The sequence below is a fragment of the Diabrotica undecimpunctata genome, chromosome 3, assembly GCF_040954645.1.
Source record: "Diabrotica undecimpunctata isolate CICGRU chromosome 3, icDiaUnde3, whole genome shotgun sequence".
NCBI classification, from domain to species: domain Eukaryota; kingdom Metazoa; phylum Arthropoda; class Insecta; order Coleoptera; family Chrysomelidae; genus Diabrotica; species Diabrotica undecimpunctata.
The window spans coordinates 171,379,448-171,451,536 of NC_092805.1; the positions used below are offsets into that span (position 1 = coordinate 171,379,448).

A 72,089-nucleotide genomic window follows, 5' to 3' on the forward strand; every position below is an offset into this window, starting at 1 on the left:
GATTATCATCATCATCAACCAGCCAATTGCGTCCAATGCTGGACATAGGCCACCCTCAGTTCTTTCCAGTGTTCTCTATACTGGGCCGCTTGTAGCCCGTTTCCCGCTACACGTTTTATATCATCGGTCCATCTAGTCGGTGGTCGTCCTCGGCTTCTTTTATAGTTTCTGGGCCTCCATTTCATAATACGTCTTGTCCACCGTCCATCTTGTGTTCTGGCTAAGTGCCCTGCCCAGTTTCACTTAAGCGTCGCGGTTCTTTCGATGACGTCTTGAACTCCTGATCTTTGCCTAATTTGTTGGTTTGTTATGTGGTCTTGAAGGCTCGTGTTCAGCATTGCACGTTCCTTGGCTCGTTGGTTAGTGATCAGACTTCGTAAGCTCTAAAGAAGATAATAAAGAGGACGTCGAAAGCTCGTCGCAATGCTAAGCAATCCGGAAGACTGTTGAGTTTAATATTAATTCTAGTAATAGTATTAATCTTAGCTCTTAATAGGTAAAGCTGTAGATTGCAACCATTTACGGCTCTTGTTCATATTGTTCAGTTGAGATGAAGATGTCGACAGATTCTAAATATATTAAGAAGTACATATTAAATCCATTCCAAACCGAGATCTAGTGATGATCCTGGGGGATTTCAATGCCAAAGTAGGAAAATCTGATTAAAGTACTGCAAATGCTATTGGAAATTTTGTATTGGGATATAGAAACTAAAGAAAGACCGTTCTCTAAATTTCTGTATGCAATAAAATTTAACAATCACAAATACTTTGTTTAAGAATGACCAAACGAAGAATATACACATGGTGCAGACAGCACACAGTCATACAATCAAATTTCTTGTCATTTTCTTGTCGCAACAAATAATTTAAAATTGAATGCGCTGCTACGAATTTTGTTTACTGCATTTATGCTCAATTAAAGAGACTTATGTGATCTGGAATTCAGATTTTAGCTACCAAATGTTGTCCATGAATGACCTCGAAAGTCGAAACCGACCCCTGTGGCTCAGATCTCTTTAAGGAATTTATCCTTTAAGCTAAATCGTTGCCTTTAGTTTTTAGGTCAGATTTAACTTGCTAGTTGGTTTTAATACCCAGACTGTTGCTTTAAATATCTTTAATGGACTGGAATGTTTTGTTCGAAAAAAAAAAAAACATTTGGATTTCTTAAATTTTTGATTTATACTGATATGAGAATCATTCTAGATAGACGTATGAAGATTTTTTTATAAATGTTTGCATATTCTTTACTTAATTCCATTTTAACACGTTTCCAGTGTTGAAAACTAAAGAGTTTAAAAAACCAAAGACCAGTTTGTCCGCTACTCCGACGCTTATGATGAAACAAAACAATGCTTTGTCGCTACAGGCACGTGATGTAACAAACAAAAGAAAAACTTGTACAAGTTTTGGAAAGACAACGTGAGTTTATGCGGTTTTATTGTATTCAAAAGTTTCGTGGCCTCTGACCTGAAAGCGAACAGCCATCTACGCGTTGTGTCGTGTATCGCCTGCCTGTTTTGGCAGTTTCAGGTGGATATTGTTACGCGATCGGTTTTTTAATCAATACTCAATCGAAGATGTCAGTCACCTATTCGAGAATTTCTAAAATCACAATAGAATATGTCGAGATTTGTTTGAATATTTCATTAGCAATAAATCGATGAGTATTATTTCCTTAAATTAAAAAATTATAAACAACTTTAAAGATGTGATTAATCAATACGATAGGGGATTACGGCCCACACATATTAGGAAATTTACTAATAAATTAGTTTTATATGGAAGGCAATGGTAAATACGTATTTCTGACTATTTGCTCATCATCAGTACAGGGCAGCGAAATTAGAATAGGGGAATGTTAACTTGAAAAATAATCCCTACAGGAGCAATGTGACCAATTTGTGGCAATAATATTACAAGACTCCGAGTGTTAATAGCAACAACTTACATATCTACGAAGAAAGCTACAGCTAACTGAGGACTGCCAAATGTTTAGAACGTTTCAAACAAAAAGAAGAGTATGATGCGAATTAATAGTAAAATCAAGATAAAAATTCACAAATAAAGAAGTTACTGATTTAAATTTCTTTATCAGGATGAAAAAACATAATATTATGAACATTTACTAGGATTTTTGCATTGTGACAACGATTTCCGAACTGGGAGTCAAAATGTCAATAAAACACGTAGTTTTAATTGGAATTTTTGTGGTTTATCTTCATAAAAAGAAATAGCAGGGAAACATAAATTATGTCACAAGATAATATCTTCAAAACGATATTAAAAATTTCTTTTAAATCTAAAGCATTTGCCCCTTCATTTCAAAACTCTCAACTACACTTTTGTACCGCGAGAATTCCACTTTCTTCGGTGAGGGTGTACCGGAAGTCGCAGTAGCAACCTAACACGTGCTCTTCCCCGAGCCTGTACACACCTCTTCTTCTTCGCTCATTCTTCTTTTTTCTATTGCTTAGCTGTCATCTACCGCTAGCTCGGCCCACGAGCAAGTTGATGCAAACCTTTCTTGTCCGATTCATTTAAAGGTTCTTTGAATATATGATCTGGTAGTACGGGCGATGACCGGAAAATTTGCTTGTTTATCTAAGAAGCTTGTTATATTCGTTTTAAAATTTTAATTATACCAGAGAAAAATTAGAAAGAGAATGAAAACTGTTTGTCTTAAAAAGGTTAATAAAAATCACACCAATTTTTAAGTAATCATCAACAGAATAATAATACATATTATCATACATTTTCAAGCATTAAACCTTGTAGTATATATGTACTAACAATTAAGACAAAACATCTAATTTTATTCAAGTGTAAAGATAATGGAGAGACTAAAATGACTAAAAAACTTAATTCCTTGAGCAAATGCCCAAAATACGATTGAAAACTATGTGGCTAGAAGAAGAGAACAGAAGAAGTTAAAGGAATTTGCAGAAAGACGAAAAGAGAACAGCTAGAAATGAAATTGAAAACATTGTTCTGAAGCTATTTTCTTGTGGCATTTTAAAGTAATTACTATTTAAATGGGAATAAGCCACAATTAAAGATTAAAGTAAGTTTATTGACGTTTCAATTGCCACTTCGGAAATCGTTCTCAAAATACAAACATTAGTAAATTAAACAAATTTTGTTTTTTTTTGTATAAAAAATAAACTTCAATAAACTTACTTTTACCTTTAATTGTGGCTTATTCCCATTTAAATAGTAATTAAATTGAAAACAATTTTGTTTGCAAAAAAAAACAACTTGGTTATATGTACTTCTATTTTCGCACAGTTTTTTTAAATAATCGTTTTTGAAAACGATTTCCACATTTCCAGATTAAATTTTTATCCAATGTCATCGACCTAGAGTCACATTAGAATTTAAATTTGGAACAATGTAAAACCATATATTGATGTCACAGCTACAATTTTAGTGTTAGCTTCAATTACAAAATAAGGCACTGAGAATGATCTAATCTAGATCGAAAACGTCACGTTATGCTCCTGTATAAATTTTGACGACACTTTTTAAAAAACTTTAAATTATACAGGGTGTTTCAAAAAAAGGTAACCCCGTCTCTAGGGTAGGTAAAAAACTAAAAAATAATTGGGGTTTGCTTAGTAAAAAATTTTTGTAACGCCATCCGTTTTCAAGATACAGAGCGTTGAAGAAAAAAATTTTACGCATTTTTTACGATTTTGCCGAAACTACTGGCAACATTGTAATGAAATTTTATACGAATATGTTTTGGAAGCTAATACATCCCATGAATTTGTTTTTATATCTGATTCTCATAGAGGGCGCTAGTTACACGGATCGTACTAAGTATTAGTCAATATAACTTTTTTAAGAGTATAATTATTAATCAAAATTTCAAGTAAACTTAAACATCATTCAATTTTACACGAAAAAGGTACTCTTGGTAAAACTCGATACTGTGTACCGTTTTCGGAATATTTTGATTTGAAAATTATTTTTCAAATCGAGTCAAATCATTCTTTTTACGGACAAGGCCACCTTTACGCGACAAGGTATGTTTAACTCCCATAATGCACACTACTGGTGTGATGAGAATCCACGAGTCAAAAGGGTATCACATTACCAACACTCATTTAAAGTTAATGTTTGGGCAGCAACTTTAGGTAACAAATTAATAGGTTATCATATTCTACCTGGAAATTTAAATGGTGATATGTATCTTGATTTTTTAAACAATTCCTTATTCGATATATTAGAAGATTTAACGCTAAACGAGCGAAGATCTTTGTTTTTTATGCACGATGGAGCTCCACCACACTTTGATAGAAGGTGTCGTAATTGGTTGAGTAATCATTTTCCGAATCGATGGATTGGTAGAGGTGCAGAAGCTCCGATTCATTGGTCTCCTCGGTCATGCGATTTTAACCCTTTGGACTACGCAGTTTGGTCGTATATTAAGGAAAAAGTCTATGCTACAGAGGTAAATTCACGCCAAGAATTGGAAGAAAGAATTCAACGTCAATTTAATGACATGATAGCTGATCCCCTACCGTTTAGAAGGTTAATGGAATCTTTAGAAAAAAGAATAGACTTGTGTATTCGCGAAAACGGAGGGCATTTTGAACACTTACTGCAATTGAATTTTATTTTATGTTCTCATTCATTAATTTAACCTTTTTCGTGTAAAATTGAATGATGTTTAAGTTAACTTGAAATTTTGATTAATAATTATACTCTTAAAAAAGTTATATTGACTAATACTTAGTACGATCCGTGTAACTAGCGCCCTCTATGAGAATCAGATATAAAAACAAATTCATGGGATGTATCAGCTTCCAAAACATATTCGTATAAAATTTCATTACAATGTTGCCAGTAGTTTCGGCAAAATCGTAAAAAATGCGTAAATTTTTCTTCAACGCCCTGTATCTTGAAAACGGATGGCGTTACAAAAATTTTTTACTAAGCAAACGCCAATTATTTTTCAGTTTTTTACCTACCCTAGAGACGGGGTTACCTTTTTTTGAAACACCCTGTATGTTTTATAGCTAAATACAAACGTGAAGTGTTTTACTTCTGTATAAGTTTTTTATTCGTAAGTACCTTTTAGATTTTTAATGTGACTTTTTCAAACCAATGTTTTGTCAAATGTAAGACCGAGGAATTTTATTTCTTTTATAAAGATCAGGTTCTTACAATTCAATGTTAAAATTGGATTGTCCTCTTTCGCTTTTTTGAGAAGAGCAAGCATTTTGTTTTTTCGTTAGACAAGCTGAGTCCTGTTTTGTCAGAGAAAGGTAAAATTAATAACGTTCATCTTCTTCTCATGACGCCGTCTCCTTTCGAAGGTTGGCGATCCAAATGGCAATTGTAGTTTTGGAAACAGCTGCGCGAAAGATTTCTGCGGATGAGTGGTCGAACCATCTCCTCAGGTCTTTCAGCCAACGAGTTCTGGCGTCTTCCTACTGATCTTTTGCCCTGTACTTTTCCTTCCAGTATAACTTGAAGTAATTCATATCTTTCGCCTCTCAACACATGAGCCAAATATTCCATTTTCCTTTCTTTGATTATTCTTAGTAATTCTTTTTGTTTACACATGCGACGAAGTACCTCAACATTAGTAACTCTTTGTACCCATGGAATTCTCAACATTCGTCTGTATATATACATCTCAAAGGCATCTATTCTTTTTTCTATTTCAGAGTCCATTGTCCAACTTTCACAGCCATACAGTAAGACAGAAAAAACGTAACATCTGATCATTCGGATTCTAAGCTGTAGACTAAGGTCTGATCTTGTAAAAAATATTTTCATGCTCATGAATGATACTAATAAAGTTCATATTTATATTCTAATGAGTGAAAATATATACGAAATGGCAACAACTTAAAAGGGTTCACAACTCTAATTCTACGTAAATAATTTAAAAAATAGTTAGAAAAGAATTAAAACTATAGAAAGAACTCGCTTTCAGTAATCGAAAGAAATATCGAAGATACACCTTGCACTAATTAATTCATTTATTTTGGTTTTTTAATCTTTACATCCGTTCTAAGCTCTATGCTGGTACTCCGGTCGTTTCTGACAAGCGTTAAGTCTGTCTGTACATACAAATTGATATTGTTGTTCGTCTAGGGCTCTGTAAACATTTATCTTGCATCGAAATGTTATCGGCACTGTTATAATCTATAAGTCGTCATATATTTTCAAATTCTTGTTCGGGTAACAGAAAGTTCAGACCGCGTAGGTGATACGAAAAACAAATAGGTGTAAATAAATAAATAAATAAAATAGACAGCTTGTTACATATATACCTTTAAAATGCTGATAATCAGTGTTACTCAGTAAAGGAACATCACTGAAGTGGTTTAAAGTGCAGAAATAATCAAATAGATAAATAATTATAAAATAAAACTGTTAAGTATACAGTTTTTAGCGCATACTTGTAATTAAGTATATTACTATATATTCACTGGTTCAATGACGAATGCAGAACAGAGTTAAAAAAAAGATCAGATTTGAGATTAAAAAGTTTACGTTCGCAAAAACAAGACGACCTAGAAAGGTATGCCGTACAACGAAAAAAAGTAAAGAGAATCCTAAGGGAGCGGAAACGAAAGTATATGGAGAATAAAATTAAGCGCATTGAAGAAAATTACAAGAAAAATGAAATAAAAATTTTTTATAAAGAAGTAAAATACATTAAAACTGGGTACCAGGGAACAACGATGAATGTAAAAGATAAGCAAGGAAACCTGATAGTGGATGAAGACCAAATATGTGAAAGGTGGAAAGAATATTTCGAAGAGATACTAAATGACGAAGTGACTACTGAAGAAAATTGTTATGTTCCTAGACCTCAAATAGTAATAGAAGAAATACCAAAGCACACAAGAGAAGAAATTGAAGAAATAATAAAAGATATGAAAAACCAAAAAAGTCCCGGGGAGAGCGGCATTGTGGCAGAGAACATAAAATATGGAGGAGAGGTCTTAATAAACAAACTTGGTGAGCTAATACTAGAAGTATGGGATGCCGAAGAAATGCCTCAAGAATGGAATAAGTCGATTATAATTCCTATACACAAAAAGGGAGATAGAACTGAATGCACAAACTATAGAGGAATATCCTTATTAGAAGTAATGTATAAAGTACTCGCCATACTAATTAAAAAACGATTAGAAATATATATAGAGAAGAATCTAGGAGAATACCAGGGAGGATTTCGGAAAGGAAGATCAACAACCGATCAAATTTTTATGCTAAAACAAATCCTGACCAATTGCTATGAATACAACATTTCAGCACAAGTACTTTTTATTGATTACAAAGCTGCCTACGATACAATAAACAGAAACAAGTTAATAGAAACACTAAAAGAATTCCAAGTGCCAAGAAGACCAAGAAAGAAATGGAGAGATGCAGTGATGGAAGATGTCAGAGAGATGGGAATCAGAGATTGGAAGCTGTTAGCTAAGAATAGAAAACGATGGAAATTATCCATCCAGCAATGGGCCTAAAAGGCCTGTTAACGCTGTACATACATACATACTATATATTTGTAAGTACATTACCTTATTTTATCAAAGCCGCTAGGCAGGGCCCGTCCTAATAGGTGTACAGTGCGTGTACCGTACGCTGGCGGCCACAGGCTGCATCTTATTTTATCAATTAATCATAATTTTTCACGTATCATAAGTCAATTTTAAATAGTTATTGAAAAATCAAAATACCCAAGTCCTATTTTTTCGATAATATAGTTTGGGAACTTTCTAGTGCAAAATGTGTCGGTCCATTATTGTTTACTCTTTACACATTGTTGAAAATTTGATGTATTCTTCACTAATTGTTTGAGTAAAGCTTCTTCTTCTTGATGTGCCTATCCGTTACGAATGTTGGCGATCATCACGGCAATCTTTATCTTATCTGCAGCAGCGCGGAAAAGCTGCACAGATGTTGTATTGAACCAGATTCTGAGGTTCTTTAACCAAGATGTTCTTCTTCTTCCTGGACCTCGTTTTCCAAATATTTTTCCTTGCAGGATGGCTTGAAGGAGAGCATATCTGGATTCATTTCGCATAATATGTCCAAAGAATTGTAACTTGCGAGCTTTGATGGTGGTCAGTACTTCTCGATTCTTATTCATTCTTCTGAGGACCTCCTCATTTGTGACTCGGTCAGTCCACGAGATCTTAAGCATTCTCCGATATAGCCACATCTCAAATGCTTCCAGTTTTCTGCATATATCTTCGTTCAAGGTCCACGATTCAACACCATAAAAAAGGACAGAGAAGACGTAGCATCGCAGCATTGTTACTTTTGTATCAAGAGAGAGGATCTGACTCTTGAAGGCCCCTTATCCGATTGAAGGTGGATCTAGTTTTTTCGATGCGTGCTCTAATCTCCTGGTTGTTGGTCCATTCGTCATTTATTATGGTGCCGAGGTAGTTGTAGTGCGTCACTCTTTCTACAGGGGATTGGTTGGCGTAGAGTTGACCTTCTGTTATTCTTTTCTGGCTAATTATCATAAGCTTTGTCTTCTTAACATTTATATTGAGTCTATATTGTTGACTGTATTACGTGATTTTGTTTATAAGAACTTGTAGGTCTTCTAAGTTGTCCGCAAATACTATGGTGTCATCTGCATATCTGATGTTGTTTAGCCGGTAACCATTTAGTAGAATACCTTTTCCAGTTTCGTGCAAAGCTTCGATAAATATTCTTTCAGAGTACAGATTGAAGATTAGAGGAGACAAAAGCCTAGCCTCACTCCACGCATGATTTTCACATAGTCAGTGTGTTCACCTTCAACTCTGAGATTTGCTGTCTGATTCCAGTAGAGACTTCTAATTATTTTCAGATCTTGGTTGTTAATTGCTGTTTCTTCTAGTATTTGCATCATCTTGGCGTGCTGTACTCGATCAAACGCTTTTTCGTAATCAACCAGACATGCGTATATGTCGCAGTTGATGTCTCTGCATCTCTGGAATAGGACTTGTACTGAGAACACAGCCTCTCTAGTACCAACAGCATTTGTGAACCCGAACTGGTTGGGGGAAATTTGACTTTCACACAACTTGTAGATTATCTTATGAATTATCTTTAGGAACAATTTTAGGAGAGAGTAAAGCTTATTAAGCCATACTTTAGTAAAGTATGGTTTACTCCTCGTGATATTTTACAAGGAAACGGTGGTCTTGCAGATAGAACCTTAAAGTAATTGTTGGAAAGGGATTTATTGATTTTGTATAAAAGACCATTATGCTAGATTTTGTCAAAAGCCTGGGAGATATTTAAGATGATTCCGAAGCAATATTTTCTGTTTTCCAGAGATTGGCGTATTTGCTGGTAAACCCAGTGAATTTGTTCGGTGATAGCGTGATGTGACCTAAAGCCAAACTGGGCAGACGTAAGAGAGCTGACTGGAAGCGGGCTAACAGGTCTGTAAGACTTTATTTCCTCTAACGATTTTCGGGTTTTGGAATTACATAATATTATTTGGGCTAATTTCCAAACTCGAGAAAAAGGTCCTGTTCTTAATACGGCAGTATACAGTTGTGTAAGATAAAGTAGGGCTTTTCTTGGTAATTCCTTTAAGATTGTTACAGTAATTAGGTCATACCCTGAGGACTTTTTGGAATTTAATATAGTGTGAATGATATTATTGATTTATTTAATGTAAATTTTTTTCGAGGAGTTTTAAGTGTATAGTGAGATTTTAGATAAATTGAAGACGTTCTATTTGTCTGGTTTCTTTCCAGAGGGAACACTCGGTAGCGTCTCTAGGCGAAAGATATCTGAAATAAGAATCTATACCATTGTTTTTGTGGTTATTTAATAATGCTTTTAACTGTGCAGCAGCTCTATTCAGATTGATCTTCTCTTGTGGTGCTCTCGTCAGCTGCCATCTACGTCTTAATATTCGTTTCTTAATATTAATGAGTAAATATCTTTTTCTGATAGAAGACGATTTGCTTGCATTTTGCAAATGATTTTATTTATAATTTTCAGAGTAAAGAAGTGTATCAACGTTTCATTCATTCTCATATATCTGATTTTTGGCCGATTCAGAGAGACTTTATGTTTTTCATAAAATTTCTACAAACAATGAGGATAACTATTAGAGATTTTGCTAGTACTTAACTAGTGGATTAACAATGCTAGTAGGTACATTATTAGACCATCAGAATATAACGCGCATTTGAGAAGGGTTGTATATTGCTTATTTTGCTAATGGTAAGAATAAACAAGGATGTACTTCAAACTTAACTTTGAGGGACTTCAACATTTTGGGTATATAGAGAAGAAAAAAGTTGTTGATCGAAACTCTGAATATTCTAAATGTTGGATTTTTTTGTAAAAGCGTTTATGTTGCTATAGTTTATTTTTATGAACGAGAGAGTAATTAGCATAATTTTAACTGGTAGCTCCGATCACTCCATGGGCGTGCTCAAGATTAATTGAAAAATTACTTTGAATAATTGTAAAAAATAAATGAATTATTTCAGTGTTATAAAGTGTTATGTGTATATAAACAAAAGTGACCTCTTTTATCACACACTATATTAGAACTGACTGGCCTACATTAAAAAGGGTTTTAAAAAATTCACATTTTTTTTAATTTTTAAAAATTACAAAAGAGAAAAAGAGTTTTTAAAACCGTCTAAGGTATGTTAAATAGATGAATAAAAATATTAATATAAAACTTACAGCTACTTGTTACAAATCCAAATCAGATTCAGAAGATGAACTTTCAGAACCAAGATTTATAATAACTGGCTCGATCATTTTATCAGTAATATTGTCCAGCTTCCACATTTTTTCCTCTTCTTTAATAGTGTGATTTACTGCCTTTTCCCAGTTTTCAGGTTTTACATTATTTACGGCCTCCAAAAACAACTGTTTAACATCATGAATTTTAAAAGTGGTATTTTTTCTTGAAACTTCACTCTTTATCTGTGCCCATACCAGTTCAATCGGGTTTAATTCACAATGATATGGTGGAGATCTAAGTACTGTCATTCCACGATTTTTGGCAATTTCATCAATTTCGTATTTTTTAAATTTTTCCTTATGAAGGGCACACAACGAATAAAGTTCCTTTCTTATAGATCCGGGATGGTACGTCATATTTTTTAAACTCAGCCAATTCTGCAAGTCTTTTTTTAACCACTTGGTTGTGGGGAGTCCTTCTATAAGTCTGGAGTGATAACTTGCATTATCCATTACTATTACACAGTTCTTAGGAAGAAGATCTATCATTTGTTCGAACCATTCTTGAAAGACATCAGCGTTCATGTCTTCATGGTAGTCACCGGTACGAGTTGATTCAAAAGTTAATAAACCACCTTTAACAAAACCGTCTGAACTGCCAATGTGTACTATTATCAGCCTGCGTCCCTTTCCTGATGGTGGGTTTAAACCAGTAGATAAGTTATTTACAAAAGCGTGCCTTTGACTTGTAACAGTTTCATCCTGCCAAAATGTATTTGGTGTATGACCCTCGTTGATCCATGTTTCATCAAGATAAAATATTTTTCTTTTTTGGTTTCTCATTTCCTTTATGGTTCTTAGAAAATGTCTTCTCCATATGACAATATCGCTTCTTTCTAATAAAATAGACTTTCTGGGATTCTTTTTCCAGCGGAAGCCTATTTCTTTTAAAAGTTTCCATAACGTACTTCGACTCATTTCTGGGTAATCCTTATCATCTCGAACTGAGACAAGAACTTTATCCAATGTTGGAAATTCTTGTCTAAAGAAGAATTCATGCACTTTCCGTCGAAGTCCTTCTTTAAAATGATATTCTATTTGAAATTTTGGTTTCCCTGGAGCATTACGTGGCATTTGAAAACTACCACATTTCTCTTCTTTAATAACTCTGTAAATCGTAGATTTCCCAACACCAAGTGTACTGCTAACTAACTCAACGGTCTCATCAACACTTTCACATAAACGTTTGTCTGTAAATGATTTAAAACAATTAAATATTAATGTTTTTTCATTAACTGTTAGAGGACCAATTTTTCGGCGTTTACACGGCACTTCCAAATTTTCCATAACACTAGTATACATAATAAACTGCACCTTGCAACTGAAGTACCTACTTTTAGTGAACTGTTAAGAATTTTGAATACGCCACTTGGACCTTCCTATATACAAAATGGAAAAACCCACTATCACATTTTCTGTGGAATAAGTTTAGAAGGTAATTATCTAGTCAATTACTGTCGTAGATTCCTGGAATTAAAGAATTAAAGTTTTATTTTATCTAAAGAATTAAACTTTATTTTGCAAATAGGTAGGTACTTATTAAACTTTTATTGGTTATATATAACCAATAAAATAAACATCTTACATTTCTTGCAAATTCATTAGTACCTGTTAACCTCCATCACTCCGACACTGGCAACCTTATTTAGGGATTAGTAACCCTCACAACTATTGTATTCTATGCTGCTCCAACCTTTATACCTGGTGGTCATACTCAATTTAAAATTGTTTTCCTATATACTTCTGTAAACTTGTTGACAAATATCTGTTTTTCATTGAGTCACCCGTATCAACAGTTTAGGGATTTGCATACATAATTTATTGTTTTATTACTCTCTCATACATAAAAATACACTATAGTGAGGTTATATTGAGAGAGTTTTTCAGAATTGCATTTCTAGATATGATGTTCAATATCGAAAATAGTTGCTATAATACCTCGCTTGCTATTAATTATGATGGAGATTTAAATTTGGAGAAGTTAATTTCTTGAAAAGTGCTGTGTTTGATAGCCAGATTGTTCCTTTGGAAAAATTTTGTGTTTTTCAAAATACCATAAAAGATGTTTGTTGATTATTTTTTCTATTAGCTGACACACAGTGATTGTGAATTAGATAGGTCTGCAAGAGCATACTAATATAGTTGTAATATAATTAAATATTGGGGTAACTAGACTTGTGCGATTGCGAAGATATGTATTTTGTTTTTTATTGCCATTGATATTTGAAATAGATTAAATCTAATATGGAACAAACACTGCAAAAAAAAAAACAAATCTTAGAAGCCTGTATATAAGAAAAAGATATTTATTTTATTCACGCCGATAATTATTCACACTTTATAAAAAATATATTCCTCGCCCGTTTATTCCTTGCCGTTTATGCTGATGTCACGTCGGCGGTAAACTATTGTTTTCCTCGGAGGGTCAAAGGTCCATTGTTCATTGCCCAATCAAATCTTTTGAATATTAATGTTTGTATTCACTTTACTTCACGAAATGATATTTCATAGACTTTTGTGTGTTAATGAAGGCGAAATCGAAATCCACCTGTCCACGACACATCCTGTACGTTTGTGCGTATGAATATAACACAGAGGCGTGCCCCAAAACAGTTCTTTTGATATAGAAAAATATTGTAAACTATAGTTTTAACCTTTCTTTTCATCTCTATAATAACTTCTTCAGACATTAGCACATTAGTACAGGATATCAAACTATTTTAGTTCTTCTTTAAGTCTTTTTTTTTGCTGGAATCACTTCAGGATGTACTTTGTGTCAATAATCACGATATTATGCGCCAGTCATCTGTGCCTAATTTTTCAAATTAACAAATTCTAGAAAAAATCGAGACTTTTTACTTATTACGAGCACACTTTCGCCTATAACTCGGGAGATATTGCTCCTAGAAAAAAATATAAAAGGTAAAAGTTAAATTTTTCAATTTTTTATGCAGTTTTTATGAGTTTTAAATAAGCACTTTAAATAGTCGATTTTTTTTTCTTTCAAATCTTCCAAACGCACGGGAACTTTTTAAAGTTATAAATAATTTTTTGGCTTATATATAAATAAAGAAACTTCACGAGTTTTACACATATCAATTTCAAAATGTGTGATCTTTGCTCAAAACTTTGAAAGACGCTTATTAAAAAAATGCATTCGGTTTATTGATTACCGAGATATCTAGACTTAAAATCGGCATACATTTGCCGCCTAACCATAAGTGATAGATGGCTCGTTTTTAAACAGATACTCTTATCTTGTCAAGTACTTATTATATAAACATTTTTGTGTAATGCGCCTCATGACAACGTGAATAAAAAGACAAAAAAATTGTTTTCGCTTGAAAAGTAGCTCGAAGTGCATAGGAGGTAGGGTAGGGAACGCCCTTTGGCGCGCCGAACAAACAGTGAATCGGCTAGCTCAAAATCACAACCCGTTCCAAAAATTATATTTTCTCGGCTTCATGCCGCCCGATTTTGCTCTCTTTTTTAATCAATATCTGGTACTGTGCAGATAGTTCCAGCAAATAAAAACTGCTAAATACACGTGTAATGAATATACCATAACCGATTGCGATTTTTAGTTATTAAAATTTTGGTTTTAAGCCAGGATAGCAATAAAAAAAATCTTGTTTACATGTATACTTAACACGTGGGATTGGGTATACTTTGCACTGCCAACTTGCAAGTGGTGCAAAGTATCCCCAAGAGTAAAAGTTAAATAGGAAAATGGTTTTCAGGAAATTCCCAGACGTTATAAAAGGAAACTGGGATCTCGCAAATATGCAGACTACTCAGAAGAAGATTTGAAGGCATGTTTTTCAGCAAAGAAAGATGGCATGAGTATAAGAGTTGCCGCTGAATCCTGTAACATTTCAACGAGAACTATTTTTTACAAATTAAAAGAAGTGCAGGCTAGAAAACTTGGAAAACCATCAATATTCTTTTATGAAGAGGTAAGATGCTTCGTACAATGCATTCATGCATTCATGCTTTAATGATGCTGGTTTTCGCAACAAATAATCAAGACTTATTTAAATCGACAAGGAAAAAAATAACTCACTTTAAGGATAATACTTCAGGTATGGATTAGGTCTAATCATTTTTGTCATCATAAGGACCTTACTGCAAGGAAAGCCTCAAACGTAAAAGGAAGCAGCACTCAATGCAGACCAAATGACTGAATACATAGAAATTTTAAAACAAACATTAACTGGTGTGGAGATAAATGCTATTTTTAATTATGACGAGACTAACTTAACAGATGATCCCGGGCAAAAAAGGTATTAACTAAACGTGGAGTTAAATATCCTGAACGAATTTGTAGCTGTTCAAAGAGTAGCATTTCTCTTATGACGTGTGGAAATGCAGCTGGTGAGCTACTACCTCCTTATGTGGTGTACAAATCCAAGCCTTTGTGGGACACCTGGACTGATACCGGCCCCGCTGGTACTCGTTATGCAAATACTGCATCTAGTTGGTTCGAATCACAGACATTAGCCAATTGGTTTAACACTATTCTATTGCTCAGGCTTAAAAAAAATCAGGGAAAGAAGGTCGTTTTAGGAGACAATTATTCTTCTTATATTGATGTTGAAGTCCTGGATTTATTTTATATGCTTGCCTTTGAATAGCACCTAAGTTACACAAACGTTAGATGTTGTAATATTTGCCTCAATGAAAAATTTTATCTAAAATAAAGAGACTTTTGTAGAGAGTAGATCAAATGTGCTTAAAAAACATCATTTTCTAACACTTTTACGGTCATTAATCAAAAAAATACAAAAGACTAGCGATGAGATATTAAACTCGGGATTTAAGAAACGTGGTATCGTTCATTGCGATGTAACACCACTCATGTAGCGGTTTAAAACAATTAAGCAATCTAATGTGATGAAGAAAATAACTGTTCCAGTGAGACAAATTATTGCCCATTCTGAAATAAGTTTAACATATCTAACTGAAGCATCTGATTCCACACCTCATCAAGCTGTTGAGCCAGAAATCGTAGATGATTTATAGAAGGACATTGTTTTGGACGACCACTTTCTCCTAGGCAGGGATTTATCAGATGATGATATAAATGAGCTGCAAGAGATGGACGAAGAAATTGAATTTAATGAAAAACTCGCCTCAGGTTCTGCTGGAACCAATATTGCTGAAAAAGTTAGTAACTCTGAAGTAAATGATGTTAAAAAATATTGGTTAGTACTTTTTATTTTTCTGTGAAGATCACCTTTACGCTGAAGTGATAACAGCAATAGAAAATGATGGAGCGATGATCACTGCCATGGTAAAATCGCTAAAGTTTTGGAAATGGCCAGAAAGACGCGACCAAATTTAGTATTCTTGGGACAATGTAATTGGCGCCATAAATCCTCCTAAACAAATTGTCAGACGAGGATTTTACATTGTTCCAGAATGCGGAATGTGGTGGGATTAGTTTTAATCTTTGTATTTTTACTATTGTCGTTATAATAAAATTTGTTGCTTCACCGTATATTTTGACAAATAACGAATGACAATTGACGAATGGTGTTAATCCTCACTAAATTTGTTTCTGAATGGTACTAAGTATGAGTCGACCAATGTTTACCGACATTGATGCCTTTTATTTTTGGCATGTCTGGCACAGGAGCTGCATACTTTGCTAGCGTAAGAACCAACTGTGCCAGAAAGGTCGTGAAACAGGCGTCAATGTCGGTAACAAGTAAGAAAATGTATAGTATGATGGAAAAATAAATAGCAAATGCTAAATCCCGGGAATAACGAAGAAAAAGAGTTTGATAAGACGAAGATAAAAAGGAAAACCTAGAATATCGTTTAGTAATGAATTAGAGTAGAGTGCAAGATGCAAATTGGCAGGATAAAGTAAAAGTGCTACATAGAAAAGTTGAGATAAACAATATAGTGAAAACTGTGTAATTTGTAGTTATTTCTAGATATTTTTCTTGTTAATGATAATCGTAGTAGTTTGTATATAATTAATAGTTTGTAATTTCTATATAAATATTTTTTTATTGTTTATTAAATTCTGCCCACGCCAATGATACAAATAAAGCAAATGATTGAAAATTAAAATAGTAGTCCGTGGTTGTTCCAGTACGCATTCACCTGTTTCCTTGTATTTTGTTGCTGCGAGTTTCGAGAAAGACATTTGCATGGTGCCAAACGTCCAAAAAATGGTAAAGGGTTGTATCAAAGACGTATTTTGCTTTTTTATTACACTAATAAAATATTTTTTAAGCTTTAAAGCCTTTTGTTTGAGTACAAGGTAAACAATTCTACGAGTAGTATTACAATTATTATGATAATAAGTGTTTTTTTGTAAGAGTTAGAATGATTTTTATACACGCAAGCACAAAGTTCCAAAATGTACACAAGTTCATAGTGTTCATGTTTGTTTATTTTTGCAGGATGTTGGTAATTGTTGGGAAATTAAAAAAAAACTGTTTTTAATAAACGTTTTTATTTTAACGCGAAAGACATAATATCAATCGATGACAAACAGATTCAGTCAACTTGAGACTATTTTCAAGTAGATAATTTTTGAATAAGTAAAAAAAAATTGAAAAAATGTTGGATCTGCATCTTTCTTGTACCAAACACGTGAAATTATGCTTCTTTACCATCATTTTTGAGGAAAAAACTAAAAATACGAAAAAATCTGTAAAAAGAAACAGGTTGGTGTCAAAAAATAGAATTCAAAAAAAATAAATGAAACATTAAACACACGAGCAAACACATCTTTCATTCATCTACCTGGTCGTCATCATCCGTTCCAGATGATTCGGTTTTCTGGTTCTCTGCCATGGCTGTATCATTTGTGAGACGAATGTAAAAAGCCATTTGGTCCATAGGAACGAATCGTGTTGCCAACTGCACTACATCTGCATATTTGCCTTTTTTGACAGGTATAGGAATGCAATAGACAGAAATATCAGAAGAAACTGAGAGGTCGCTGTTTTTCAAGATTTAGCAAAAGTGAGAACTCGAAATGCCAGTAGATATACTGACTTTAATACCATCTAAATGTTCATTGCTGTACTAGAAAATTCGGTATTTGGAAATCTAGAGTCTTTGCTTTTCTGTATCTGAGATAACTTTTTTAAGATGTGCTTTATAGTGACCACTAAAGTTCAGGATCATATTTTTTTTACCAGAATGGAAATAAAATAAACTGTTTGGATGATTGTTTAACAAAATCAGCATATTGTTGGGGGATAAAAACGTAGTCCTTCTTCCTTAAAAACTTCTCAATAACTCCAAAGCAGCGATCACAGGGAAGAAAACTATGTCCTAGCTTAGGAAAGCGGTGGTATACCTTGTCAATAGATCTAATTCTCACCAGCAAATACAAAAACTAAATCATTACTGAGTTTTTGTTTTGCGCAGCAGCGTTATCGGAGAAAACGTATAAAACTTTAACATTTTTAGGGAGTACATTTTTTATGAACTTACAAAAATGACACTACTTCGTTTGGTGACTTTCGAGCCGTAGTTTCCTCATACATATAAAAGTGTACTTGATTTGTCTTACCAGAATGGGCGCAGAAGTTGTATGTCTACAACTGGCGTTTGTAGAAAGCTTCCCCAGCAGGAATTTTTGGAAGTGGAAGGTTTTGTTTGAAATCAAAGGTCAGAACCTCCACTTCGTCGCTAAGCTTGCACAATGTGGTTTTCTCCTTCAGCTCCTTAAAAAAAAATCGGCCTTAATTTCATGCAACTTTTTTTCCGCTGCTAAAACTTTTCGTTCATTTTCGTCGAGGGTCACATCTTTGATCACATATTTTGCACGTATCTGATCGAGGTGAGCCAAATCTATAGTTAAGGTTTTCTTTGAAGTATCAATAGTAAAAGTCATAGGGAACTTTGGGTTTATATTTAGGATTGCTAACACTTTCTGGTTCGTAAAGTTTCAAAGAGTTGATGCATCTTCTTTACATTTAGATCTGGAGATAAATAGAAGCGACGGGATTTGTTTCTACTATAATGCGATTCACGCCTTGGAAAGCTTTGGATGTGCATGTTCACTTTTTTGAGTGTCTCGTTAGATTTTCGGTTGAGTCTATTTGTATGCTTTCCTTTGTTACTAGGTGGCACTGCAATATCTCTGTCACGAAAAGTTTGAGCAATGAGATTTACACGTTTCCTTGATATGCCGTGGATTGAACCAAAAGCATGTCTACAAACTTGAACAAGTGCGGTCTTGTCTTTCATTAGTCTTTTTTTTGAGTTCTTTGAAAGGCTGCTTTATAGACTATAAATATGTGATAAGTATCAATGTCATATTCCAGTGTTTTTTTCTAAAATTTGTTTTAGAGTTGCAATCTGGTGAATTGTTGATTTACTACCTCTGAAGCCAGTCTGGTATTTTCCTACTATCCGTTCTGCATATTGTGCCATACGGTGAAATAGTACTGTGGGAAATACATTATATTTATATTGTGGTTAAAGCATTCAAAGATTTCTTCTTTTTTGTGTATGGTGAAAAGTATTCCAATATTCCAATCATTGGGGAGGGATTTCTGTGTGCATATTTCTTTTATAAGCTGCTGCAATGCCATTATGGTATCATGGCCATTTTTTAGTAGCTGAGAGATTATCTATTTCGGGGGATTTCTTTCTGGCTAGTTTCTTAACTGCATCTTTCACTTCAAAAATCGTTGGAGGTTCCTCTTCCCTTTCGTCCACTTCCCTTACCTCATCTCTTTCGTCTTCCAGGTTTTCTTCTTCCTCCTTTATATTAAGTACCTGGTTAAGTATTCCACCCATCTTATAAGTCGACTTTCTTCCATCAATTTCAAGATGTATTCTACCATCCATTTAGTTTTCTTCTTCTTTCATTATTTGTGGAGATTTCGGTAACTTGGTTTTTAAATTCACTCCATACTTCCTCTAGATCTTCTAGTTGTTCTCCGATGTTCCTTATTATATTATTAAATTGGTTTTAAAATATTATCTACTAAACTAAGTTTAGTTTATTGGTTTTTGCTTTTTGTCCTTGGATTTTTTATTCTAAGTTAATAAGTTTTAAAACTAACACAGTTGGCTGTTAGTTAATGTAAACACCTGTCTCGGTGGTTCTCTTGCGTTGGTGAAGGGTAAAATTGTTGAACGAATATAATTGTATATGCAGTGGCGCTATTAGAGTAGGAATGATCCAGTGGTTGCTATATTATATCAGCAGACTACCCTCTTCTACTTATTGTAAATAATAATATATATTATATATTGAAACACTGAAGCATAAAGAAATGTCAAAAAATTAACAAAAAATTATTTCAAAGATCAAACACTTTTCTATAGCTCTGTATATCTATCAACATATTAATTTGACTGTATATCCCACACCATCCCACAATTTTTCTATCTGTGTAGAAATTAAATAAGATGTTCAAATTACGTCTTAATTCAAATGCGCACCCTGTAGAGAAGTTTTCTGTTAATCCTTCTTATCTTCTAACGAATGTTGAACAACAATAGCGTTTTCTGAATCAGGTGCATGGTTCGGTACTATTGTGAGCCCACGACAGCTCGTGGGCGGAAAAAATATCAAGAAACAGGTTGAAACATAGTACCATATTCGTCGATAGTTCCATTTTTGTCGACACTGCGCTAAGGTTATCGATGGATTTTGGTTTTTGCTCTTTTGTAACATATACAGTATGTAGAATTTTGTGTTGTGCAAGAAGAGAAACGTCTCTCTTCGAATACTTCATAAACAAAAATATTGGTGAACAAAAACATCTGTGTTAAATGAGAAGAACTAAAAATCTCTCTACTATTATTATATTAACCATTCAATATATACTTTATGATATCCTGATAAATTGGTTATATATATAGTGGATATAGGTTTTTCATTCGCGTGTTACATTCTCTTCGAGAATACTCTGGTGGGGACAGTTAAGGCATTGAAGATGATCTATTTTTCGAGTCGGAGAATACCTTATCCTATTTAATCATAGTTGTTTTCTCTGGAGTGATCGATGCTCTAATTATTCAATTCATGGTTTTTCGTATTTTAAAATTAGGGTTTGACGGTCCATCGAACTTCGAGAAAAAAATGAAATTTTTTAAAATAAAGTGAAAAAGTTTGAGATTTGCTGTTTGTTTAACCTTTTTTATATTTTCTGATGCATTTCTACGCATTGTGGCATCTGAGAATCTATAAAATCGTCCCCAGAAATTTCATATGTGATGCTATATCGATCACAAAATCTTTACTACTTATTTTTATTTGAAAAAAATTTAGTAATTGACATTACTATTTACAAAATAGTTTTTGTACCATCACTATTTATTTGGTGTATATATAATAATATTTTAAATTACAACAACTGAAATATATTTTTAAAAATATACTGAAAATGTTATGGGTTTAGTATACACTTCCCTATTTGTAATTCCTCTTTTTTCAATGAAAGAAGTCTGCAATAGTAAGTCTATTTGAGCTGTTAATAGTGTGGGGTGGAAATTTTCATGTTGTAGGTTTCCGACTATGAATGTGTGAAAATATTCCTGAGCGAATGGACTATGTATCTTAGTAGATTAACTAGGTAGTTAGGCACTCTCATATATCATATTAAAAGTTCTTTTGCCGTTCATTGATTATATGTAAGTAGGTATGTAGGAGTATGCATGAGGAATAAGGTCAACGGTTCTGTAATTGCTGAATATGGTTAGTGATCCTTTCTTATGGATAGAGATAAAGGTTAATTCGCACCACTTATTAGGCCACTCACACATTGCTTTGAGAGTATCTGCTGGTAGGCCATCTATCTCCGTTTTTTTTTATTTCTAGGTGGTTGAGAGCCTTCTGTACTTCTGATCGTAAAATAATTGGTTCTGACTCTTTGATGGTATGTTTATTGTGTTCTGAGATTGGTGCATCTTTTGAAGTTTACTTGTATAATTCTCAGCAGTAGGTTTTCCATGTTTCTGTAATGCTCTCTATGTCAGTTTTTATTTCTCCGTTATGGTCTTGAATGGCCTTGACCTTTTGGGCCAAATATTTACCTTTTTAAATAGATACTAGACGTTTATGGCGGTTTTGTATATTGCTCCAGTTCTTAACTTACCTTGTGGTATGTTGTAGAACAAATGTTTTAACAAATATCCTTAGGATTCTGACACCTCTGTAGTTAGAGAGGAAGTTCATTTGAGATTTTTTATAAACGGCAACTACCTTAGATATCTTTAAGATGCCTTCAAATTTTTCGATAAATACATACAGTCATTTTCAAAATTAGTTAGAATCGAAAATATCTTATTCGAACATCCCTTCAATAAAGAAAGTGCCTTGTCAAGTCTAGTAGATTTTATATTTTTAACTTTATTGGTTATTTAAATGTTTGAGTAACTGGAGTTTAAAAGAAAAAACTTGTGTTGAAAAATTTACGAAAAAACTAGCAAACGTTAATAATAGAAAATAATAGAAAAGGAGTACTTTGAGCTCAAATCAATAAACGCAGGGTCTCAGAAGTCAGTACTCTTGGACCAGTAATATATCTTTTGTATACATATATGGAGAACCTGGCGGAAACTGAATCGCATACACACAGGTGTTGCTCCTGTAAAACAGAACCTCATTAAATGGGGCATCAAGACAGACAGCGACGCACTTTGTGAATGTGGGGAAATACAGAACGTGGAGCACCTGAGAGTATGCAGACTTTGCCCCTCGATGATTTATGGCTCGCAAATACAAAGGGTGTAGACGTAGCCCAATATTGGGCAGAAAAACTGTAGTCGGATCCAGACACGAAAAAGTAAAGTAAGTGTATACATATAACATTACGAAGCGAGAAACATAAAATTCTTGTTCTTGTAGTGCCCCTGAAGAGAGTTGTGTTGAACCACGTACGTAGATTTTGACATCATTATGGACTTATGGGCTACACTTAGATAATTACTAGAATCGGCGTATCACCCTAGCAGCAGCTTATGTTGATGAGAATGATGAAAAAAGCAAACTTTACCTAAAAGTTTGTTGTGTTAATAGCTTAATCTGAAAATTTATCGATATTAAATGAATTTTTCTTGGACGAGACACACTGTATCTGAAAAAATTGAGAATTTGCACTCCATTAAACCATATTACAATATTTTATTGTGAAACATTCAACGCGAATCCATCAGAAAAGAAGAAAGTGTATCAATAACTGTTGAACGTGAAAAAGATCCGATTTGGGAGGTCAGAGGTCGCCGTGATCCCGAGACTGTCGCCAGACAATGCTAACTTTGCTTTTATATCATTTTAAATTCAATTCAATTTTAAATTTGCTTTTATATCATTTAAATATTTATTTTGTTCAGTGTTTGTAAATCATTAAATTAATGCTGGGAAAAATTAATGATCGTTCTGCGAAGATTTATTAAGAAATAATTTTATTGTTGTTTTTCTGTATATTTCCTTGATGGCTTTTATTAAGGTATTATGTCACATGCTTTTATTAGATCTATGAAGGTTAGGTGAAGGCGTCTTCCTGTGTTCACTTTTTTCTCTATTATTTGCTTTAATGTAAAGAAATGATCTACACACCAACGTCCTCCACGGAATCCACATTGTTCCTTGGTTTCTTGTTCCTTGTATTCGTTTTTAATTGAGTCTAAGTTGAGTTGAGTTTAATTGAGATTCAAGTGCAAGGCACTTGAGAAAGGCAATCAGCCGAAACAGCTGTAGTGATAAGAATTTAAAATAAATTTTGTGGAAGTTTTGAAAACAAAGTTTTCAGTGTTTTATTGTTACATAAAATGAATTTCCATCAAGTAACGGTCGAATCCATCAATTATCTGTTTATATTTTTTAGGTCTCTCGTTGCAGTTACTCAAATTTTATTGTCCACTACTTTTATATTTACTTATTAGTTTGCATCAAATAGTACTTTTCGGACACTGACAATCTACAGAACAACACTATCTTTACATAATCTATATCTAGATTGTTACAAGATTTATGCTGACACTCTACAGAATAACACTATATTTATAAATTCTGCGTAGACCTTTAAAATTTTGTTCCTTTTCTAGCTTATACGGACAATTTTGCAGTCACTTACGATACAGCTCAAAAGAAATGGCGTATACAAATAAAATCGCCCCTGAATTCTGAAGATTTTGATTCTTTAACAGAAATCGTTCTGACTATGGAAGCTACAGAGACTGGCATCTTTAAAACAGGAAAATCGGTTTTGGTAATAGAAATTAAGAAGGACGAAACAGTAACTGCACCACAGTTTACCGATTTGTACTACGAGGCTGAATATAAACCAAGTCAAACAGATTATATAGATTTTAAAACAGATGTTGCTTTTACCGAAAAAATTGATCCAAAGAATTTAAAAATAGCACTGAATAGTAAGTTGACCAAATTTGTAACAATTTTAATGATCGTCGACATTATAACACCTAATTGCAGAACACAAACAGATGTTCACACTCGTTGTTACTTTTATAGATTACTAGAAACTGAAGACTTACTTTTATTTTTTGGCAGTTTTTTGTTTGTCATTTTCTGGTTTTGAGGCGATAGAGCCTGATCAATCGTAGGTGTCAATCGAGGAAAACCTACCCACATTATTTACGAAAATATTTCTACTATGAAAATGATAGAAGTAGTAGTTTTTACAATTTCTTCATCTCTATTCATTTTTCTTTCGGATACTTTTTTTATATTTTGTAGGACATCTTTTTGTTTATTAATAACAATCCCTCCATTGACATTGATATTCAAGTACTATACGTCTTCTATTTAATAAATTTCAACGTTTGAGCATAAACTACCCGTTGCTATTCTCACATTCAAAAATCAGTGTTCTTGCCTCATCTTGATAATTAATTATGGTTTTTATAAACTTTACTTTCAATAATTATTCCAGTCTGGTCTTCTATTCGCTACATATATCTACCAGTTAATCTACTTAATCTTAAATGCTTTTCCATGCGTTGCTGTCACCTTTTTTTACACTTCGATTTCTTCTGAGACTATACCGTTGCATTTCACAGCACAAATGATTTATCTAATTGTCATTTTTACTAATCTTACTATTTTTTTTGGCACTTGAAATTCTTTTAGCGCTTCTATGAATTTGTCTATTGTATCGTAGGCGGCTTTGTAATCAATGAAAAGTACTTGTGCTGAAATGTTGTATTCATAGCAATTGATCAGGATTTGTTTTAGCATAAAAATTTGATCGGTTGTTGATTTTCCTTTCCGAAATCCTTCTTGGTATTCTCCTAGATTCTTATCTACATATATTTCTAATCGTTTTTTAATTAGTATGTCGAGCACTTTAAATATTACCTCTAATAAGGATATTCCTCTATAGTTTGCGCATTTAGTTCTATCTCCCTTTTTGTGTGTAGGAATTCCTTCTTCTCGTTGCACCGTCTCCTTTCGAAGGTTGGCGATCCAAATGGCAATTGTAGTTTTGGAAACTGCTGCGCGAAAGATCTCTGCGGATGAGCGATCTAACCATCTCCTCAGGTCTTTCAGCCACGAGTTCTGGCGTCTTCCTACTGATCTTTTGCCCTGTACTTTTCCTTCCAGTATAATTTGAAGTAATTCATATCTTTCGCCTCTCAACACATGACCCAAGTATTGCATTTTCCTCTCTTTGATTATTCTTAGTAATTCTTTTGGTTTACACATGCGACGAAGTACCTCAACATTAGTAACTTTTTGTACCCATGGAATCCTCAACATTCGTCTGTAAATATACATCTCAAAAGCATCTATTCTTTTTTCTATTTCAGAGTCCATTGTCCAACTTTCACAGCCATACAGTAAGACAGAAAAAACGTAACATCTGATTATTCGGATTCTAAGCTGTAGACTAAGGTCTGATCTTGTAAAAAATGTTTTCAAAAAAAATATGTAGGAATTATAATCGACTTATTCCATTATTGAGGTATTTCTTCAGCATACCACACTTCGAAGTATTAGCTCACTAAGTTTTTTTATTAAAGCCTCTCCTCTACATTTTAAGTTCTCTGCCACAATGCGGCTCTCCTCGGGGCTTTTTGATTTTTCATATCTTTTTCTTCAATTTCTTCGCTTGTGGGCTTTGGGATTTCTTCTATTGCTATTTGAGGTTTAGAAACAATATAATTTTCTTCAGTAGCCACTCCTACATTTAGCATCTCTTCGAAATATTCTTTCCAAGTTTCATATATTTGGTCTTCGTCCACTATCAAGTTTCCTTGCTTATCTTTTACATTTATCCTTTTTCTCTGATACCCAGTTTTAATGTATTTTACCTCTTTGTAAAAATTTTTTATTTCATTTTTTTTGTAATTTTCTTCACTGCGCTTTACTTTATCATCCATATACTTTCGTTTCCGCTCCCTTAGGATTTTCTTTACTTTTTTTCCATGTTCGGCATATTTCTAGGTCGTTCTAGGTCAAACCTGATCTTTTTTTAACTCTGTTCTACATTCGTTATCGAACCAGTAGTTTTTTCTAAATCACCTTGTTCTTGGTATGTTCTTCGACGTTGCTTCCTTTATAGTGTTTGTCATTTTCAAGAAATTTTGTTGTATGTTACTCACAGTAGCAGTATCTTGTTTGGCATAAGTTTCCTGTATATCCTTTTGATAATCCTGCACTACCTCAAATTTTCGCAGTTTTTTTAAATTAAATTTACGTTGCACTTTCTTTTTCCGTTTATGCTTTTTAACTATTGCTTCTCTCATATTAATTCTAAGCAAAAAATGATCTGAGTATACGTCAGCCCCTCTGCAATTTTCCACGTTTCTTATATATATATATATATATATATATATATATATATATATATATATATATAAATGCGTACTCATTATTTTCATCCTGTTTTCAATTGGGAATGCGATCAATTTTGGCCATTATCATTTGTAACTAAGATGTATTTAGGTTATATGTTTTGTTTCAAGTTTGTCGAGAAACTCTTATCCAGTGCATGTTTATCTCAAGATATATCCTGTTAATCTATTATAACAAAATGGAATTTTAAACTGACACTCTACAGAATGACACTAAATTTAAGGATCAACATTGATCAATAAATGTTTGTTACATTTGTAGCTTATACCGATAATTTCGGAGTGACTTATGATACAAATCAAAATAAATGGCGTATACAAATAAAATCTCCTCTGAATTCTGAAGATTTTAACTCTTTATCAGAAATCATTCTGACCATGGAAGCTACAGAGTCGGAAGTCACTGAAACAGGAAAGTCAGTGTTAGTTGTCGAACTGAAAACAGACGCAACTGAAGTGGGACCACAATTTAAGGATTTATACTATCAAGCTGAATATAAACAAGGCCAAACTGATTATATAGACTTTAAAACAGATGTTGGTTTTACCGAAAATATTGATCCAAAAAATTTAAAAGTAGCTCTAGACAGTAAGTTGTCTACTAAATCAAAATAACAATATTTATGCTGACACTCTACAGAACAACACTATATTTATATAATCTCCGATCAGACCTTTAAATCTTTGTTCCTTTTTTTAGCTTATACGGACAATTTCGCGGTCACTTATGATACTGCTCAAAAGAAATGGCGTATACAAATAAAATCTCCTCTGGATTCTAAATATTTTGATACCTTATCCGAAATCGTACTGACCATGGAAGCTACAGAGACTGGAGTTACTAAAACTGGCAAATCTGTGTTGGTTATCGAACTCAAAACAGACACAACAGAAGTTGGACCACAATTTAAGGACTTATACTATCAATCTGAATATAAACAAGGCCAAACTGAATATATAGATTTTAAAACAGATGTTGCATTTGAAGGAGACATTGCTGCGGAGAAACTAAAAATAACGCTGAACAGTAAGTTGTCAATTATAGTCAAATAACAACAATTTAAACCCACAGTACAGAATAACATTATATTTATATCATTTTGTTCCTTTTCTAGCTTATACCGACAATTTCGCGGTAACTTACGATACAGCTCAAAAGAAATGGCGTATACAAATAAAATCTCCTTTGAATTCTGAAGATTTTGAATCCTTATCAGAAATCGTACTGACCATGGAAGCTATAGAGACTGGAGTTACTAAAACTGGCAAATCTGTGTTGGTTATCGAACTCAAAACAGATGCAACAGAAGTGGGACCACAATTTAAGGACTTATATTACCAATCTGAATATAAACAAGGCCAAACTGATTATATTGAATTTAAAACAGCTGTTGCATTTGAAGGAGACGTTGCTGCGGAGAAACTAAAAATAACACTGAACAGTAAGTTGTCAATTCGAATACTTCATAAACAAAAATATTGGTGAACAAAAACATCTGTGTTAAATGAGAAGAACTAAAAATCTCTCTACTATTATTATATTAACCATTCAATATATACTTTATGATATCCTGATAAATTGGTTATATATATAGTGGATATAGGTTTTTCATTCGCGTGTTACATTCTCTTCGAGAATACTCTGGTGGGGACAGTTAAGGCATTGAAGATGATCTATTTTTCGAGTCGGAGAATACCTTATCCTATTTAATCATAGTTGTTTTCTCTGGAGTGATCGATGCTCTAATTATTCAATTCATGGTTTTTCGTATTTTAAAATTAGGGTTTGACGGTCCATCGAACTTCGAGAAAAAAATGAAATTTTTTAAAATAAAGTGAAAAAGTTTGAGATTTGCTGTTTGTTTAACCTTTTTTATATTTTCTGATGCATTTCTACGCATTGTGGCATCTGAGAATCTATAAAATCGTCCCCAGAAATTTCATATGTGATGCTATATCGATCACAAAATCTTTACTACTTATTTTTATTTGAAAAAAATTTAGTAATTGACATTACTATTTACAAAATAGTTTTTGTACCATCACTATTTATTTGGTGTATATATAATAATATTTTAAATTACAACAACTGAAATATATTTTTAAAAATATACTGAAAATGTTATGGGTTTAGTATACACTTCCCTATTTGTAATTCCTCTTTTTTCAATGAAAGAAGTCTGCAATAGTAAGTCTATTTGAGCTGTTAATAGTGTGGGGTGGAAATTTTCATGTTGTAGGTTTCCGACTATGAATGTGTGAAAATATTCCTGAGCGAATGGACTATGTATCTTAGTAGATTAACTAGGTAGTTAGGCACTCTCATATATCATATTAAAAGTTCTTTTGCCGTTCATTGATTATATGTAAGTAGGTATGTAGGAGTATGCATGAGGAATAAGGTCAACGGTTCTGTAATTGCTGAATATGGTTAGTGATCCTTTCTTATGGATAGAGATAAAGGTTAATTCGCACCACTTATTAGGCCACTCACACATTGCTTTGAGAGTATCTGCTGGTAGGCCATCTATCTCCGTTTTTTTTTATTTCTAGGTGGTTGAGAGCCTTCTGTACTTCTGATCGTAAAATAATTGGTTCTGACTCTTTGATGGTATGTTTATTGTGTTCTGAGATTGGTGCATCTTTTGAAGTTTACTTGTATAATTCTCAGCAGTAGGTTTTCCATGTTTCTGTAATGCTCTCTATGTCAGTTTTTATTTCTCCGTTATGGTCTTGAATGGCCTTGACCTTTTGGGCCAAATATTTACCTTTTTAAATAGATACTAGACGTTTATGGCGGTTTTGTATATTGCTCCAGTTCTTAACTTACCTTGTGGTATGTTGTAGAACAAATGTTTTAACAAATATCCTTAGGATTCTGACACCTCTGTAGTTAGAGAGGAAGTTCATTTGAGATTTTTTATAAACGGCAACTACCTTAGATATCTTTAAGATGCCTTCAAATTTTTCGATAAATACATACAGTCATTTTCAAAATTAGTTAGAATCGAAAATATCTTATTCGAACATCCCTTCAATAAAGAAAGTGCCTTGTCAAGTCTAGTAGATTTTATATTTTTAACTTTATTGGTTATTTAAATGTTTGAGTAACTGGAGTTTAAAAGAAAAAACTTGTGTTGAAAAATTTACGAAAAAACTAGCAAACGTTAATAATAGAAAATAATAGAAAAGGAGTACTTTGAGCTCAAATCAATAAACGCAGGGTCTCAGACGTCAGTACTCTTGGACCAGTAATATATCTTTTGTATACATATATGGAGAACCTGGCGGAAACTGAATCGCATACACACAGGTGTTGCTCCTGTAAAACAGAACCTCATTAAATGGGGCATCAAGACAGACAGCGACGCACTTTGTGAATGTGGGGAAATACAGAACGTGGAGCACCTGAGAGTATGCAGACTTTGCCCCTCGATGATTTATGGCTCGCAAATACAAAGGGTGTAGACGTAGCCCAATATTGGGCAGAAAAACTGTAGTCGGATCCAGACACGAAAAAGTAAAGTAAGTGTATACATATAACATTACGAAGCGAGAAACATAAAATTCTTGTTCTTGTAGTGCCCCTGAAGAGAGTTGTGTTGAACCACGTACGTAGATTTTGACATCATTATGGACTTATGGGCTACACTTAGATAATTACTAGAATCGGCGTATCACCCTAGCAGCAGCTTATGTTGATGAGAATGATGAAAAAAGCAAACTTTACCTAAAAGTTTGTTGTGTTAATAGCTTAATCTGAAAATTTATCGATATTAAATGAATTTTTCTTGGACGAGACACACTGTATCTGAAAAAATTGAGAATTTGCACTCCATTAAACCATATTACAATATTTTATTGTGAAACATTCAACGCGAATCCATCAGAAAAGAAGAAAGTGTATCAATAACTGTTGAACGTGAAAAAGATCCGATTTGGGAGGTCAGAGGTCGCCGTGATCCCGAGACTGTCGCCAGACAATGCTAACTTTACACTTTCTATAGAATGCGCAAAAATTACGTAAATTTTAAATTTGCTTTTATATCATTTAAATATTTATTTTGTTCAGTGTTTGTAAATCATTAAATTAATGCTGGGAAAAATTAATGATCGTTCTGCGAAGATTTATTAAGAAATAATTTTATTGTTGTTTTTCTGTATATTTCCTTGATGGCTTTTATTAAGGTATTATGTCACATGCTTTTATTAGATCTATGAAGGTTAGGTGAAGGCGTCTTCCTGTGTTCACTTTTTTCTCTATTATTTGCTTTAATGTAAAGAAATGATCTACACACCAACGTCCTCCACGGAATCCACATTGTTCCTTGGTTTCTTGTTCCTTGTATTCGTTTTTAATTGAGTCTAAGTTGAGTTGAGTTTAATTGAGATTCAAGTGCAAGGCACTTGAGAAAGGCAATCAGCCGAAACAGCTGTAGTGATAAGAATTTAAAATAAATTTTGTGGAAGTTTTGAAAACAAAGTTTTCAGTGTTTTATTGTTACATAAAATGAATTTCCATCAAGTAACGGTCGAATCCATCAATTATCTGTTTATATTTTTTAGGTCTCTCGTTGCAGTTACTCAAATTTTATTGTCCACTACTTTTATATTTACTTATTAGTTTGCATCAAATAGTACTTTTCTACATTAATTGGGATTTTTTCGATATAAATTACCTTTATTTCTCATCTTACTGATCGATTACAGCAATGTCGTAGACTATAAATGTGTATATTTAAGCCGATTTATAATTTGTCAAGATGCAACCACAGCAATCCTTCATTATAATGTTTTCCTTGACGCCACCGTGTAGGAACGCGAGATAATCGAGAGCAGTAATAGCACATTTGTGCGATTAAAGAAGTACTTAGAAGATTAGAGGGTACGACCGGCCGAACAATGCGCCATGATCGACATTACCTCATTTTCCCGCGTCAGCGAAATATTGAATTCGATCTATTCCGTGTAATTAGCGGCCGACGTGCTAATTATTGGCTTCGAGTACTACTCACGGTACTTACTTGCGGTCTCGTCAAGGTCGTACTCATAAGTTCCATTTAGAAGGTTGGATCATTAGAGATACGGGAAAAATCGGTTAAAAAGTACTGATGGAAAAATGTGGTACTTTTTGAAGCATTAGCGATGAAAATATGTTTCTATTACATCAAGATTTTACACTGAGGATTTAAAGTAAACGCTCAAAGAGCTAAAATAGTACAGAGGACGAAATTAAATTTTGTAACTACTTAATATATAACTATTTTATTTGACAATTTTACACTTCAGACTACAAAGATATTCATCTATTCCATATTTTTAATAATGATGATATGATACTACAAAGGTACTTTATGTTTTTCAAGTTTTAAATATAAGTTTCCCTTCAGTTGAACGATGAATTACTCTCACACAAGTAATTTAAAACAATTATAATACAACGGAACTTTTCCTAAAATTCTGCTACTAACTATTTTCCTTGTATCCTACTTTTACGTTATTCTGGCTTGATTTTTAACATATATAAAAGAATTGTTTGTCAGAAATGTAATAAAACTCATGAGTAGGTTGACAAGTTCATAAAGATAACCTTAAATGTATGTAAACAAATTTATCAAAATATTAAATAATCTGACTCAAAATATGTTAATGGTAGTAGTTGTAAAATTTCCAAATATGTGCATAAAAATTCACGTGCAGTACCGAATATGCAGGTAATGCAGGTATATCAAAAACTATGGCCGAGCGAAGAGAGAAAAGGGAAAGGTCAATTGAAAAATGGCAAGAAAAATGGATCAACATGGAGGATGTGGCACGGTGGACAAAGATGCTCATACCGAACATAAGACATTGGGCTGTGGCCACAGGCGACTGGATTATTTTATAACCCAGGTGCTTACAGGACACGGGTGTTTTAGGGCCTACCTCTCTAGGTTCAGAAAGGATGACAGATGAATGCCCATACTGTGAACACTCCGACACTGTGACACATACGATTTTATTTATTTAGCGTATGGACTTTCACAGTACGATAAATATACAAATACAATAATATATACATATATACATATACAAATAATATGTACTAAAGATAGAATGAATGACACTAAATATTAATGTCCAATTTACATAGCCATTCAATTGCTTCTGGGGAACATTCCGCAAAGTCCTGAAGGTTTCCACGGTAGGCACGATTCAAGCAGTCTGAAATACAATGGCTTATGGTCTGTCTAGATTGTCCGCAATCGCACTGTGGACTTTCTGCACGACCCCACCTGAAAGCGAATCAGCACATTTACCATATTAAGCCTTGCCCAAGTGGACCGGGGCAGATTTGATCCGATGAAACCCTGAGTTGGGGTGGATATCTTAATATAGTCCGATTCTACTGTTGGCATCCATCTTGTTGTCCATTGCCTATGTATATCATAGGAATAAATTACCAATTTTTCGGACAGATCGTATTGGAGGATTTCTAGATCTCAGTCGCTGGTGCTCTTTTGAGATGTCTGGGATATCTTGATGTATTGGTAATTGTACGTTGGCTACAATTTTCTGGTACTCTCTCACTAATGCTGCTGTACGGCGTAGATCTGGTAGAGCAATATTGCTCAGAGTAGGTAGCCATCTCACTGGCGTTGGTTTTATTGTTCCAGTGATTATTCACATGGTTTGGTTAAGTTGGACATCGATTTTGCTTGTATGTGCACTATTTAGCCATACTGGTGCACAATATTCTGCCACAGAAAAAACCAAAGCTAGAGCAGAGGTCCGAAGAGTATCTGCAGAAGCACCCCAAGTTGTTCCAGCAAGTTTTGATATTAAGTTATTTCTTGTTCTTAGTTTGCCGGCTGCTTTTGTAAGATGACTTTTGAAGGTGAGTGTTCTATCAATTGTGACGCCTAGATATTTGGGGTTGTTGTTATGTTTGATAGCTGTATCATTTAGAGTTACATTGAGAGTATCAGTTTTGCTTGTGTTACGACGTAAGCGCCAGTTCTTAAAATAGTTACTTAGTGTAGTTAAGTCCTCGTTTAGAGCTCGTTCTCCCGCTTCTTTACTATTATCTTGGAAGCCAATGACCAGGTCGTCAGCATAAGCAAATTTTCTCGATTTTGTTTCAGGTATATCTGCTGTATAAATGATAAATAATAAAGGAGCTAGCACTGAGCCTTGAGGTAAGCCGTTGTTAAGTTTTCTAACGTTACTTTGTGCATTATTCATATATACCTGAAACAGTCTGTTAGTCAGTAGATTGTTTATCAGCTGACAAGTTTTGAGGCAAGGTATGATTTTCATCAGCTTATAAATAAGGCCCTCCCTTCACACAGTGTCATAGGCAGCCGTGAGATCTATAAATGTTATGGCAGATTTTTCGCGTCTTTCAAAGCCAGCTTCAATAAATGTAGTTAAGGACAGCACTTGGTCACAGCAACTTCGTCCTCTTCTAAATCCAGCTTGTTCAATTGGTACAGCATCCTCAATGGTGTTACATATTCGGTTATATAAAAGTCGTTCTAGTAATTTATAACAGCAACTGAGTAAGGCAATAATACAGCGGCCATTCTGCTTCAGAACCGCTGGATGACATAGAAAGTCTGGTTTAGCAGATAGACGTTCGGCGTAGACTCGGAAACTATCGCCGAACGTACGAAGAACGAATCCTGCACCAAGGTCAGTCAGGCGGCGTCCTGGACTGAGATGAGAAGTTTTAAAAACTAAGTAACTGATCAGCTATAATTCATGAAAAACTATTAGACAATTGGAAAAAAGTATGAAGAAATTATTGCAGTGTTAGAATCGAACTAAAGTTCCTACCAATTTTTCTCTAAGAGTTTTGAACAACTGGACGTAATTTTCTTTTTTTAGATTATTTTTGATGGAAAATATGCAGCTGGTATTGTTGTGTCATATATTTTACTTTGACATTTTACTAGCTACCTGGATAAGTTCAGTCTCTCTTTCAAAGTAAATTAGATTTTTTTTACAATTACTGCAGTTGATTACTTATTTTTAATATTATCAGCTTAACATTTAGCCAAACGATCAATTCCAGCTTTTCGACAGACGCTACAAACTAATTGTACATAATATAACATTGTTATTAGTATAAAGCTAATTTACGACATTTTTATTTCCACTAATCTTCATAACTAACATAAGTTCCACTATCTTCATTCTCTCTTCCCCTGCCGAATTTCGGTCTCTCAAAATCTGATTAGTAAGTTGTTGGCTGTTACTGTCTTCGGCTATAACTACTACTAGAGGTATATAACGAGCGGATTGCCACTTGCCTTCCTAATCGCTGTATAAATACTTTTTTGTGAATACCGCTGTGTTGTCTGCTATGTTCAACATAACTGTTGAAATTGATTGAACTGTTGCTTATATTCTGTTTTGAGACTGTTTTATCGCTATATTTGGGTACCCTCACTTGGCTTAGCCTTCAGGTCTCAAACAAAAGTACTACCTTTACAACGCAGCCCACACACCCCCTGTTCTACGACCATGTAATCTCTCATCACGCAAGAAAAAACAAAATAATTGCGTGAAATTAAGTTCACCTTTATTGTATGAGTACTAGACTAGGCTCGGAAGGCTATGAGTGTGTTTGTAAGTAATCCTTTATTGTTGTGATAATAGTTGCACTTTCATTAAAAACATTTCGAGTCGAGTCATCGCATCGCTAACACTTTCTTAGCTGGTGTGAAATTGAAATTCTAATCTAGAATTATCTGCCTACTAGGAAGTGACATTTTAATGATTGTCTTTTGTGTACATTGTGCGAAATTGATGAAACGATATTTTTAGATAAAGCAACAATAACAAAAATGAAGTGTTTCAGAAGAGAGATCACGAAGAGGATAAAAGTTTATAATAAACCTGTTCAAAAAGACTTTTTGTTTCAGTTTTTTGCATCTAAAGTTATAACGAATTATAGGAAGTTTAGTTCACTTTATGGTCGCAAAGTGAAAAACAATAACATACCATCACATATTGTATATATAGATATATAGGTTATGTGGAAAAATGTAATGGGGAAACAAGCACATTTTGATAAAAATTAGAATATATATTTCGGTAGTATTAGAGTACTAATTAATTTACTAATTAAATTAAATTAAAATAATTTACTAATTAAATACTAATTTATTAAATTTACTGTTTGTATTTTGAGAACGATTTCCGAAGTGGAAATTGAAACGTCAATAAACGTACTTTAACCTTTAATTGTATCTTATTCTTATTTAAATAGTATAAGTATAATTGTTTAATTCACAAAACTACAGGTTGTGGACCCAGGCAACTCTCTATAATTATAAAATATGGCAAGTATAATAAAGAATACATTTAATATTCATCTTTTAAATGGCACCAAATAATTCGTATGAAAATATAGAATTAAAATTATTTTGGAAGAAAAAGAAGTTGAAAAGTGAATTACTACTGGGTTACTGGGAGTAATTATACAGACGAGGCACAAAAGTTGGCAACCAAACAGAAAGATAAAGCTTGTAGGTCAATAATTGTATAATGCCTAGATGACAATCAATTAAAGGTTATTTAAAATAAATTAACAGCTTTTAATACGTGGCATCCTTTGCCAGAGAGATATAAGAAAGGAGACTACATGGACAAACGATTTTAAGAAAGAAACTAATATCAATAAAATTTGAATAGGCAGATCAGTTAGAGCAGTTTTTTAGTGAGTTGGATAATGTATCCAGACAATTTAGAGCAAAGGAATCTGAAATCAAGTACGAAGATCCAGTATATAATTTACATTCTATCCCACCATTCTTCAAAAAAGTTATTCTAGAAAATATAGATCCAAAAGAGTTAGCAATTGAATTGACAAAGCAAAACTTCGTGAAGAGTGGAAAGAAAGAAGGCATATACATCCAGTACATATGAAATATAAGTAAATATGAAACACCAGCAACGTTCTCCATGAAAACCATAATTTGTTACAGATGTCACAAGTCAGGGCATATGCATATAGATTCAGGATGCAAAGATCACTTAACAATAAAACCTATCTTCATGATTAAGTACAATTTAATAACCCAATTGATATAGCATTGGGTCAAAACCATGATTCACGCGTTTGTAACTAAATCCTTCTTTCATACATTTTGTGAGAAATATGAAGGGAATACATCCCTACATTTTATTTCTAGGATATGGTTCCAATTTTCATTGACGTTTATTTTCGTACCAAGGTGACCATTCACACTAATTTTTTCAATTTGCTGTTCCTCCTTAGAGATCATCATACATTTTGTTTTCTTAATGTTCAGTGAAAGTCAATATCTCTGACTCACTTTTTGTTGGTCCTCCAATACGAGAGCGTATGACAGATGTTGCTTTTAATTTGATGTTAAACAGAGCAGAAAAACGAGCTTGTGCAGCTCTAATAGAAGCGTGTTATAGTTTTCTTGGCAAAACGGCAGCTGACAACTACCAAAAAATCATTCAAGAACTTGTTCAGATTCACATTTTTTGTCTAAAAATCTAGATCTCACCAGCAGCAATGCTGTTGATCGATTGTTTGTTATCTTTTGGTCGATTTACCGAGAAACTCCAATTGAAGAGTTCCAAAAAAAGAGATAAAACTACAAAATAACTTGAATTTTATCATCATACTGAGATAGATTTAGTGAAACTTACATGACCTGTACCTGAAAAAATAGTATTTTTTTTACTGTAAAACTTAAACATAGTACTTTATAACTTTTTTTATAGTTGTTCTCTAATAATATCGTTTTTTGATTGAGCAATTTAGTAGAAGTTTAAATGACAAAGTAAAAGTATTGATAGAAGAAGCTAATATGTCGCATATATTTTGAATCAAACTCCGAAAACTCATTTAAATACAGCGTTCTTAGCAGCCCAAGACAAAGAAGCATGGAGAAACAATATCCGGCCGATCGAGCTATAATGTCACTATACTTTTTCGACAGTCAACAGACAAAAGAAGAAACTCCTAGAAGATATTTCATGCTAGCACGCTTCAATGTTTTTTCTTTTCGGACCTCTTCTTAGCACATGATAAAGGAATAAACGCACCGAGAGAAATAATCTTCACGTAGCGGATAAAATAAAGCATCTGCGACGAAAACGCCATACTCTAGCTAGTAGAAATATAGTAATATTCATTTTTTTCTTCAGGAAATTGTAATTTCTTCCTTATAAAAGTAACTAAGGAAGTCAAACGAGGACAACCCATATGCACACATCTCACACGACCTTCAGAGATTCAGATAGCAATACGTTGTTGGTATGTCGTGGGAGGCGTATAAAAGAAAAGAAAAAACAAAGAGTGAATGTTTTGGTGCTATCGCCGCATTCGATCGCAAATTTTATTACGAATGTACAGGTTTTTTATGTGAAAGTTTTAAATATAAAACAATATGTGGAATGTGTTTTGGACGTCGTATAACCAGACGCTATGTAAATCGTACACTTTCACGAAAAAAAGAAAAAAATATATATGGTGTCTGTGGTTCAATAATTGTATTTATCAGTTTAGTCATATGCAGTAAAATCTTGTAGTTTGTGTAGTGTGTCTATTAAGGGTATAATAGGGTAATGCAATTTTTGTGGCATAAATATTGGTCATTCAGCCAGTTTCAATAGATGCACATTAACAGATACAGAAACCACTGTATTAAATATCGCTGTTGATTGATTCCCCAAGACAATCGCCATGGCATTAACACTTTAACTACAAACTGTTACTAATCAAAGAATTCGGGGTATAAGATTAGGCAAAAAAGGAGAAACACATTTTTAGGAGGTCTTTTAGGTTGTATACATGCAAAAACGTCATGAAGAACCAAGAAGAGCAACGTAAAAGAAAATCTAATTTGAGAGTATGCACTTAAAATATCAGAAGTGTGTTCGTAGCTGGAAAACTTGAGAATGCAATAGAAGAAATGAGAAGAATAAAAATAGGCCATTTAGAAATCAGTCAAATTTGACGTCATACATATGTGTAGCTGGAGTATGAACATCCAAAAGATTCAAATGCTGTTGCTTCTGCTGTACATGTCACTCTCATAAAATTTAACTTAAAAAAATTAAGTCGAAAAAGTTTACCTATTTGCAGATGGATGTGGTGGTCAGAACAAAAATAGCACGATGATGTCTATTATAATTTACTGGTTGGTTTATGACACAGAAGAATTTTGAAAATACCTTGGACAGACAAAATAACAAATAATGCAGTTCTTCGAAGAATGAACAAAGAACGGGAGCTGTTGATCACCATCAAGAGAAGAAAGTTGGAATATCTTGGTCATGTGATGAGAGGGAAAAAGTACTGATTGCTCCAGTTAATTATTCAAGGAAAGATTCAGGGCAAACGAAGTGTGGGGAGACGACGTATATCTTGGCTGCGCAATTTAAGAGACTGGTTCCAGTGCACATCTAACCAATTATTTAGAGCAACAGCTTCAAAGATACGAATAGCAATGATGATTACCAAACTCCGTAGCGGAGAGGGCACTTGAAGAAGAAGAAGGTTGGTTTATAAAGCACCTGGTCACATCAAGAAAGTGAAGTTTACGTTGGTCATTCCTTTTTGCCACCAGATAGGATTTTCGGTATGATAGAAAGGGACATAAAAAATAAGAACGTTGTATTAAACTGAAAAGAATATAAAGGCATAATTGGAAAACAGTCAAAGATGCTGAGACTTGGTAAAGACTAGCAGATATCAGACTGGAGAAAGACAAGTGACGGTGTTGTTAAGAACCCTTTTCAGTGACATTTCAAATGTAATGCATCGAAAAGAATTATATTTTTTAAGTACAAATATTATATGGCCAAGGAAAGGGAGGAAATATTAAAAACCTTACAACAGATTGGATGCTCATTGAACGAAGATAAATCTTCCATAGACACTTTCCTTAAAAAACATTTTGGTGAAAATTGGACAGACCAGCTGGATCTCACATTTTATAAAATAATAGATACTGGCGTACAGACAAATAATAACGAGAGTTCTGCAGAAAATGATCATATTGATGATGAGGACCAAGAGGAACTTAGAGTTTAGGAGTTAATATAAATCTATACATATAATTTGTAAGACCTTTTGTACTTTGGATAAAAATAAAGTGTTGACTAAAATGTTACTTTTATTATTACCATGTATTTGCAAGTTACATAAATCTGTATTTTCATAGTTTACTTACAAAACTCTATATTTTCAAATTGTTCTTCCTTTCCTAGCAAACACAATAACTTTCTAAGACATTTTTTTTATATTTTAGCTAATAAAGCATTTATCTGTTTGAAAAAGTGCCATATAAAATATTTTTCATATTTATCTGCTCTCTAGGCGCACTAGATGTGTTTTGCAATATCTAACAACACCTCTAGTAATTAATTTACTTGGTGAGTAAGAAATAAATAGTTAATACAATCAATCTTTCCCCTATCAATGAACTGCCGCGGCACACTACGACTGGAATCCGTCTGTCTGTACGACTGTCATCTGTCGAATGCGATGAGATCATTGAAGCAGAATCGGTCGCGGTAATCAATTATGGGCGGTAATTAAAACATCTGATGGTAATGATCGTACCGTGACGTTGCTATTCGCTAACAATCGAACTGTGGTAACATGTGCCTAAATATGTTTTAGGGGGTGCATGTCTAATCGGAAAAAATGTTGTATAATGTGGCTTTTAAAAACATGTGCAATGAATGAGATATTAAGCCTTTTTAGTAGATCATACATTGAGTTAGACCCATCAAAGACAAATTAATGTATTTTCGATTAAAATTGTGGTTAAGTTCCTTTAAGTATAGTAGATCATATAAAAATTACACAAAAATGCAATAAATCAAGATGTAACATGGTCAAACATTAAGAAAGCAATTACAATAAAAATATATTATTTGTACATCAAATCGATTAGGTATAATATAATATTATAGTCAAATATATTTCTCCAGGATTTGGAGGCGGAATAACAACAATAATATAATAAAAGGACAATAAAATAAATATGTTAAAGATTGGACAAACGTAAATAAAAAAATAATCAGTATAGACATGAAAATAAAAGCAAGATATGTAGTCCTAATATGGTCCCACCGATGACAGTAAAGAAGAAAAAAAATATCAGTTCGAAGATATTCTGCCACAAACACTAGAAAACGCGAGAAAACGTCAAAAAGAAATTATATTGATGGGAGACCTTAATGCAAGAACTAAAAGAGAGGATGGTAGCAAAATAGTAGGCCCTTATAAAAAAATGTCTTAAATGAGAATGGAACGAGATTCATTGCCCTATGTGGCCAGTATTCGTTAAGAATATGTAATGGAATTGTAAGTTTGTGTTATAAAGGTAGTACCTTTTATCAAAATGGCCACAATCAGCGTCACAGATGGGAGATGGATTTTGATAACTGGTCTTTATAAGACACCCAACTCTCACTTATGGCTTCACATGCCACACCCAGGATAACTGCATTGGACTGAAGGCTAAACTAAGTGGGGGTGGCCGATATGGTGAAATCACCGAACTACCAAAATAGTCCCTTAAATCTGCCAACAGCCTCCTTGAGAAGTTGGAAAAGTGGTCTGAAGTAAGGGCATTCTGTTGCCCTTAAGTGGAGAAATCAACTCTAAAGGCGGAAGAATCAATAAGGTCAACAACATGAGGATGCCGTTACATCTTAAGAAAATCACTCATCATGGCAAGTAAAATCAACAATGGCCGTGAGTACCGGCGCTTCCTATAAATAAGGCAGGAGTCGCAGGATCTCCGTACTTGCTATAATCTCCTACCAAGAGCAGGAACGATCCATAATGTAATTAAAGAAATGAGCAGGAGTAATATTGAAATATTAGGAGTGAACAAAGTAAGATGGCCTGGTACAGAAAAACTAGAAATTGATGATCATGATATCTACTTCTCTGGAGGAGAAAATAACTGTCCTCAACAATATAGCGTCACATTTGTTATACACAAAAACATTGATAAATCTCTAGAAAACTTCACCCCTTAATACTTAATACATGTATCCACAGCAGACAAATAAGAGAATAAGGTAGAAGAAATTTTGCAGGAATAACGAACATCACAAACAGCCTCAAGGAACACCACACCAACATTATACTAGGCGAATTTAATGCAAAAATCGGCAAAGAAAAGTATGAAATCGTACGAAAAGACCGATATGACTGACAACATGAAAACGCAAATAGACCTAGTAGCAAAAGAAGCCATTGGAAGTTAAAATGACCAGATAAATTATAAAAACACAAAACCATATTGGTGCACAACAAAGATAGAAAACAAAATAAAAGAAAAGAAGAAAGCTTATTAAAAGTGGCTGACCACAGGTCATCAAGAAGACAGAAGACCAACTTATAAATAGAGATCAGAAGAAATAAAGATCAGCTTAATGAAAAGCTCAAAAGCAAGGGAGGCATAGATAACGTTGAGGAATTTCAGACGGTATACCCATGAAAGGACAAAGATAGAACCAACACAAATAGACAAATGGGTAAGATATTACTTGAAGTTATTACAAGAAAAAGCTGTATTATACTCCCCCAACTAAGGAAATAAGAGATAGACAAACACAAGTTGCAGATATATCTGAAAATAAAATAAAAAATTCCTGCCTATTCAGGAATCTTATCACCTTAATATATGCTTCATAAATAAATGTATTTGTTTCTTTATTTCTAGATTTTTCTAGCTATGTATTTCTTGTTAATCTGCCTTGCATAAAATTAAACTGTTTTCTTATATTTCGGTTTTCCATTATTTTCCCCATAGTTTTACTACGTAACTAAGTAGTTTTAAGTCTCTGTAATTTATGCAGTGTTACATATCTCTCTTTGTTTTTGTAAACAGCTCCTAGTATATTACTTCTGCATTTGTATGGCATTTGTTTGTTAATTTTCTTGCATTGTGTGTCTCCCCTAACGCTGTCTAACTTTTTCAAGTATATCATCTGGTCCAACTGCTTTTCCTTTCTTTATTTTTGGAAGTGCTTGAGACACTGTAACGTTATAAACGTCACATCTTTATTAATTAATATTTAAATAATTATTTTATTTTAATTTCTTTATTAATTTAATAATTCCTTAACCTCCAGTTTCTTTTTTACCATTGTTTATTCAAAAAGTAGTTGGCGCCCTCTATCTTTCTTTTCTCTCTCTTTCTGTCCCGTAGAATAAATACTCGCCTTCTCTCTTTCTGTCCGATAGACTAAATATTCTGTTCTATGTTGACACAAGAGCTAATTCCATTATAGGCATACGTCCTATGTCATCTGTGCTAACTTTATTGCAGTCCCTTCCTACTTTCTGTCAATCAACTTTTCTAACGTAGTGGGAACATAATTGTAACAATAAAACACTGAAAACTTTGGAACATAATTTTTTATGTGTTTCTGAAATTTATAAAAGAAGGCACTGCACCAATGGAGACAAAAATGTGCGAGAATGGGGTTGAAGCTTAACAACCATTATCTGACAACGCTGTTCTTTGCAGATGATCAAGTACTAATTGCAAGCTGTGAAGAAGATGCAGATTATATGCTTAGAAAGCTCAAAGATGAATACGAAAAATGGGGGATGAGTATGAATATGTCTAAAACAGAATATATGCGAATAGGCAGTGAAGACGAAGACCCGGATTTGGAAATTAGACAAATGAAAAGGGGCTACGAATACAAATATTTGGGAAGTATTATCTGCAGTAAAGGAACAACGGAACGAGATATAGACTATAGAGTGCAACAAGGCAGGAAGAGTGTTCAAATTCTGAATTCGATAATTTGGTCCAACAAAGCTACTATGAGAACTAAAATGACTATCTACAAAGTAATTGAAGAAGTAGAACGTATACCTAATTCTGAAATTAGAAGAAAAACAGATAGAATACATACAACTTCTGAAAGAATAGAAACTAGACAGTTAATATGGTATGGACACGTACAGAGGATGGACGACAACAGATGGCCAAAAAGAGCTATGAAATACAATCCAAGTAATAGAAGGAAACGAGGAAGACCAGCCAAGTCTTGGATACAAGGTGTTATGGAAACCATGAAAGACAGAGCCATTGATGAAGACACCTGGAGAGATAGAAAAAGATGGCGATCGAAATGTGGGAAGCGGCAGAAGCTGTAGGATCCCCGCTTATATATATAAAAGAAGGCAAAAATTATTATAAGCTTCATTTTATGGTCTGCAGAATTCTCTTAAGGTGAGTACTTTCATTGTAATCTATATTCTATAATTCTGACAGCATTTTCAATATTCATAGCCTTACTTCTTTCGAAAGCACGTTTTTAGTTATATGCATATAGGAATGTTACAAAGAATTTAACTAAGTTTAATAAAAATTATATTTCATTTTATCCTTGCCATCTGCTATTTGTTTAATTGTAATTTGTTAAAATGGCAAGGAAGTTAATCCCCCTTTGATGTGTCTCTAATACAAGCTGTTGTTGTATTTTAGTTTATTGGCCGTATTCCAGATTTAATTGGCTGTATTGGAGAGTTTATTAAAACACTATTGGAGAATATGGAATAACTGGATATTCCTAGAATATTTTATAAAACAATTTATTGAATAACTGCAGCTGTGAGGACCATCTAATTGGGAGGCCACACAATCACCCATCGATGCCATAAGTATCGCCAAATTTATTTATTGTAAAACCTTGACAGGGTTGATTATTTTTTTAATAAATATTACATATTAGTTAAATAATTGTTTTATTTGCTATCAGCTAAGGGTTCATGGTTTACTTCCTAGTTTACGACAAAACGAACTCACACTTGAGATACTGAGCTAGGCGAAGCTCCCATGGTTGATTGAGGTATTATTTTTATAATAGTATTTCAATTCTCTTTGGTAGTCTTATCGCTACAACACTTCCTCGTTTGTTATTTAGGTTACAATTATTACTGTTACTGTCATTAGTTCAATTAACCATTATGCTTTTGATTTGTAATATATAAGTATGTACATCAAATTACGATAAATAAATTCAGTCCGCACCTGATGTGTGATCGTTATAGATTTGAATATTTGTAAATACATTGTTACACAGTTCAAGGTGCAACATATAGGCACCTTATTTTCAATAGAGACCTGTTAAACAATAGGAATAAATGACAAGCATAAAATCTATTTTGAATTTTTCACGGACTTAGTCATGTAAAGTTTAATGGTTAATATTAGAAAATCGTAAAAACTGCATTTTAATACTTCCATGTAGTTAGTTATGCTGAGAATGTTATTATTCAAGTAATGTATATAATTGGAACTTGAATCTCGTTGAAACACTCTTTTATTAATTAATTCTAATTTTAGTGTTTTCTAAAAGTTTCTTCAAAGACAGCTTTGATTAGAAAAGATTCCAACAGCGAATCCTGTAGGAATAAGAATACGGAGCAGACTAAAGTTCAGGTGGAAAGATGGGATAACACAGGATGCTAAGAAGATCGGTGTTGTTAACTGGAAAATCCAAGTAAGGGACAGAGCAGAATGGTGCAGAAAGCTTGAGAAGGTCGAGGCCCTTTAAGAACTCTAGCACCATGATGATGATAATGACATTTTATATTTTTCTAGCACAATAAAGTATTTAATATATTATAAACCAAATAGATAGGTGAATTATATTTCTCCAGGGTTTAGAAATGGAATAACAGACATATGTTTAGTAAAATTTTGAGATCTTGTGAATAAATTAAAATGTGGTATGTGTTATGACCCCCAAAAGTTGACTTCCATTTTACTTAAATTTTTTTAAAATAAGTAGACTTTGAAGTTCATGCTTTATGAGCATTCCATGTACACTTAATTTAGTTATCCATAGCTTTCAGTGATATGTTCAAGAGTTTAAAATCCTTTTCTTACTTAAAAAAAAATTAAAAAGAAAGTTTACACTTTTTTATTTCAAAAATTGGTGTCAAAATCGGGCCCCCTACAAAATATTCTAATTAGCAATGAAATAGAGTCAAAACGATGATACAGCTAAATAAAGTAAAATGAAAGTTATAACTAATATTTTAATTAAACCAAATTCAACAAAGTTAAAGAAATGAAAGAAAAGATTTAACTAAAATTTTGAAATTTATTCTTATTTTTTAACATTATTAAATTGTCTACCGGCAAAAGCCACAGATGCATATGTCTTTTTCAGTCCCTATGTAGTCTGTGTGGACCCACAAACTGCACATGGAGCACATAACCGACAATTCTCCTTTCGTGTAATTGCAAAATTTGCCGTGGCAAAAGATACCAACATTAGGTTCTACAATTCTTGGAATTACTTCCATCACCTCTGACTTTCTGCCGGAAATGCTAGCGTCTTCTTTACTACTGTTAGTAGTAAAGATCATCATCTTCTTTCTTGAAATTAAGTTTCCTTTTTACTACTGGCTTTCCTTTTCCCTAAGAAATGCCTGGTGCGGAACCGCGACCTAGTCTGCTCTTTTGACCTTGACCACGCCGAGCTTCTTTATCTTTTCTATATTTGTAGGTTTCAATTAGTTGTGCCTTGCAGGGTGAAGCAGTAATGACTGTAGACTGACAATCTTTACGCCTCCTAATTGAGGTTCTCGTTTGTATTTTCGGGACAGGACATATTATATCGAATAAACTTGTTGCGTTCGATGAGCTACCTCATCGAGGGCTCAGAGTGCTACAGAGTCTGCCTGTACTGCAGAAGAATGGCTTGCATAATGTCAACGCTTGTCTATCACCGGCTTTATACAAAGAAGATGATGTTTTTTTGTTCGTTTATTCAATAGATTCTGCATCTGAAAACAAATGCCTGTTAAGGGAGTATATCATGGCCACCTTAAATCTTATAAAAGCACGTTGATTTTGCCTCCTTTGCCATAGTAGCTTTTCAAAGGACTCATAAACGTTGTATCCAAAGATTGCAATTTAAGTGAACAATGGGGAGGCAATGACACTATGGTAACATGGTTTGCTCTAGCTAGATCATCATTGACGTCAATGTTCTGTGTATGGCTAAATTGCCCATGCAAAATGAGTAATGTTGGTTTTTTCTCTGTAAAACGATACCAGTCTATGAAATGTTTAAATCAATGGGTGAAAAGATTGAATTGCATCCAACCAGAAGGTTGCACCGCAAATATTGTTCCTGGTGTTGCATCTTTCTTTAATTTGCTCACTTATGATTTTGAGCGGAAAAATAACTAGAGAAGATACAAAAGAAAAAGCAGAATTTATACAGCAGCTTAAAGTCAAAGTAGTCTAACCTAACCTAACCTAACCTATTTGTTTTCCCCTTCACGCCGACAGTGATTCAGCTTTCGTCCATATTAAAAATTTTGTCTGGGGTAAATTTTCCTTTATCGTAAACATCCTCTAAAAGGTAATAGAACTTCTCTGTATTTTCTTTGCTAAAACCAAGGACCCTGCTGTAAGATGTATAGCTGGTTGCTAAAAAAACTGATACGACTCTTAGTCAGATTTGATCATTTTGAGCAGTGTACTTAATTGGTCTGACAATATAATATATTTATTAGGACAGACAAATAATAAAATAAACAAACAAACAACAAACAATTTATTACACATGTTAATTTATAAATTGTAATAATTATTAAGGCCTAAATTTTGATATTATTTTTAATTCCTGCATTTTATAAAGAGTATATAAATGATAGTTTTTACATAAAATAAGGTTGCTGTTATTATTTTTATTATTATAAAGAAATAAAAAAACGACTTAACCCAACAATATATAAAAGCAAGAATAGTAACCAAATTAAAAGATAACTGGGCACTAGCAAAGGCAGCAAAACATTTTAACAAAAGCAGAACCACAGTTTTTCTATTAATAAAAAATGGAGGAAACAAGAAACTCTCGAAAAAAAGCGATGATCTGGAAAGGATGGACCAAAACTATACTAAATTTAGGTATGTAAAAATAAAATTATAATTTTGTAATATCTCCATCAGCATTGATAACAGCTTGTAGCCTTCGGTCCATCTGCGTAAAAGGAACTATGAAATTGTCTTTTTCAAAGAGCTCTTCCCAAATCTGTTGTATACTGTGCCACAGCTCTACAGCATTTTGAGGTATAAAATTACGCCGATACAACAGTTTTATAATAACCCTCCATACATTCTCGATTGGGTTTAAATCTGGACTGTAGCCAGGCCATGGTAAGGTTTCTATTTTTCTTATTTTGGAGCCACTGGTTTATTATATTTGCAGTGTGAACAAGATAATTATCTTGTTGGAGGATACAATTATTTTCTGGATACAACTTTTCTACACTGGGAAACATGATGTTTTCTAGAATATTCAGATAAGTCTGCCCAACAAACCTGCCATCAATACGCCATATCATTCCTATTCCTCTAGATGAAATCCATCCCCATACATTGGCGCTAATATGACCAGCTGCCCGATATCTATTAACATATTAGAGGATTAAATCTATTATTATCTGGTCTATACAACCCAATTTTGCCCTTTTTAGATTAAAAAAATTTCTCATCTGTAAATATTACCCAGTCCCAAAATCTTGATTTCGTTGCTGATGGTTTAAAGCAAATATAAGTCTTGATTGCTTTTATTGTGGTGTAAGAGCTTGTTTTTTTGCTGCAGTTCGGTAACTAAGACGCGATGCTTTAATTCAGCGCCAAGTTGTTGTCTTTCTTCTCGGAAACTGTGACATAATTCTTGCAGTTTTCGCATCTTTAAAAGGATTTTCTTCTAATCTCTCCAAAAGCTTACGATCTTCATGTGCGGTAGATATTTTTGGTTGTCCAGAACCTTTCTTTCTTTCGAGAGTTTCTTGTTCTCTCTATCCTTTATTAATATTAAAAACTGTTGTTCTGCTTACATTAAAATAGCTCGCTACGGCAGATAGTGACCAACCATCTTCTAATTTCGTTACAATTCTTGCTTTTAGTTCTTTGCTCCATTTTTATAACCTCATTAGCGTAGTTTTTGGTACATTATACTGCTTAATTAAACAGTAGAACTTAAGAACAATAAAAGTACGCAAGACTGCATACTTTGGACACATACTGAGGAATGATAAGTATAGTCTTCTGCAGGTCATCATGCAGGGTAGAGTCGATGGCAAAAAGGGAATAGGTAGAAAGAGGAAGTCATGGCTGCGAAATATTCGAGACTGGACAAACATGACTGTAGACGAATTATTCCACGTTGCAAAAGACAGAGAAACTTTTAAAAATGTGATCGCCAACCTCCGTTAATGAGGACGGAATATGAAGAGGAAGATACTGCTGAATTGCTTTTTTTCAGCCCATCTTTTTACTTGTAATAGCATCTATAGCTTCTTTCATTTTTGATGGACTCCACCTCTTCTGCTTTGACTTTGGCTTAGGCATTCTAAAACAGAAATCCAAAAGAGTACGTTATATGAGATGCTGTCAGTAACAATCAAAAAGTAGGTCGCCCTTCATTGTTTGTTGTCATCTCATCGAAAGCATTTAGTGACAATCCCAACAGAGAGCAGCACATTGGAGAATCAGGAAGGTTAAGTGTTCGCTTTTTGGCCAGGGTTCGAATTCAGATATTTTTCTCTAATAGTTTTAAACATATAGAACAGTATCTTCAAAACTCAGTTATTAGATTTGTAAGACATAAAAATGTTGAAAAAGAAACAAAAATTAAACTAGATAAACATACAGAAAGTTTAAACTACATTCATGTAATAACTTTAATTTTGTAAAAATACTTACGGATTTCTTCACTACTAATTTTACTTTCTTAGATTCGTTTGTTTTTGTTTTTACTTTCTGTATATTTTACTCCTTCTATTATTTCTTTTGTTTTTTCTACTTTACTTTTCTTTTCTAGCAGTTCCTAGAACTTTGTCTATTAGTTATTATTATTATTATTATTACTAGTGTTTCTGTCATATCTTGCACCCAACATTAAACACAATAAATTACCAAAAACTTTCATGAATTTGTAGGTATAAATTAAAAATCAACAATCCAAATCAATTGTTTAGTTTTTTAGCATTAGTAAGTAGTATTTTACGCATTCCTGAAAAGCCTGATTTTTGTATTTAAGAAGTATAAGAATTACAGAGACGATAATCGCCGTTGAAAAAAAATCAGTTGATGCCGATTTATTTGTCTAAAAAAAATTAATAGACCAGCCACAAAATTCCGGTGTGTATCAACGTCAATATTAATAGTTTCCGAATCATAGTGTTCTAGAAAGAAAATGTGACGCGTGCATGATCTCCGAAGGTCATCGACGTGAGCAAAGAATCAAACATTTCGATCTCTTCTCATCAGTATATTCATCATCATAGTCGTCATCGTGGTCAGCCTTTTTAGAGCTGTCAAACGTCGTAAAAGCACTTAGTCTAATCTCTGCTTAGCATCTGATGATGGACAATTCAACAAGAATTTTCGTTTACAGTTTATTGTATGTATAGAGATCGTGGTAGACCGTACTGGTGTGGATTATGAAAAAATTTCGCGGAGTGTACAGGGAGCCATTTAATATAAAGTTATTTATTCATGTTAATAATATACAATAGTATAAAATATTGGTTCACAAATAGCAGCAGAGCAGAGAGTATAACATACCTAACATATTATAAATATAAGTCATAATATAAAATAATGCATACATTGGTTAAGACAAATATTACACTCTGGGTTCCCAGACATGAACAGAATAGGATTCATCAATCCACAACCCAGTTCCAAACATTAAAGTTAAAATTTAAAAATTCATCACTGCTATAAAATACCTGACTGATGAGGACATTCTTGATTGTTTTTTTTAATTGTAAATTTGGTAATTCAGTAATTGCAGAAGGCAGCTTGTTGTAAAATGTTATAGTGTGTCTATACTTCTTTGGAGCCTGGTGTAAGTACATCATTAAAACATGCTTATTCCTGGTTTAATATTGGTGTACATCCTCCTGTCTTTTATGACGATCTATATTTTGTTTACATTTTGTTTTGTTTAAATTTTTAGAAAATTTAAAATACTTAACCACGGTTGCTGCCATACATTTCTTAAATACCTTTGATATTGGAGAATATGTATGTATGTGCTTATAATGTATATGTTATATGCTTCAAATACAAAGAGAGAAACTTTTAATAAGTACATTTTCATTGTATTATTTTATGCACTCTGCAATTTCATGATTTATATAAAACACGAATGAATGAAAATTTGTTTCTTTTGATATTATAGTTTATTTTTATGAACGAGAGAGTAATTAGCATAATTTTAACTGGTAGCTCCGACCACTCCATGGGCGTGCTCAAGATTAATTGAAAAATTACTTTGAATAATTGTAAAAAATAAATCAATTATTTCAGTGTTATAAAGTGTTATGTGTATGTAAACAAAAGTGACCTCTTTTATCACACACTATATTAGAACTGACTGGCCTACATTAAAAAGGGTTTTAAAAAATTCACATTTTTTTTAATTTTTAAAAATTACAAAAGAGAAAAAGAGTTTTTAAAACCGTCTAAGGTATGTTAAATAGATGAATAAAAATATTAATATAAAACTTACAGCTACTTGTTACAAATCCAAATCAGATTCAGAAGATGAACTTTCAGAACCAAGATTTATAATAACTGGCTCGATCATTTTATCAGTAATATTGTCCAGTTTCCACATTTTTTCCTCTTCTTTAATAGTGTGATTTACTGCCTTTTCCCAGTTTTCAGGTTTTACATTATTTACGGCCTCCAAAAACAACTGTTTAACATCATGAATTTTAAAAGTGGTATTTTTTCTTGAAACTTCACTCTATATCTGTGCCCATACCAGTTCAATCGGGTTTAATTCACAATGATATGGTGGGGATCTAAGTACTGTCATTCCACGATTTTTGGCAATTTCATCAATTTCGTATTTTTAAAATTTTTCTTTATGAAGGGCACACAACGAATAAAGTTCCTTTCTTATAGATCCGGGATGGTACGTAATATTTTTTGAACTCAGCCAATTCTGCAAGTCTTTTTTTAACCACTTGGTTGTGGGCAGTCCTTCTATAAGTGTGGAGTGATAACTTGCATTATCCATTACTATTACACAGTTCTTAGGAAGAAGATCTATCATTTGTTCGAACCATTCTTGAAAGACATCAGCGTTCATGTCTTCATGGTAGTCACCGGTACGAGTTGATTCAAAAGTTAATAAACCACCTTCAACAAAACCGTCTGAACTGCCAATGTGTACTATTATCAGCGTGCGTCCCTTTCCTGATGGTCGGTTTAAACCAGTAGATAAGTTATTTACAAAAGCGTGCCTTTGACCTGTAACAGTTTCATCCTGCCAAAATTTATTTGGTGTATGACCCTCGTTGATCCATGTTTCATCAAGATAAAATATTTTTCTTTTTTGGTTTCTCATTTCCTTTATGGTTCTTAGAAAATGTCTTTTCCATATGACAATATCGCTTCTTTCTAATAAAATAGACTTTCTGGGATTCTTTTTCCAGCGGAAGCCTATTTCTTTTAAAAGTTTCCATAACGTACTTCGACTCATTTCTGGGTAATCCTTATCATCTCGAACTGAGACAAGAACTTTATCCAATGTTGGAAATTCTTGTCTAAAGAAGAATTCATGCACTTTCCGTCGAAGTCCTTCTTTAAAATGATATTCTATTTGAAATTTTGGTTTCCCTGGAGCATTACGTGGCATTTGAAAACTACCACATTTCTCTTCTTTAATAACTCTGTAAATCGTAGATTTCCCAACACCAAGTGTACTGCTAACTAACTCAACGGTCTCATCAACACTTTCACATAAACGTTTGTCTGTAAATGATTTAAAACAATTAAATATTAATGTTTTTTCATTAACTGTTAGATGACCAATTTTTCGGCGTTTACACGGCACTTCCAAATTTTCCATAACACTAGTATACACAATAAACTGCACCTTGCAACTGAAGTACCTACTTTTAATGAACTGTTAAGAATTTTGAATACGCCACTTGGACCTTCCTACAAAATGGAAAAACCCACTATCACATTTTCTCTGGAATAAGTTTAGAAGGTAATTATCTAGTCAATTACTGTCGTAGATTCCTGGAATTAAAGAATTAAATGTTTGATTGTTGAAACCCTTACTTCGTGGAATGCACTCATTCCAGATAAAATAAAACGTTTTATTTTATCTAAAGAATTAAACTTTATTTTGCAAATAGGTAGGTAGGTATAGTATTGGTTATATATAACCAATAAAATAAACATCTTACATTTCTTGCAAATTCATTAGTACCTGTTAACCTCCATCACTCCGATACTGGCAACCTTATTTAGGGATTAGTAACCCTCACAACTATTGTATTCTATTCTGCTCCAACCTTTATACCTGGTGGTCATACTCAATTTAAAATTGTTTTCCTATATACTTCTGTAAACTTGTTGACAAATATTTGTTTTTCATTGAGTCACCCGTATCAACAGTTTAGGGATTTGCATACATAATTTATTGTTTTATTACTCTCTCATACATAAAAATACACTATAATTGCAGTTAATTATTAAATAAATTTTTTGTCAATTGCCCTTTGATAGGTTAGAGAATAGATTTGGCAATAGAGTCAGAACCCTCAAACCACCAGTTGTCAGATTGTAATAGATGTCTTTTTAACTTTGTTATTTATACTGACATTTTACCATTTACTTTTAAAAACTGTTATAAAACTATTTCCTTTTTCTTTTTTGGTAATTCTAAACAATTAATTTGTATATATATTATTACTTTTGATTGCATATGTTTCGTTTGTAATGTAAATTTCAACACTGCCAAAAACCAATATTTCGTTCTGTCAAACTCATTTGAGGCTATCTTCACCGGGACCAAATGTAAAAAATGTTCATATAAACTTATAATATCATCATCACTGACTTATTAAATGCTCTATTAGGTGTAAAACAAATATACCCTACAAATCCAATATTTCGGACTATAAAAAATGAGATAAATATAATTCAATCAACTCGAAAAAAGTAGCCTTTATTTGGGTACCGTCGCATATAGGAATAGCTGGAAATGAGAAAGTGGACAACCTAGCCAACACAAGTCGAATAAACTCACAATACACAACCAAATCAAGAAATTACCCACACTCCGATCTTAAAAACTTAATTAAAGACCACTGTATGAATATATGGCAAGACTACTGGAAAGATTCAGGAACCAAACTATATGAGATTTATTCCCTTGTGAAGACCATCTTGAATAATCCATCCAATATAAGAGACCAAGTAATAACTAACCGACTAAGAATTAGACACACTGCACTGACCCATAAATTCTTAATCAACAAAGAATCTTCTCCAACCTGCAGAAACTGTTCTCTCCCATTGACGGTGAAGCATATTCTGATTGACTGCCAGTACCACGAGGAAACAAGAAGAAAATATGGAATCTTAGATGACATCAAAACCACTTTAACCATAAACACTGACCATATAATAAATTATTTAAAAGATTTACGTTTATATACATATTTAATGTAAATAAAATTAACTCTTGTGTACGTTACTCCACTAATAACCCTGCGTGGTTGATGTGGATTAGGTATATGTTTTTTCTAAATAAAAAAAAACTTATAATCAAATTTTGACACAACTCTCCCAACTCCTGAATTAAATAATTGTTCTACAATTAATAATAATTACTAAGAGAAAATTTGTGACTTTATTCCATTTAGATAAAGGATCTCCTATGAAAAACGTTTCAGACTGCATATTTCCTGTTCGTGATAGACCTGCGTGTTCTAATTCAAAGGTTAATTATCCTACTTTCTCATCTTAATATTTATAATATCAGAATCGTGATATTTGGCTTAGAACTAATTGAATTATTAACAAAACTAACTGTTTTTGGTGGACGTTTTGCCAAATTAGACAGTCGTAGGTAGCGTTTACGTGCTTCTCCGCAATACAGTTAGATCATTTTGCACAATGCCACTATTTGGTACACTAAAAAAAAAAGAAACTTTACAAAAATTAACGATCTTGGTGGCTTGTTAAGATTTTATCGAAATTTGGTGTACTTTCACGAAATGTAATTTGGAAAAATGTTGTTACGATGCTGTCCATGAAGATAAAACGGAGGAAAATATATACAACAAAATTAATATGTTTTGAAGTAATAAAAATAAAATAAAATATTCAAAATCGTGTCAACTTTTTTCAAGATTTATCCACTAATAATAGTTATACACAACAGTTATACACAATAAAATTTATACACAATATTTTGCACGGTTAGATGTTTTCTAAACGACAGAGTACTGTCTAAGATAATCCCCAGATGGATGGGTTAGTATTGTTAGTAGCGTATTGTTACGTTCCTCATTTTTACCTCTAATTCTTGGTTTGCCATTTGGTTATTGAGATAAAAACAGCTTACCTCAGTTTTACTTTACCTCAGCATGGAATGTAAGAAACCTTTACAAACTGTAGTGGCTAAGCGAAGTACGATAGAATGGCAGTAAATCAATTCGAGTAGGAGAGAAACAACTAATGATATATTTTGAAAACACAAACGTAAATGATAAACATGAAAAGGGAGTAGCATTGTTGCTAGCCCAAAAGGAAAGAAAGGCTCTAATAGAGAGGGTGCCAGTATCAGAAAGGATTATTTGAGCGAGACTGAAGGCATAAGATTATAGTTGTAAATGTATCTGCCCCTACAAATAAAAACGACGAAAATGAAAAGGAAGAATTTTATGAACAACTACATACATCGTATCTATAACAGGATTATTAATAAATATAGAAGATATATGGCAATGATAGGACATGAGCAGAAGTAAAAAAACAAGTCAGAAAAGATAAAAGAAACTGTATAAATGAGATGCCTAATATATTAGAGAAAGCAGCGTAAGAAAACGACCTACGAACACAATATACAATCATACGAAACCTAACTAACTAAGGCGAAAAAACAAAAAGAAATATACGAGAGGTAGAGGATAAACAAGAAAACAAAATAAAAAATGAGGAAAAAATAATATAAAGATGAAAGGATTACTTTACAGATTACATAGAAGACCAAGAAGAATTACCAGAGCTAGAAGTGAATGTTGGAGAAATTACAAGAGAAGCAATTGAAAACACTTGAAAACTTCTAAAAAATGGTAAAGCCGCAGGCATCGACAATATATCCCTTGACCTAATAAAAGCAGGTACTCAGCGAGCAATAAAAATGTTACATAAAGGAGTACAAGAATTACCAAAGGAGTGGAAGAAGGGATTAAAACAAAACCCAAAAAAGACCTGAGTTGAAGCAATAATTGCGGTGCAATAAAGGTGGGTTTCTACATGCAGTGATTATTGGCGCCAGTAGCATGACAGTTTTCTGGTGCCATTATTGCTGGCGCCAGCATTGGTTTCCACACATTTCTGTTGTTTTAAACGAGCGTGGTATTTAAAATGGTGTCAACTGCAGTACGTCAGTAGTACGTGCAAGTATTAAGAGCGTAGGCGCAAAATTTCGGGCCAATGAAAGAAATGAAACGCAGAGTGAAAGATTACAGCATTACCGAGGGCCAAAAGTCCCTTAGAATGAACAAAAAGTTTTTTTAAATGGGATATTTAAAATTAAAAATCACACTAAATTTTCTCTTCTTTTTCACCCCTCTAACTTATTAAAATAAACATTATAGAAGTTTTCAGGGACTTTCGACCCTCAGTAATAATACATTCTTTCATTCTACGTTTAAATTTTTCAAAAATACTGATTAGTTTTATTTAAAAAGTACTGGCCCGAAATTTTGCGACTACGTTCTTAATGTTATTGTGCAAATTTTAGCATTAGAAATGCAAAAAATACTGGAGAAATCATTGCAAAAAAAACGAAAGAGCAGATGGTGGGTCCGTCCAATGATATCACGTCGAAGTACGTTAGGGGCTTCTAATAGTTTAATAGAAGAGTTAGCTCATGAAGACCCGGAAGCATATTTGAATCGTCTGAGATGAGTTTTTATTAGAACGTATATACAATAAAATCCAAAAATCAGATACTCGCATGAGAGATGCCATACCAGCATTAATATCAAAGTTTTTCACCGTGTTTGACATAACCTCAACCATTTTACTTAGAGCTGCATTCCTTTGATTTCTATCTTTATATGACGGAAGCTTGTAGTTCCATACGCAAGGATATTCTTCGTACACCTCTAAAAACTGTTTTATTTCCTCTGTCAACCATTTTATTGATGCTTTTTATCATTTAACTTTTGACATTTTAGCATTAATTACAAAAACAATTATTTAAAAACTCGAACTGGCACCAATAAGTACAACTGCTTTTTATTTTGCTGGCGCATGGATTAATGGCGCCATTTTACTGACGCCAGTTGACTTGAATTGTTTTCATGTGTCAATAAACTGACGTCAGTCGACTGACGCCAATAATCATTGCATGTGGAAACACGCCTTAACACTACTAAGCGCTGCATCCAACGTGTTGACCAAAATGATAGTGGATGGATTGAAGCCAAAACTAAATAAAGAACTGAGAAGTAACCAAGTAGGCTTCCGCACCAAACGCTCCTTCATTGAACAGATTTGGACCCTTAGAATTATCTTGGAACAAACAAATGAATGGAATAAAGATACAAATGTGAAATTTGTCGACCTTCAAAAGGTCTTCAACCGTGTAAATAGGGAACAGATGTGGAAAATCCTAAAATTATATGGGATACCACTGAAAACCGTAAACTTTATTAAACTCTTCTTTGAACAATACAAAGCCAAACTGGAACACTCAGGTGAAGTAACAGAAGAAATAGCTGTAGAAAGTGGAGTCAAACAGGGTTGTGTACTATCCCTCCCATTCACTATTTCTTATTATGATAGATTAGGTAATGAGAAAAGTAACTGACAATCGAACAGGCATCAGATGGAAACTACTCATATATGTAGAAGAGCTTGAATTTGCGGATGGTATCTGCCTGCTAACCTTATTGCTAACTAAACACGGCAGTGGCGGATCCAAGGGGCGCGATCGGCAACCTCTCAAACCAAGTGATTTATTTTTTTTATTTATACATAAATATTGTAAAAATATTAAGTTTTTTTCAAATGGATAATTATCCATTTTTTAAAATTAAAATATATGAATTGTACAAATACATTTTATTAGTACAGGACTTTTCCAGTTGGGCCGGTAAGTTAAAACGCGCCGGTCTAGTAAAAAATTTTAGATAATAGGGTTGATCAGCTCTCCCTCTTAACAATACTGGATCCGCCGCTGGTATACCGAAGTCATATGCAAACAAAAATTGACACATTAACACAGTACTCAGACACGATCGGACTCTGAGAATAAACATAGAGAAAATTAAACTCTTAAGAGTATTAATAATCACCCAAATTGTAAGGAGGTAAAATAGGTAGACAAGTTCACACATTTGAAATCAGTCATGGAAAGGAACAAGGATATACAGACGAGAATAATAAAGGCTCAACAGGCACTCAACGCTTTAAATAAAATTTGGCAAACAAACGAAATATCGAAAACAAAAACAAACCTGAAAATGTACTGGCCAAATAGAATATCCAATAAAAGAGAGGAAGATCAGACAACAGCTGGAAAAGAACTACAACGAGAAAACACGAAAAATTGGACTATGATGAGGTGATGTTAAAAACAGAGCAAGAAATAGAAGAGAATAGAAGGAACTAGTACATATTTATCCAGAGAACAAATAAGAAAGAATGTGCGCAGCAATCTTACACTTTTGGCCAAGAAACGTATAAGCGCCCAATACAAGGAGGGATGAAACTAGAGGTAGAGACTTGCAAAACTGTTTTTTGCAATCAGTTTTACAATGTTGAGTTGCAAAGTACGTAATGTTAAGGTTGTATGTTTATTTTTTTTTGCATAGACTTTCGTCATTCAGCCAGTCTCGAAAGGTTATAATAGATTCCTTAAGAAAGTATATACACATAAGTACAGATTATTTCTCTCAGACAAATGCACAGCGATATCCTTAAAACGAAATAGACGAATAATTAATAGAAGAACACGTCGAAGGAAAATACAAGGACACTCGCTTCTCGTCTAGGGATCCGTCAAGACATTTATTTTAACAGACAAACAATACTGGACCACGGATAACGTATTGTTACCTATAGGATAAACAAAGGTTACAAATCTAACCCTATACACGTTCATGAAAGTTTTCATGAACGAGTACCAGATTTATAAAGCTATGCATGTGTCTGACAAAAATTCTATAATTATATTATACATTGTTACAGAACCTATGGCTAACAAGGACTGTATATTACATGGAGCGTATGTATTGCATTTAGTTAATTTTGTATACAGGGAGTTTGAAAGCTGAATACATTTAGGACATGGAAGATGTGATCGAGGTCACCTAGCTTACCGCCATGTTTGCAACTATCATCATCGATGGCTTTTATTTTAAATAAATGGCATGGGTAGCATGCATGTGCAAAGAGTATTCGATTTATAGTAGTAATATATTTACGAGGAGCTTTGAAATTCTGAAACCAGGTTGTTTGAGGTATAATTGGTTGTAAAGGGGTGTACCTTTTATGGTTTGTAGAACAGTAATGTTTCCATTGTTCTTTCCATCTAAATTGCTGATTTTTTTTTGAAAATCGTAGTAACATCTGATGTATTAAGCATATAGTATGTTTATTTTAACAATAATTACAAGCATTTATTGAAAATTAAGAATTCTTAGGCTTTTTACAGTTTTCTATGCAACAAATTAAATCAGCATTCATAAATCTTTAAACGTGTTTTATCAATAGTTACCTAACCTTGTGTTTAAAATACTTTACTACTTATTGGTAGAGGAAAGTGCTTAAAATGGCACATTTTTGGCCTCAAATTGAACTGCAGGAACAGACAGGTAGTTAATGAGATCCATAAAACTCAAAATAGGTACTTGGCCGGATCAAAAAAAAAGAAAAACCTATTTCTCTAAAACTTGACTAAACTTAACCAATATTATGAAAAAAGACCAGATTTTGATATTATAACATTAGTTAAGAGCTGGACAAGTGGATCAAAATATGACACAAATGGGAACCACGTGACTATACGACACTTCTTATCATCACGACGTTCTCGATCTTCTGTAGATGTCATTAATAAAAAATGTATTTTCAATTCAGTTTAAAATATTTAGAAAGTTCAGAAAAAATTAATTACAAACTACAAAAAGTCAACGAAAAAATTTACTATTTAAAGTAAAAATGATTTAAACAGATCCGAATTGGTTTTGGATAATAAAAATCTGACCGGCGCGTCGAAAGGATTCGAAAATGAGGTTAACTACCGAAAAGTTGAAGAACCAGGAAGTGAAAAAAGGTCGAAAACGAAAAATGGAATGTCTTGTTTGTAGTTTTGTGAGTGTGTATACGTGAAGGGTCGTAAAAGTTTGGCAGGTCAAGTCGTAAAAATCGAACGGCTTACACTTCGGACATTGTTTTGGTTTATGTTTAAAAATAATACAAAAGGGGCCTAACGGGATTTTTAATCTTCAAATTATAGTATGGAAGTAATAAAAAGAGAATTGTTGGCCACAATCATCGGGTGGTAATGCATATTAAATACTATAGACTAAAAGACTGCAAGAAGATTAACTATTTTTCTTAACTAGTTTTTTGTGACATCCCAGCTTTGACGTTGCTGCTCACACCTATGATTATAATGGAATATACCATAATTGCCCTGATTCATATTGGTCTCCTAATCTTTGTTAGAGAACAGTCTTTTATAATATTCGTCCAAAGACATAAATTTTTATCGCGACTTTGACCCAGTCAAGTATTTGATAAGTTTTTTGAGTTTTATGAACCTCAATAACTAATACCTGTCTGTTTCCTGCAGTGCAATTTGACGCCAAAAATGTATCCTTTTGAGCACCTTCGTCTACCAGTACAAAGTAAAGCATTTAAACAAAATTTTAGTTAACTATCTGATTAAATACGTTTAAAGCTCTAAAATTGCAAATGAATGTTGATTTACTAATTTTTTGAATAGAAAAAAACCTTAAACAATTTGAATAAATTTTTTGCTATTCACCGTGGACAGCCTATTTTTTCTTATTCGAAAAACTGGCAGTTCACAAGTTAAGTTGTTTTACCATAATTAGGAACAAAGTTATTCCCTTTTTTTAATTCATAACTGGTTCATATAATGGTATATATATATATATATATATATATATATATATATATATATATATATATATATATATATATATATATATATATATATAATCAGGTGTAAGGCATTGGTCTGTTCATTCATGGTTTAATCAAAATGACAACTACACTAGAACGTAGGGATCAGACCGCAGGAGAGCAACGTTCGCACGCGATGATCGATTTTTTGGATTCTTCGTCTTGAGGAAATAAACATCTAAGTTTAACTGACTGACTGGTAAATCTCTTGAACGAAGGCAGAAATGTGGATGTGGAAGCAGGTGGAAAGTTCGTCGACAACTTCGTAAATTGAATGTATTATCCAGCAGATCAGCCCTATGTCCTTAGCTATCCGTGAAACACCGCAGAGTTTGACTTACTGAGTTTTGCAAGGGAACACGAATATTGGAATTACGCAGATTGCAGTAATGTTTCGTTCCTGGATGAGCCCAGGTTTTTATTGAGTTCGCCAAATGCAATACTGCCTACAGAATAACCTATAGAGGAGGCTTAGTTATGGTTTGGGCTGGTACGATGCCCGTACTGACTTAGTTCTTGTGAATGGAGGTTCTATAATAAGAGCAAGGTATATAACAACCATTTTACATAAGTATGTGGTACCTGTTGCGCCATTAGGACCAATTTTTTTTTATGGATAATAAAGCGCACTCCCACTGTGCTAGAATCGCAATGACTACTAAGAAAATGTCGGCATTATATGTATGAATTGGTCAGCTTACAGCCCCAATCTTTATCCAATCAAACATTTGCGAGACACACTGGGAAGATGAGTTTAAGTTTGGCTATCCCGCCCTAACAACTTACCTGAGCTTAGTACGGAGCTTAAGACAATATGGGACAAATTAAACCAACTTTATGTTTAAAATTTAATTTTTCACAGTTTCAAGACGTGTGCAGGCTATTATAAGGGCCCGAAGATTAAATAATAGGTATTCATAACAAATGACAGTAGCATTTTGATATAACTTAGCTATCAACAAAGCTACTGTTCATTTTTACAATTTTCCAATAAACCATATGATATTTTATATATAAATATTTTTTTGTATAAATTGTATTTCTTATCTATATTTAATGTTCCTCCTTAAATCTATTTCCAATATATAAGGGGTATCTCCAAAAATGCGTCTTCTTTTCTGTAAAACTGTTAAAACTAATAAAACCTTTCTACCATATAATGGTGTAAGGCTCAATTTATTTCTTTCGTTGTTTGCGGTTTCGTGTTAACATTATTGCGTCACGTCACTCTTCTTATCTCCAATCATTTTCGAAGTACTGCATCCCGTGTCTGTCTCGGTCTACCTATTTTTTGTTTTTTAATATCGTTACTTCCCACAATCCTCTCACTGGTATGGTATCTTTCATCCGATGTAAATTACCCCAGCAACTCGGCTGTTTCTGTTCTGTAAACTCCAATGTTGATTGTATTATTAGTTTGTTCCTTATATCTGTGTTCATTATTCTATCCATTTTGGTAGCATCTTTAACTCTTCTTAAGAACACCATCTTTACAACCTGCCTCTTGCTCTTTTACCATGACTCGCTGCCGAAATTCAAATCAGGTCTATAAACTCCTTTGAAAATATCGATATACATAGAAATTCTTGAGAGTGAAGGCTAGGATAATGAAGATCTACGAATAATCCTGACTTTGTATTGAAATCAAGACCAAATATAACAATATATGGTGAAATAGGTGAAATAAGAACGAAGGAATACTCATAAACAGAGAAGTATTACATAAAATTAGTTTTACAGACGACACTGTGCTGTTGTCAAGAACATCAGAATCTTCAGCTTTTACATTAAAATGTTAATTCTTCTTCTCATTGCGCCGTCTCCTTTCGAAGGTTGGCGATCCAAATGGCAATTGTAGTTTTGGAAATTGCTGCGCGAAAGATCTCTGCGGATGAGCGGTCGAACCATCTCCTCAGGTCTTTTAGCCACGAGTTCTGGCGTCTTCCTACTGATCTTTTGCCCTGTACTTTTCCTTCTAGTATAACTTGAAGTAATTCATATATTTCGCCTCTCAACACATCACCCAAGTATTGCATTTTCCTCTCTTTGATTATTCTTAGTCATTCTTTTTGTTTACACATGCGACGAAGTACCTCAACATTAGTAACTCTTTGTACCCATAGAATCCTCAACATTCGTCTGTATATATACAAAATATTAATAAGGCATCAATAATAACATATTAATCTTAAGAAAACTAATATGATCTTTAATAAGAATTCCTCATACAAACATGATATCTGACTGCACAAAAAACGAGTTGTTAAAACAGCTGTGAACAAAATTAGAATAGTCTTGATCATATCCAATCTCCAATAGAAAACGAACACAAAGACGAAGAAGGTAGTATCAGTTCATTTATACCTCGGCATGGATTCCTTTCTTGCAGAGTAAGCAGCAAAAATGCACACTGCTTCCAAGATCCAGTAAAACTTTAACCACAAATAAGATAACAATTATACAAATCATTAACACAAGAAAGAAATCTGAATTGTCGAGTATATAATCCTTTTTTCTGGTATATATACATAAAACATCTCTTTTACAAATAAATTTATATAACACAAACATAAATATATTTTAGAACATTTTAATTGTATTAATTTTATCTTTTGTTATTACATATGAAAAAGAAGATTATGAAGAGGATTACAGCAAATTATAGCGTTAATAAAAAATTAAAATCTTTAATTCTAATTTTGGTTTTTCAAAGTTAGAAAGCCCTACCAAATATAACATTATAAGTCCTAACATCCCTTCTGCTAGCAGGTGTCTTTAATTCTATATGAAAAAATTCATACACCACTCTCTTTCAGTATACACAGCAATTTCTAATACTAATTTATACACTAGTCACCCTTATTACACCTTACGAATGTTTTAATAGCAATATACAATTTACCAAAAAAGGTTCAATTATCCTGTCCAGAACAGCATAACGGCACAAGGTGCAACACTAGAGTTGCTTCCGATTTGCTGGCAGCTTGCAATGTCTCTTGATGGTGTTTAGTCGACCACTACTTCCTTCCTGCTAGGTGGACAGAGCAGTTTTTCGCTTAGTTTTAATGTTTGTAAAGGCTTTTTGTCTGTAAACATTAGTTGCTAGCGAATAACAAGAAATTAGTGCAAATACCATAGCGAAATTACGTAAATAAAGAATATTATATATGTATATATGGTAAAAGTTTGCTACCAAATTCTACCAACTCAAAAATAATGGTTATTGACAAGAAAAGTAATCCACTATAATACATACTAGATTAACTAATAAATACATACGTGAACAATAAAATTCCACTTATAGAAAATGTAATTTAAACACTTGTCTTACTGCCTGTTAATTTTAATGTAGTTATAGAATCTGTCTTATCACTCCCTTTTAATAAGGGTTAACAAAAGGTATTATATGTTTGAAATGATATAATTGAGTGAGAAATTTTGCACTTTCTAACTCGTCTCTGTAAGATACACTTTCTACATTTCAAGAAAAAAGCCTTCACAACAATACCGAGTCTACATACCCATATTTCTCTATCTATTATCCTGATATGACTGTTGTTGCTTACATTTTGCATTCTATTCTTGTCTCTTTAAGAGGAACTGTGTCAGTCACTTTAGAATTTTGCAACTTGGTCTGACAAAAGGGATAATGTATTACGGACAACAAATGATGCCAGAGACAAGTAATTCACGGGCGTAGGTGCGACTATATAAATCTATGAAGAGTCGTTTAGTTGTTGCAGGCAATAGATCGATGTCACTTTTGTCAGTTAAAAAGGAAACATATTGTGTTTGTGTTTGTGCAAACAAAATATAAAACTCACTAACTTGTACAAAAATATTGTTATAGAAAAAATGTTATTCTGAAGTTGATTTCTTAATAAATAAACCATAAATTAAAGCGTTTACTTGATAAAGAGATTGAATATTGGAAAGAAAATTTTCAGAAGCCTAAAAAAAAGATGTTTTAACCATTTATGAACAAAGATCTTTATAGTTAGATAAAACTTACTATTTAAAAATTTAAAACACGAAATAGTAAGATAATACATATAATAAGGTAATACATATAAAACCAATAACAATAATAACAAGGGAAAATCGTATAAACAGAAACGAACCAACCACTAAGTCATCATCATCAGTGGCGTTACAGCTCTTTATGAGCCAAAGCCTTCTTCAGAACAATCCTCCATTCGCCCCTGTCTCTGGCAACTCTTCTCCATGCTCTAATTCCGATACACTTCAAATCATTTTCTAGGTTGTCTTGGTACCTAAGTCTCGGTCTTCCTCTTCTTCGTTGTCCGATCGGCCCTCTTCGGTCAAAAACTTTTCTGACTATGGAATCTTCCTCTCGTCTGATTACATGACCTATCCATCTGAGGCGTGCTACCTTAATGAATTTTACAACGTCAGGTTCTCCAAATCTTCTATACAACTCAAAATTGTAACACCTGCGCCACACACCTTGTTCTTTTATGCCTCCATATATTTGTCTTAGTATTTTTCGCTCAAAACGGTTGAGCAATTCTTGGTCATTCTGTGTTAGTGTCCAAGTTTCTGAACCATATGTTAGCACTGGTCTTATTAGTGGTTTGTATACAGTCAGTTTAATTTTTCTAGGCATTTTTGAGGCCATCTGTCTTCTTAAGCCATAGTAACACTTATTAGCGAGCACTATTCTTCTTTTTATTTCTTCACTGACGTTGTTATCTTTGGTTAGCAGCGACGCTAAGTATATGAAGGTGTCAACAGCTTCCAGTTCTAGGTCATCAATTATTATTCGTGTAGGTGTCGGGTTGCTTGACCTAGTGCAACACATATATTTGGTCTTTTGAACATTTATATTTAGTCCCATTCTGTGTGGGACCAACCACTAAGTAGCAGCAACTAAACTGTTGGTTCTTATTATAAATCTCGAAGCACTAGTAAATAAGGATAAGGAATCATCGCCAATTAATTTTCCTCTTTTATCCACATAAAAATATACAAAAAAACAACGGGTGTGGCAGTCCAGTGGGTCTGCCGGTAGAAGTTATACTTCTATACACGCGTTCTACGTTACAAATTTATATGGGAGTCAATCTGCACAATCATGACATATTTAATGCTATAGGCAAGAGAGAGCAAAAAGAGAAACAGAATTAGGTATATAGGTATATGGGGCATCGTTTTCTGTATATAAACATCATTTGACCTGTAATAGGAGTATAGTAAATGATAATATTAATAAAATAAAAATATTGTTTCGTGATACAACTGTCAATTTGTCTGACATTGACAGATACAAAATTTAATTGTTGTTTGTTGTGTATATAAGTACACATTTAAACTTTCTTGAGATATTTACAAGTTTTAATTTATAATTTAGTATGCCTAACGAGGCTAAAGACAAATCTGAACAGAATGGAAATATAATAATAATATTAATAATGTTACGATAAATAATGACGCATAATATCTAAACTGTAAACATCTTTTCTCATTCAAGTCTTTTCTAGATCATACGCCAGCCGGCAGAAACCCCAGGTATTATCTGACGGGTCTCCTACGATTCGAAGTTTCCAGAAGCAGGTCGAACAAAACCAGTCCGGGTGACCTCCTCGTCTGTTCCAAGGGAATCGCCGGAATTCTAGTCTAACGGTTGTTTAGTGGCATGGAAACGTGGACTTTGAAAAAAACATCTATCAACAAACTTGAAGCATTTGAAATGTGGTCATTGAGAAGAATGATGCGCATACCTTGGGTGGATAGAGTTCGAAACGATGACGTCGTTAAGAGAGCCGGCGTGGAAAGAGAACTCTTTGAATTAATTAAAAAACGCAAGATTGGTTACCTAGGGCACATATTGAGAGGAGCAAAATATGAAATACCACAGTTAATCCTACAAGGGAAGATCGAAGGTAGGAGAGGAGCCGGCCGCAAACAATTATCCTGGTTAAGGAATATTAAAGAATGGACAGAAATACACAAAACAGGCGAGCTGTGTCACGCCGCCAAGAACAGAATTCTAGTAATGAGATAGTCGCCTACGCACTTTGGTGTATGGCATGTTAAGAAGAAGAAGAAGGTTGTTTAGTATAAATATAGAGAAACCTTATTTTTAAGTTACAGTTAGTTTTGAATATGAAGTCGAGTTTTTAGTGGGAAATAAATATAAATAAATATTGTGAAATAAATTAGTAATAAAGACTTTAATAAATTTGTAAGTGTTATAAATAGAACCTTTGATAATAAATAAAGACAATAAATTAGATTAATATAAATATTACAATAAATATTAAATATATTTACAAAAGGAACATTTTTATTTTCGAGAGAGAAAGAGAGAGAAAATATATCTTCTGTCTCTCTCTTACCTATATCTTACATATGTAATGATTTTACCGATTCACTCCCGTACAAATTTCCAACGTCGAACGCGCGTATAGAAGTATAACTTCAAAAAGAACCATTTCTTTTTGTGGTGCCATTCATTGATGGACGTTCTGGTGGATCAATTTTATAATTCCTTGTGCCCAGTCCATGGAGTCCCTCACATTCATGAGTTGCAGCTTCACATACTTTGGCATTAAAATACCCAAGCAGTATTGAGGCATATTTTTTGGTTGGTTTAGCTTTTATATAACTTAAAACGAAAAAATAGACACTCAAAATTGTGGCTGGGTATTTTCCTCCAATATATAACCTTAAAAAAGAAGATTACGCTAACTTTCTATTAACTTTTGATGTGAAATACATATCTTGTGCAGACTTTAAAATAAAATAGTCCACCACAGCCTTGTGTAAATTCTCTCTTGTAGTAGTTCCTGACATTTTCAGAATAGTCTAAAGTTCTTTGACAAACTCTTCACTGGTTCTGTCCAGTTAGCGCACAAAAATGACAAGCTGTGCTATATTTGTAATGTCGATTGACATCCAATGCCAAAGCAAAATATTTAGTAACAGCCAAGATTTGTTTTAACGTTTTCTATGTTTCATCAGCCAATACCTGTGTATTCCTTGTGCTTGAAGAAGTAGATATTGAAATACGCTGAATAGTATCGACGACATCCTTTTTATTTTCAAATAATGAATTTCCTGCTTCCAGAAACACTCATTAACGATAGCTGCGTCACTAAATGGCTTCATATGTTTGGCAAGCGTCCAGGAAATGCGTAAAGAAGCCTCAGAACATTTCCTTCTAAGATTTGATTATAATTTTACACTATAATTTTATTATTATATTTTGAATTTAATGGCGGTCCGCAAAAAACAAACTAACGGTCCGGATGCAGACCACGGTCCGCCATTTGGTGACCCGTGGACTAAAAGCATAGATAGTGATATGTATTGTTGCCGCAACAAGTAAGTCAATTATTAGTGAAAAGCAGAGTCAGTATTATGTAGTGTAGTCACAACAAAGGAGTAGTTTAGGTAAACTAAAACTAGGATGCACCACAAGTTACATAAAATATTTTTGAGCAAATATCAATAGTCAGTGTAATCCAAAAAAAGAAATCCTATCAAGAATCGAACAAGCAAGGAAAGCATTCATGAGCATGAAAACATTTTTTACAAGATGAGACCTTAGTCTGCAAGTTAGAATCTGAATGATCAAATGTTACGTTTTTTCTGTCTTACTGTATGGCTGTAAAAGTTAAACAATGGACTCTGAAATAGATAAAAGAATAGATGCCTTTGAGATGTATATATACTGACGAATGTTGAAAATTCCATGGGTTCAAAGAGTTACTAATGTTGAGGTACTTCGTCGTATGTGTAAACAAAAAGAATTACTAAGAATAATCAAAGAAAGGAAAATGCAATACTTGGGTCATGTTTCGAGAGGCGAAAGATACGAATTACTTCAAGTTATACTGGAAGGAAAAGTACAGGACAAATAATCAGTAGGAAGACGCCAGAACTCGTGGCTGAAAGACCTGAGGAGATGGTTCGACCGCTCATCTGCAGAAATCTTTCAGTTTCCAAAAATACAATTGCCATTTGGATGAGAATGAAGAAGATGGCACCACGAGAAGAAGAAGAGCCAAAAGAAAAATCACTCATACAGTGGTGTAAACAAACTTAAATGTGGCGATTGCCCAAAAACTTACATCGGTCAAACTTGTACAACTTTTAACAAACGGATAGCAGAACATAAAAGGGCTTTTCATAATAAAAAAACAGATTTTACGTACGCACTTCATCTTTAGACCATAATCATACTTTTAATGACGAATTTAAAATTATTCACATTAAAAATAAAGGCTTAAAGCCGTCTTTCGAAGCTTAAATTTTATTAGAATCTATGAAATATAACAAATTAAAAAATACAGACATTTCTGAATGACCAACTTGAGACAAACAGTTTCCTTCCTCAACTTATTTAGCTAAAGACTATAAAATGTAGTAAGACTAGTGTAAACGTATATCAAAAATAGATCACTTGAGAAAGGCACTTTACCGAAACAGCTTTAGTGATAAAAAAATAAAAATTATAATAAATTTTGTGGAAGTTTTAAAAACAAAAGTTTTCAGTGTTTTATTGTTAGATAAAATGACATTCTTTTGGTATCGATTCTGACCTACCCAGTTGCGTGTTCACTCAAATAAGCAAAATATGATACCTTACGTTATTATATTGATACGGTACATACACCTTTTTGATAAGTACTTGGCGTCGACACTGAAAATAAGGAACTCATTACCACCACAATGAGGTACCGATCCTAGTTAAATTGATTTCTCGACTTGAATCGAATTTTTCCCGCTGGAACAAATGCTCGGTGGGTGTATGAAACTTTATTATGTGCTGATTGAACCTGCCTCTCTAGTCGCATCGGATTAATATTAATCTATTTGTGAATTATTCTCGTCTCCAACCACGACGCGGGTGAAAATGACTCTGTGGAATGTAGATTTATATCGAGTGACAAAAGGACAGTACAATGGCTCTTTTTTCGCCATCTTCGAAATGATGTTTATTTTGAATAGTAGGTCTTCGTGTTGCGAATGTATAGGTTATTAAATATGATATTTATCACAGTTACCGACGACTTTCTTGACGTGCTCAAGATATTGCTTTGTATTTTTCCAAAAATGAAATCTTTCATTTTTACAGTTGCACAAAATATAGTCCATCTCTCTGTAAACAAGATGAGCTCACTTTGTTGAACCTGGATCAACTTAATCTCTGAAAAAAATGTAGACAAAGATAGATACAAGATATTATACAAATTTTGCAAATATTTACAAAAAAGTAAATATAGATATTCTTAGTCCTACTAGTTGGAGAAGAAACTTGGGTAATAACAAAAAAAAAAGAAATCATAAACTACAAATAGTTTAACCACTACTAGAAATAACAATGCCAGACGAAAGACAAATCAATATTTGCTACATCAGATAAAAAAAATATAGTACAAACAGTAAAAAATTAAAATGGCGATAATAAGAGCATGTAACTAGAATAAACATAAGCAGATGGACACCAAAAACAAAAGAGTGGAAAGGATGCACTGAAAAAAAAAAACACGTGGTGGTCTTTTATGCTATAATTAGTATTGTAGCAGTCACAACTGCTAAGATATAATTAATTAATATAATTTATTATTAAAATCCTAAAACCCATCAGAATCCCGTTTATGAAACGTTTATGAGCAATAGACGAGACGATGCGCAAGTGTAACAACTACAGGTCAAGAGGCGCTCAGCTAAGGTCAGTTTTGGCCAACAACTCACACAGAGAGGTGTATTTCTCCAAGCCTTAACCGGCATTTTTTTTTGTCTTAAAATCGGGTAGAAAATCTGGGATTGGATTTAATGTTTTCCCCGAACATCAAGGGAGAAATTGGAACAAATGATAAAAATCTTGATTGAAAAACCGGCTTCCAAATCTGCAGAAATGAATATTTAAAACCCGGCTTCCAAATCTACCGAAATAATTATTTAAAACCCAGGTGAGCAATTAAATCATTTAGTTTTATAGGCCTATCATTTTATTGATATTTTCATTGTCTTTTGAAATAATAAAAGTGTAAAATCCGAGTTTTCTCATATGTATCATGTGGCCTTGAGCCTAGATCGTAAATTTATCGGACACCTAATTAGTTTTTTTCTGTTTTTTTTTGTATACCTACTCGGTATAAAAACTTTCATGCCTAATTTACTAGATATTCTTTAAATGCGCAGACGCAATAAATAGACAGGATGACAGTCAGCTGATGAAATAAAATGTTTGTTTATTGTGGTAATTTGATGTAGGAGTATGTGTTGACAGTCATCTTTGGGTGCCTTGATGTTTCTCTAAATGTTATTTTTTGTAGATTTCACCCGATTAGGATAACGTTTAATATTAGAAGTAGTTTAACCAAACACCTACTTCAACCCATTGGTAACCAGGAACCGATTGTCTCCAGAACCACAGCGTTCTTCTTCATTCGTTTTTTTACAACTTTGTATATGCATATACCAAGGTTAGTACTTATTACAGTTTTTGTATCAGCTATAAAAAGTTAGGTAAATAGTTATTAATTAATTAAATTAGATTCATTGATAGGGAAGGGGTTCATGATTTTTGTATAGCGGGTTTTAAAAGGGAAGGGAAGAAATTTATGTATCAGGTTTTTTTTTAAATTATATATATATGGACTTAGATTATACATTTACTAATACACTTTTTTGTTTGGCCCAGTAGTGGGGATCTTTCATTTTGTCGTGGCTTTTTGGTCCTCGCATACCGTAGCCCCACTACTGTAATTATATTTTAGATATATATATATATATATATATATATATATATATATATATATATATATATATATATATATATATATATATATATATAGGTGAGTTTTGTTAGTTGTTAATATTATAAATATATTTGTTACAAGTAGTTTTGCTTTTATTTCAGTTCCTGCTTACAGTTATAATATAGCAGAACAAGGTCAATAGTGTCTTTTCAGTTTTTAAACATTATTACAGGGTATTAAATCAATAGTACTTTATTCCTTGTTGTTCATAACTTCATTTATTTTTTTTTCGTTAATTTCCTTCAGAAATTAGCTGGCGCCCATTTCAGTATTTTCCTAGGCATCTCCGTATACTCTCTTATCTTACCCCTTTTATAGTTCCAGATTTTCCGGTGCATTATTATATTGTATTCTTTTGGTTAAAAGGTCTCTTTTCCCCTTATCTCAAAGCCAAATTCTAGTGTAGTGAGGCTAGCCCGAATTCGTGCTTAAGGTTTTGTGTCTCTGTGTTCTTTTGAGCTAAGCCATTCTTTTTATTATAACTTCTT

The 72,089-nt window shown here is 33.3% G+C and overlaps 1 protein-coding gene across 1 annotated transcript; it reads left to right on the plus strand.

Annotated features, from left to right (window-relative positions):
• Nucleotides 1–16,373: 16,373 nt before the first annotated feature.
• On the plus strand, nt 16,374–56,554 carry LOC140436140 (uncharacterized). Its single transcript, XM_072524847.1, has 6 exons — nt 16,374–16,461; nt 23,787–24,113; nt 26,821–27,147; nt 27,259–27,585; nt 27,674–28,000; nt 56,388–56,554. Exons 1-6 carry the CDS (start codon nt 16,374–16,376, stop codon nt 56,552–56,554), a joined length of 1,563 nt encoding a protein of 520 aa, XP_072380948.1.
• The last annotated feature ends 15,535 nt before the right edge of the window (nt 56,555–72,089 follow it).

Excerpts from the sequence above, each read along its gene's own strand:
- LOC140436140 (XM_072524847.1), top strand. The coding sequence starts at position 16,374 with ATGTCTGGCACAGGAGCTGCATACTTTGCTAGCGTAAGAACCAACTGT. Across the intron at positions 24,114-26,820 it reads TTTAAAAATAGCACTGAATA|CTTATACCGATAATTTCGGA; the intron begins GTAAGTTGACCA and ends TTACATTTGTAG. Across the intron at positions 27,586-27,673 it reads ACTAAAAATAACGCTGAACA|CTTATACCGACAATTTCGCG; the intron begins GTAAGTTGTCAA and ends TTCCTTTTCTAG.